This window comes from Crocodylus siamensis, chromosome 4 (assembly GCF_052110815.1).
Source record: "Crocodylus siamensis isolate JL-2025a chromosome 4, ASM5211081v1, whole genome shotgun sequence".
NCBI lineage: Eukaryota > Metazoa > Chordata > Crocodylia > Crocodylidae > Crocodylus > Crocodylus siamensis.
Genome location: NC_143398.1, coordinates 196,601,142 through 196,672,987, shown reverse-complemented (window position 1 = coordinate 196,672,987; position 71,846 = coordinate 196,601,142). Strand labels below are relative to the sequence as shown.

At 41.6% G+C, this 71,846-nt stretch overlaps 2 protein-coding genes across 3 annotated transcripts; both read left to right on the top strand.

Moving 5' to 3' along the window:
* The first annotated feature begins 4,880 nt into the window (after positions 1 to 4,880).
* On the top strand, positions 4,881 to 13,013 carry DUSP19 (dual specificity phosphatase 19). Its single transcript, XM_090045286.1, has 4 exons — positions 4,881 to 5,295; positions 5,750 to 5,796; positions 7,189 to 7,341; positions 12,346 to 13,013. Exons 1-4 carry the CDS (start codon positions 5,070 to 5,072, stop codon positions 12,565 to 12,567), a joined length of 648 nt encoding a protein of 215 aa, XP_089901412.1. The 5' UTR covers positions 4,881 to 5,069; the 3' UTR covers positions 12,568 to 13,013.
* Positions 13,014 to 19,241: 6,228 nt separating this feature from the next.
* Positions 19,242 to 56,943, top strand: NUP35 (nucleoporin 35). 2 transcript variants are annotated; one of them, XR_016442028.1, is made up of 11 exons: positions 19,242 to 19,395; positions 21,813 to 21,983; positions 26,226 to 26,353; positions 30,737 to 30,797; positions 31,410 to 31,551; positions 31,958 to 32,027; positions 32,121 to 32,249; positions 35,061 to 35,225; positions 37,964 to 38,462; positions 43,704 to 43,747; positions 55,674 to 56,943. XR_016442028.1 is itself a non-coding variant. In XM_090045285.1 (9 exons), the coding sequence occupies exons 1-9, from the start codon at positions 19,362 to 19,364 to the stop codon at positions 38,039 to 38,041; spliced, it is 978 nt and encodes a 325-aa protein (XP_089901411.1). In that variant the 5' UTR covers positions 19,242 to 19,361; the 3' UTR covers positions 38,042 to 38,627. The 2 variants fall into 2 exon arrangements, 1 of the variants encoding a protein (XP_089901411.1); XM_090045285.1 differs by lacking the exons at positions 43,704 to 43,747; positions 55,674 to 56,943 and having other exon boundaries at positions 37,964 to 38,627.
* Positions 56,944 to 71,846: the final 14,903 nt, after the last annotated feature.

The window sequence follows — 71,846 nt, the reverse complement described above, 5'->3', positions numbered from 1 at the left end:
CTTTAGCCTGGAAAAGTGCAGGCTCAGGTGTGATCTGATGGCCACCTACAAGTTTATCAGGGGTGACTACCAGTATCTGGGGGAACGTTTGTTCACCAGAGCACCCCAAGGGATGACAAGGTCGAACGGTCACAAACTCCTGCAAGACCGTTTCAGGCTGGACATAAGGAAGAATTTCTTTACTGTCTGAGCCCCCAAGGTCTGGAACAGTCTGCCAGCGGAGGTGGTTCAAGCACCTACACTGAACACCTTCAAGAGTAAATTGGATGCTTAACTTGCTGGGATCCTATGACTCCAGCTGACTTCCTGCCCTTTGGGCAGGGGGCTGGACTCGATGATCTCCCGAGGTCCCTTCCAGCCCTAATGTCTATGAAATCTATGAAATCTATGAAGTGCCTGCTTGGGTAAGCATACAACCTTTTTCAGTCCCAAGACTATGTGAATAGGGTATATTATACAAAACTGTCAACATTAATTGCTGAGTGCTTTTTCTTTATGCCAGCTCACAAATGACCTTTATAAATTTTGTGGCTTAGTCAAGAGATCAAGATTCTGCCAAGTTTTTAAAACATATTTCCTTCTGCAATAATAAATGAATTAATTTTACAAAGTTGTTGCAAAAATGAAAAATGCAAGAAATATAATAATGTATTATTTCCAACCCATCTTTGCCTTTAGGAAACAGAATTTTAGACTATATTTACAATTATTTTCTTCAAGATTAAGAGGCTCATATGCTTATGTTTTTGTTGGGTTTTTTTAAGTCAATGAGATGTTTAAACTCATTCCAGGAAATGCTTACTTTCTTCTTATTAGTAATGTACGTCTTTACCCAGCTTTCTTAATGTAAAGCTAGATAGAACTCAGAATATTAGTGTGTGTTGTTTACATATTTATTTAAATGTTTTTAATAGATGTCTTTAATTGTGCTTGTGAGTAAAGTTACTGTCAACTCTAATAAGCAGTAAAAAGAAGTGAATCTGCTCCCAAAAAAAGACTTCATCCATATCCTTTGTTATGGGATAAAAAGATATTCCTGTTTAGGATCTGGAAGAGAAATTACAAAAATGAGATAGGGGCCTTCTGTCACCACTCCATTCTTCCTCTTCTCTTCATAAACCCTACTTTTAAATATACACAAAAGTTTCTAGAAACATTTTTGTTGACGCTTATTAATAAGCACTCTAAAGTCTTCATTCATTTAAGTTCAAGGAGAGCATGTACAAATGGGAACACATATAGCTGTTTTTATTATGTCTAACTTCATGTTTCCACTTAAAGGTGAAACTCTTTATTTTTAAATGTTTAAGATGATACAAGATTTTGGGGATGATATTTTGCAAATGTCTTGTAATATCAATGAAAATATTTAGAGCCAAATCCTTTTTCACCTTTAAGCATCTAACTGGCTCTTACATAGTTAGAGAAGTACAATTTTTGGCACTTCTTTGGAGTTTGGATTCTGATTCTACCTATGGCCAGAATAGGATCACACAGCTGGATATATATCCTATGACAGCAGCTGACTTCCTGCCCTTCGGGTAGGGGGCTGGACTCGATGATCTTCTGAGGTCCCTTCCAGCCCTAATGTCTATGTCTATGTCTATAAAGTGGATAAGAAGCCTTTTAGATTTTAGTCCATTATTTAGTGCACTTGAAGAAGGAGACTCAGGGTCTAGGACTGCTCTCCTATGGTGATCTAGCGATGTGCTAGGTCACTATACAGTACAGTACAGCAACATAGTGATCATGTGGGTGTACAGATGATCACCAGCTACATCGCCCCAGCAGTGTGCTCCCCCAGTATAACATGTCGCTACAGCCCTGGGTTGGGCATTACCTATTGTACTCTCTCTATGCCTCCAATTGAAGCTGGCCCACTGGGCAACCAAGAAGAAAACATATGTGGGGATAAGAGAAGGAAGCAAGTTAGCAGGGTACCTCAGTGACAGGGGTTTGCCTTGGAACAGAGGGAAACCTCTCCTCAGGCCTTGGCCACTGGCTTTAAAGATCTTTCTGCACTTAAGCATTTAATATTCATTTAATAAAATAAACAACACTGAATCATTTCTGTCCATTTCTTCATATACTGAAGAATCTTCTAAGACAATGCCAGAAAGGCACTGAGCCAATGGAAGGATGGCCAAGAATAATCGTTGGATCTAGCCAAGGCATCTCTGAAGAAATTGTCTACCATTTTTATCAAGACAAAAAAAGGGGAAGAGTGTAAATTTCTTTGACTGACGTTCAGACTTGGAACTCTTCTCTTATGCATGCTTGATATAGAAGGGATGAAGAGGCTGACAGCAGCAAAAGACTAAAGAAGCCACAATACAGCATCAAGAAGCTACAACAAGACAACATGATCATCAAGACTTCAGTATTGTTGTCAAGAGAACATTTTTGAATAGATTCAGTTTAAATTATTTTATAATAATTTAAATAGGAAGTTGGAATAATATACTTTAAGGTATATTTTACTTCCTCTGTTAAACACCATTAAAATGTTTAGATTGTGTACTTCTGGAGGAGTCAGAAGTTAATATTTGTGAACAAAGAAAAATAGTGAGATTTACTTTGAATTTAGAAGTTTTACTAGTCATTAGTTCATCTGTCTCAAGATCACCATTTACAGAGATTTGGTGAATTTATTAGACATATTATTCTTCATTTGGGTAACTTTTAAAAGGTTTCTCTTACGTAACCCAATTAAATACCCTTTTCAGATCTTAAGACATTGTATATATCTAGTGTTCATGGTACAGGCATCGGAGCACAAAAATACAGTGTAGCACATGTATTCCATTCCCTGGGGGTTGGGGTGGTACAGGTGCTAAGGTACATGGTTGACAACCCAGAGGTTGCAATTTTAAGGCCATAGCAGAAGTGCTTGTGGTATGGCTGTGTCAGTTTCAGTTAATCTGCAAAAATCTGCTAAATACTTTGTCACAAGGAGAAGGACGCAGGAAGGATTGCTTTTAGTAAGATAAAACTATTCAAGAATGTTATGTATATTGCTGACCCCTGGTGGTTGAGGCAGCTACGACAATGATATGTCAGTAATCTAGGAATTTGCTGATATTATGTTTAAAAAACAAAGCCTTCATGATGCTGACTACTCCTTGTAGGTTAAGCCTGTATGACATATTCTTGATCCAATCAAATACTTATTACTTGGGATTTTATGTTTTGTTTTTCTTTGTTTCTGATGGACTACATGATGTGTTAAAGAGTTACAACCTAATTTTGCAGACTCTTACACAAGTAGGCTTTATACATATGCAGCTAAAAAATTAGTCATGATACATGGTCATGATACATGTGCTAGCTAACTAGAGTGTTTGATAGTTTTTCAAGCCTTTCCTGTAGACATATGTTCAAAGATTTGTCTCTTTAATATCACCTCGTATCAGCAACTGAGGCCAAGGAACAAATCCAGCCCAGTCATCTTCCCTGTGAAACTTTCTGGGGTGCATAGGATAGTGAAATGTTGAACTTCAGTTCTGCTCTTGGTGGGTGTCCAGAGGGTCTTCCTGAATAAGCCTCAGAGGGTCTTCCTGAATAAGCATTCCTTGCAGAATAAGGTCCTTATTCACTGAATCTATTTGGGGCTTATTGATTGGGATGGTCCCCTGGCCTCAATGAAGTCAATAGAATATTTGCCTTTGGTCTTTATGGTCCAGGATTTTGTGCACAGCTTTGTCAGAAGGAGGAGTCCCCCAGTAATGCTCCTGAGAGAGAAGGCCTGGAAGCACATGTGGAGTAGAAAGGATAGGGGGATTAGACATGAGGACATCCTTACTGTCCCATTCTCATTTTCTCTTCTCATTATTACTGTTGTAAGCAAATGGCATCTTCATCTAATTCTCTTTAAATGTGTGTAACTGGTTGAATAAGACTATGGGGGAAAGTGGGATATAAAAATCGACCTCCATAATCTTGAGTTTTCCATTTAGATGCTTTTTCATCATGCATCATGGATTTTTTCCAGTACTATATTAGCAACTGGATGTCAGGGGCCAGTGCAGCAGACTGGGCAAATTGGCACCAGCTGGTCCCAGTTACTTGCATTAGGTGGTTGCCAATAGCTTAGCTACCTCCACCTGACCCCACTTGCCTGGTGGGTGTGGCTGCCTACTTTTAAGCAGCAGGCCTTTTGCAACAAGGCTGGTATCCCTCCATTTAGCTCTGGACTTCTGACGGCCCATTCCTGATTTTCTGTGCCATGCTGTCTGCTTGCTCATGGCTCCAGATTGACCCTCGTCTTCAAACAGCTGGCTCCTGGCTTGTGGCTTAGCTAGATAATCACCCCAGATCCATCCCATGCAGCTGTAGCTGCTGGCTCCACACACCCTAGCTAGTGACACTTCGAGATGTCTGCCCTGTTCTTCCACAAGCATAGAACAATTTGATGAACAATACTGGGTTTCTCATTGGAAAATCAAAACCCCAATAATTAAGAACTGAAGAACACAGTAGATCTGGCAAATATTTTCAGAGAAAACTCAATTATTTGCCTTAAGTAGCAGATTTCAGTCTCCAGCCTTGTTAATTTAGAATGTTTCACTTCCAAGTTTTTCAATCCCCTCATTTTGAAATAGTTTAGCTTACAAGAGTGTACAGAGAACACTCCAATTTTAGAGTTTAAGCTTTTACAAGTAACACTACTTCTAGAGTAACTGACAGTGACATTATACACATTAAATTAAATTCAGCTGGAGTGTAAAAAATAATAAGGGTGTTTAAATCAAGATACAATCCTTTTAGAGTTGTTTCTCCTATGTGCCTCGGGGACTACAGATTTAAAACCAGCTGACAGGAAGGAGAGATTTTAAGCCAATCAGAGAACAGTTCTGTATGACCAATGAAAAACAGCCTTAGAAAAATGAGGCTTGATATGGTAGCTTTCTTTTCTGTCTGGTGCTGTTTGCAAATTCCAAGGAGCAAAGAGTCTGTGTGTACAGTGCAGACTGTGCAATAAGCCAGAGAAGAGATTAGCGTCACTGAGAAGCTAACAGGCTACTGCTTTGCCTGCATTAGTTGCAAGCTGAAAGGCTCCTGCTCATGTCATGCACTCACTTACCCAGGAAATCAGAAGTTTTTCCAGGACAAATCTGAGGAAACAATGCACCAGGGTAACAACTTTGAGTGGAAAGAGAATTATAGAGACCTGGAAAGATGCCAGAATGCAGGTGGTGGAGGAAGCAGACCCAAGTGATGGGGATGGCTGTGGTTACGTGCAAGATTTCAGCTTGGACCTGCAAGTTGGTGTAATTAAGCCCTGGTTGCTGCTTGGTGAGTGTATATCTGAACCTAAATCCAAGTTCATGTTAAATGCCTGATCCTGAAGGTACCGAGCACCACAGGAGGTATGCTTAGCTGCCAGCAAATCTATAGGAGTTGAGGATTCAGTGCCTTTTCTGGGAGCTGCTCAGCATCATTCATGATCACTCTCTAGGGCACTGGTCATTACTGTTTATATTGAAGTTAAAATTATGCTTCTTGTATTCTCCCCCTTGTTTTTTTTTTTTACTTGTTTTATCCACATAAGCAAATGGAAAGTTGTATTTGGTAAGCTTGGCTAAAGAGTTGTTGTTATTATAATATGAAACAAATTAAAATGAGTCCCCTTATCCCAAGGAAAAAGAAAGTACTAACTTCTCTTAAAACAAAGTAGGTGGCTTCTTTGTCTTGCCTTTTTGAACAATGATATGCAAATGATATGATAATAAGGCCTCTCTTCTTACAGGATCACAAGATGCTGCTCATGATCTGGAGACGATGAAGAGATATGGGGTAAAAAACTGCATAGCAATGGCAGTAAACTGCCTCATAGTGGAAAGTGCTAGTGGAAAATGCCTTTTAATCATGAGAATGTTGGTTTTAAAACTTTGCCCCTTCTATTTTTTAAAATAAGATTTTATGTAACATTTAGTGAGGTAGTACCAGAAGCTTCCATCTTATCTATACTTGGTGTTATTATGGGTATCTAAGGGATTATTATGGGTATCTTTCATAAGAAGCTGGAGTGTCTGCATCACGAGATTAATTGTGCAAGCTGTTAAAAGTTTGTTGTTTCATGATGGAACAGATTTGCTTCACTTTAAGTTGTGTTCCATAAATCTCAATTATTGAGCAGTGTCAGATCTGGAAACAGGGAACAGTCCAGTTAAAAAGGATGGTCTCACCTCCAGCTCCCATGGTGCTCCCTTTACATTTTTTTTGGTGTTGTAGGGAGGGTGGAATGGTCTCCAGTGGCATTCCTTTGACATAGGACAGGGTATCCTGGCACATAGGAGTGGTGTATCTCCCTGCACTGTAACATTCCCAGCCATTGGACAACACAAAGATGGCATAAAGCTATTGTTGTCCTATCTCTGCCTAGTGTGTGCCTGCTGTACTGTGTGCTCTAGTTTGCAATGTTGGTAACTCAGAAGGGCACTCTTATTTAGTACTCCAGTGCCCAGCATAGTAAGGGAGCTTGTCCTACCTTTTAGATAAGAAATCTTCAGTATATGGCTGGTTTTAAGGTTTTTTGGAACCCCCAGTTTGCTTTTTTTTCTAGTCCTCTCAAAATTTCTTTTCCTACACCATGTCTTCTACTCGACCGCTTACAAAAATATTCTCTTGTCTGCATGGCAAGGTGAGGGCAGCAGATCCTCTGTCTCTATACCCCCTCATTTATTTGTAAAGAGAAGCATCATGTGATGTGTAATGTGAGGGTGAAGGCCATTGGCCAGGTCTTTTCCCAAGATGAACCAATGGCCTAACAGTGATAAGTAGGCAAAGGTTGGGTCAAGTGTCAGCCAGTCTGTTAATGTGTCCAGAGAGTGAAAGACCCTGCCAATCTTTCATTACATTTGAAACATGAAGTCTTTCAGCTCTGGGGGAAGGGTTCAAATTTAGCTGTGGGAGAGAGTATCTCTGGTATTTTTTTATTAGTTGTTGTCTGCGTGCCTCCACATCATTAAACAAGATGTGCTTCCACATCAGAAGTAGATACATTGCAGTGATGAGTGAGGGAATTTCTATAAGTAGTTTGCAAAGAAATAGGCATGTCTTATTAAAGGTAATAATCTAAAATAAAACTAAATCATGTAATCATATAAGCTGCAGTTGGTATTTACCAATGGGCAATGATTTGTTCTTTATTTTGTTTGTCTTCATTAACTATCTTTTTTGGCTTAGGTTACTCATGTCCTAAATGTGGCATATGGAGTAGAAAATGCCTTCCTTGATGACTTTGTATACAAAAGCATTTCCATACTGGATCTTCCTGAGACAGACATCACATCCTATTTTCCAGAGTGTTTTGAGTTTATTGAGCAAGCCAGGATTCAGGTATATCAATAATTCATGCTACTAGTTATTCTGGCAATATTTTAAGACAGCTTCTTTTGATAAAAGAAAATATGACTCTGTCATATTTCATAATGCAAATATTACTTTTGGCATTGCAGTTTTTTAGTCATTACCCCTGCAGGCAAACTTTATATTGAAAAAAATAATTCCTTACTCTCCCTTCATACTTGTACATGTTCACTAATCTCATATATTATGATTTTTTGAGAATGACTTAATATAATTTCTCTCTGCTGTAATCTTTTTTAGCGTAGTATGTATTAGATCTCAAACAGAGGGTATCTTTTTTATAAACAAAGTTCAACAGATCCAGATAACAAGTTCCTGAAGAGAAACCTGTAATGGGAAATTGAAACCTATATGAGCTTTACCTTCTATAGTTTCTAGAATCCATCCATCAGGGAGACAAGGTTTTGTTCTACCAAGGAAGAAGCAGGGAATTAACCACTACTCCTGGAGATGAAAGGGATTTTGAATGGGATGCTTCATGCTGCTGTTCTTGTGTTTAGCCATCTCCTCAAGGTCTAACATATTAACCTATGAATACTTGCTAAATAGAAAGATGGATTTAAGCTTAAGTGTTTGTTGAATCAAACCTAACTGCACACTAAAAATCCTGGAAAAGAACAGCAAAGGTAGGAAATGGACAAAATTCTTGAAGATGCATGGCAATTATCAGTTCTGCTCTCTGCATATGCCTCCAACTGGTATATTTCTGCAGAAAAAGGGGAAGTGATGATCAGACTGATAAATCTACAAATAGTTGTATATTATGTTATTGCTTACAATGACAGAGGTAAGATCTGGTGACCCAGGAGGTTCCTTTGGTCCAGGAAAAGAATGTATATTGTCAGTCAAACCTACCAGATCTACCATGTTTGTTATTTACATAGTTTAGGATGAAAGAAGGTAACCCTGCTCCATTGTCCTTCGTGTTACACTATGTTCTTTCCTTATAGCATATCATTTACAAGTTACCTGAAACGTGCTCTCACTTAATGACCTCTTTCAGGTTTCTAGTTACGGTTTCCATTTCATTTCTAAATGAGATTTGACAGCCTTAATAGCTTAGAGTCACTGCTCTGCTTCAGAAATGTAATGTTCCGGTTACTTCCCTATAAATAGAGGTGCTTTTATAAAGACTTTCAATGGCTATCTTAATATGTTGATAACACAAATGATAGAAAGCCAAAGGATCATACATGCTGTGCTAGCAGTCTGCAGCAAGTGGGCTGGTTACATGTTTCTGACATCATGTTTTCATCACCAAACATATATTAAAAGCTATTATTACTTTTCTATGTAACTATCAAAGAGATGCTGTTTTATTACCTGGGAAAGGAGACAGGGTTTACACAGTCAGAATTGAGACACAGCAGTTGATGAGCAATTATGTTTTATACCAGTGATGCTCAACCTCCTCAGCCCCGCAGGCTGGGTAAGTGGTGTGGGACCAGTCTGCAGGCTGGATCCAGCATGGAGTTGATGAATGGGGTTGTTCTGGGGGTGCAGCCTGGTGTGCAGAACATGATTTCCAGGCACCAGAGTCAGCTGCAGAGCGACTGTGAGTTGGCATATGGGGCCGTATCATCTGGCCCACAGGGTTCTCCATGGGCCTGGAGATTTCGTGGTGGCAGCGTTTATCACCATAACTCTGGAATCAATAAATGTGCCAAAATTCAGGCTGCAGGCCAGAGGTTGAGCACCACGTATTTACACAGCAGAGAACTTTGAGACTTCCTGAGTTAGTGAATAAAATAAAAAAGACATATACTAATTGATAATTACTAATAAAAGATCTAGTAACCCACCCTAAAAAACACTGGACTGTGGTTGCCTCCATGTAAATGCTTAAATGAGATCAGATTATTCAAATACTACAGCATCCTCATCTGGGGCCAGATTTTCAGAAGAGCTCAGCTGCCTCCTAGAGTAGAAGGGAACAACCTACAGTGCCACTGGATCCATCTCAGAGCTGGGATGTGGGTATGTAGCTTTGCCCATATGGAGCTGTAGCTGGGTGATGGAGAAAAGGGATGGTGACTGCATCCTAGTGGCGGTCTGCTTCAGATCTGAGAAAACATTGCTGCTGAGAAAATGCTGTCAATCTCTGATCTATGGACCAAATTAAATGAGGAAAACTTTTAAAAGCATGTTAGGTTCAGTGTCTATCCTAGGTAATCTGCAAGTGAAGCATTTACTTGACATCTATTATATAATACTTCCAGAACATTGAAAAGGCAGTATCCCTGTTCAGTGACATCAGGAGTGTCTACACATGCATTAAATCTGGGAGCAATTTACTCGCGAGTAAATGTTCCTGGGCAGGCGTCGACATGTGTAAGGAAGTGGGAGCAGATTTGCTGCTAATGGCAGCAAACTGCTGTCACTTCCTGAGGCCCTGCAATGGGCCCCTGCTGCCATCAAGGGGAGCTCTAGGCTCCCTCTGGGTGCTAGTCCGGGGGCTGGCAGGGAGCTGCAGGCAGCCCCCTGGGGGCAAGAAGCAATGTCCCACTAACTTGGCAGCAAGGAGCTCCAACCTCAGCTCCCTGATTGAGGCAGGGGACTTGGAAAGAGTTGGGGCAGGGGACTTGGATTCCCTGCCCAGCTGGGGGCTTGTTACTAGCTGCCCCAGCAGCAAATTGGGGCAGGGGGCTGAGACCTGCCCCACTGCTGCAGCCCTTTCTAAGCCCCATGCTTCAATCTCTCAGTTGGAGCATGGGACTGCGACCTGTCCCTGACCAAGTTCCCAGCCCTAACTCTGTGATTGCAGGTCTGGGGCTGGAGAGCCTATTCCCTGCTCAGCTCCATGATTGTGGAGCTGGGTGGGGAACAGGCTCCCCAGCCTCTGCCAGCAGGGAGCTCCCAGCACCAGCTCTGCAGTTGCAGGGCTGGCATTGGGAGATCCTTATCTCCCAGGCCCAGATCTGTGACAGTGAGGCCAGTGCTGGAAAATCCTTATAAGGATGATTAACACTGAGGAGACCTTTCTAAAGCACATTAGGTGCAGTATCCATCCCAGGTGATCTGCAAGTGAAATATTTACTTTATATCTATTATACTTCTAGAACACTGAAAAGGCAACATCCCAGCTGAAAAGGCATTTGAAAAGGCAACAAATCCCCTTATGAGGATCTGCCAGCACCAGCCCTGTGACTGTAAGATGGTGCTAGGAGATAAGGATCTGCCAGCACCATCCCTGCAACCTTGGAGCCAGGGATAGGAGCTCCGTGTTGGTAGGGGCTGGGGATCTTGTCCCCCACTTAGCTCCATGATCATTATAAGGATCTCCTAGCACCAGCCCTGTGACCACGGAGCTGGCACTGGGAGATAAGACTTTCCCAGTGCTGGCCTCAGGACTGTGGAGCTGACATTGGGAGATAAGGATCTCCCAGTGTTGACCCCTGAACCATGGAGACAATGCTGGGGGCTCCCTGCTAGTGGGGGCTAGGGAGCCTGTTTCTCACTCAGTTCCATGATCATTATAAGGATCTCCCAGCCTATCACCTGCTCCCAGATCACAATGGTGAAGCGGGGACTGGGAGATAAACTTCCTGCTGCTGGGGCAAGGGGACATAGTTCCTCTGCTGGCAGAGCCCACCCTGGCAGCAGGCGGTTCCCAGGGGCAGGGAGTGTTCTCCCACCCCCTAGTGGCTGGCTGACCAGGAGTAGATTTGCTTGCAGTCAGGTGTCTACATGAGTGCTACTGAACAGTTAGTAATAGCAAGTAAATTTGCTATTTGCATTTGCAGGTAGCAAATGTACTTGCAATTAGTGAGGTTTACTGAGCAGTAAGCATATGTACATACTTATTATGCAGTAAACCATGCTACTTCGCAGTATAGCATCTTGTGTAAATGCACCCATCCTGTAGGTTTTTTGGGGAGAAACTTTTAGCCATGGTTGCCTTGTGAAGATCTCTTCTTACAGTTGCATCAAGGGTGGTGGGTTCTTCTCCCCCTAAAGACATTGAAACCTGCAGAGGACCCTATTCTTCTATTCCAGTCCTTTCTCTCAGAAAGCCTGCCTCCTTGGCCCCAAGGAATGCATGTGCTTTTCTTAGTAGGAATAAACTACACCTTTGCAGAAGTATTTGAAGGAAACTTGGCATTGAAATTTAGAGTTCTCTCTTCTCTACACAGCTTATTCTTGGATGGAAGTTGAACTGGACTAGAAGACCACTGGACTTCCAGGGCCATAGGACTGTGTTCTTATAAAACTCACTAAGATTGTGGCTGTCTTGCATTTTTATTCTATATTCCTGTTGAATACAAAAATGAATAGGAATAATTTTCATAGTTTATCCCTGGTGAAAGGGCAGTGGCATCACATTAGTGGCCATTCCCTCTTTCACTGATTGGCAGAGAGGGCTGCCAATCAGCAGCGAGGTATGGGGTCACCTGAAGGGCAGCCCTTCAGCCATTTAGTGGTGAGGGGCATGTGAGGCAGTCACGGGGGGGTGGGGGGTGGGGGGAACGACTCACTGCAAAAAGACTGAAAATGGCACCAGGCGCTAGCAGTAATCCATGATTTTGACTTTCCCTGCACGTTTCAAGTGTGAGGCTTTTACCATTCACCCTTCATCTGGCAGACCTTGTATTTGCCAATTTTCAAAAGGCATTTATAATAGAAGATATAGAGGAATAATTAAATGAACTAGGGCAGCCAGTTGTGAGGCATTAGTAGTTCTACTGATATAGGTGTGCAACACCTCCTATAGGTAGTAGGATCCCAACTACAAAATAGGCTATTTATTTTATTCCTTAGCCATTGCAAAGCAGTTTTGGTCATTTATGCTATTAATTTAGAACTCCTTATTTTTGTTCATAATTATTGATATTTATGAAATTTCTTAGAGCTTGATGAAGTGATTTTAGTAAATCTAAATAGGAGAAAAACTGTAGATGAAATATATTACCGTGCATGTAACAGACAATAACAGAGCATCTTACATCACTGACGTATTTCATTTTTCATTTGAAGGATGGAGTGGTGCTGGTTCACTGTAATGCAGGAGTCTCTCGTGCTGCAGCAATTGTCATTGGTTTTCTAATGAATTCAGAAGGACTTGGTTTTACCAGAGCCTTTACTTTGGTGAAAAATGCAAGGCCTGCCATTTGTCCAAATCCTGGCTTCATGGAGCAGCTTCACAAGTACCAAGAGTACAATAAAAAGGCAAATGCAAGCATAAATGATCATGAATGATAAAAAGACAGAAACTAAACAGTCTGTGTGCTTGTACTGTAACAGATGTGTCGATGTACTTTATACTGTCATTTCTCAGACTCCTCTCACATGTATATTTTAAATATATTTCTACATATTTAATTCTTTGCTTTTTTATCTAAATATGTTATGTTACTTGGTCCAGACTTCAAGCAGGTAAGAGGCCAAATTTTATTCCATTGACTTCAGCGATGAATTGGCCCAAGGACATGTTTTTCCCCTAGAGTGGTGATAAAAGATCAAGTTCTAGCTTGTTTGAAATATCAGGCAGAAGAGAATGTCAGGTTTTCATTGAACTGTCTGAGGATACAAGCAATAGAAAAGGGAAATAAAATGCTGGCTCAGATAATAAAGTTACTGCATTTACTTTAATACTGAGTCCAATCTTTATCCATTCTAGTTGGCTGTAAAACCTAGATAATAAACTATTCTTATAATAAAGTGCCTCACTGTTTGGTCTTAAATCGAACATACAAAGGCAGGTTTTTAAAGGAATCCTATGGCTAGGCAGCCACTAAATATTTTTTAAGAATTAAACCAGATGGCCTTTTGATGAAGAAGATGTAAAATGTTTTAATGCCCTATTGAAACTTTTTTCTACACTGTCCTATTATGGGGTGACTTTAAGTAGAGTGATATTGCACTTTGAAATGACAGGTAACCAACCTCAAAGTGAGATATTTAAGGAGGGGAAAATGCGAAGATATCAAAGAGAAGATTGTTTTATTTAGAATAAAAAGTATTGTCTGGATCAGGTTTTATTATAGAATGTTTTTCACACACAGATATACTATAAAAATGATACAAGACTGTAGGACAGGTATGAACATGTGGTAAAATGAAGGACTACTGAGAGGCTTGCTTATAAGAATTTATAGAGTATGCTCTCCTTTGGGCACCATTAACTTGAACTGCAGTAATTCCTAAGATGAGTTAATGTATTCAGTCTAGTTCCTTGTAGATTGATGTTAATACTAAGTGTTCAGAAACTTTATTACCATAGAGTTAAAGCTGTCCAATGATCTTATGCCCTTGCAGAACATGTGAATTAAACTTGATCTTCTGAAAATCAAAATCAGTTAACGTAACTAAAACTTACATCTATAAACTGGGAAATAAATGGGAGGCATCACCTCCTTTTCCTAACCCCAGTTCCCATTTATTCTGCCAACCACCCTGGGCTTTATTCTCAAGACTATTATCCCTCATCTTAATTCCCTTCAGTCTGAGCTTTCCCAATCCTTTTTCTGTCCTCTTAATACCAACTGCTATTACTCATCTCCACTTATCTCAATGATGTTAATCCCTTCTTTCCAATCTTCCCTCCCCACCTATTTTTCTCACTTCTTTGCACTCTAATCCTCTCTCTTTTCTTAGTCATCCCAACACTCACATTTAGCATTCCACCAGAACCCCCCTGGATTTTCCTTCGTTACTCCAATCCTTATTCTGTAAGTTTTCATGACAAACTATAACAGAAAATAATATAAAGTAGCTTATGCTGGGGGTCAGGTGTTGGGAGTGTATTAATCACCCCCTGACCCAATGACTCATTTTCCTGGGGTACAAACACAGCTATTCTTCCAGAAACATAATTACCTTTGTCTAACTGCTTACCAAATTACTATTTCTTCCCTGTATTTGATCAAGGCTTATTACCTTCACAATATTTCTGAAATAAAACTGTAATTTTCAAACGTTTTAAAGTAATGCACCTAAGCAAGAAACTTTTTTCCTCAGGGAAAGACTTCTAGAAAGAGCCCCTATTGAATGCAAAGAACATGCACACCACCTGAAGACTACCATAGATTTTAAACTCTCAGTACCTGGACCAATGATTACAGCATATTATTTTTGATCCAACCAGTTGCTAACACTAGATTGTTGGCCTCAACAGTCCTGGTCTTTTTGCTGAGGTACACTCCATTCTCTTTTTTTTTTTTGCATATCAGTTTAATAGTGCTGAACTACCATTGCAAACTTCATCTTTAGTAAATTCTTCAATTCGGCAATGGAAGCAGTGTGCTAGGTAGCTGAGATAAACTAAGCAGCAGAAATTAGTTAGAGGATGAATACGGATTATAATTTGAGCTACAGGTCCATGCAAAATAAGTTAGAGGAACCAGGTAATTTTTTAAAATGCTGTTTTCAGGGGCTTGTATCTTAGGGGGCATGTCTACATGAGACAATGCACAGAAGACTAATTCTACTGTAAAATCCATGCTAATATGCAGTAGATTTAGTTTACTATGCATTAATGTCACTAAAAAAAAGTGTTCGTCAATGCTAATGTGCAATAGCACTGATTACAGTACAGTAAGTTAGTACCTCTTATTACAGGTTTTAAACATAATATGCTATAATTACTGCACATTAATGAACGTGTAGACATGCCCAGGAAATCTTTTGAAATGGCCTAAAGCAGCAGTTCCCAATCTGTGGTACATGTACCACAAGTGCCATGCCTATAACCTGTCAGTGGTATGCGTTAACAGATTATAATTACTTTACAGGACAAAAATTTGCTGGTGGTACTTAAGGTTGTATTGTTTTAAATTGGTGGTGTGCAGTGTGTCAGAGTTTGGGAACTGCTGAAGCTTACATGGCATTTTCATAAAAAACAAATTATTCCTATTTTTTGTAGCTTCCCTGAATTAAAATTTCCTTCCAGGGTGAATATACTGACTGATTTCAGCTGGGGAAGAAAACTCCACCCTGCTGTACAAGAGTGGTTCAAGTGTTGTGTGTTATTTGAATACTCTCCTGCAGTCTTATGGAAGTTCCAGGTGAAAAGTTTTTCGTCTGTTTGTTTTTTAGTATCACTGCAATAGAACGTTTAGTTTCAAAGGGTGGGTGACCAATAGAGGATTTGCTTTTACTGTATAATTGCTAGTTCTATATAATTATAATGTAAATTTTAAAGCATTTATACTGAGTACTGTTTTTATGCAGTTACATTGTAGTGTTATTGCAGCAATGGTGATCTACAGACTATCCAAGAAACAGGATTTGTTTGGTTATATCATTTATTGGACTAAATATATATTTTGGTAGATATCTTTTCATTGGACTAACTATATCAAACTATTAAAATATAGTTGGTTCAATAAGAGATTTTAACAAATCCCACTTTTTCCAGTTCTATGCACGTCCACAACCTGTAAGTCACTATAGTGCCACTGTAGCTGACAGGCTGGACGTCTGGCTGCAGAATTACTTTTTTGTTTCAGGGAGTATGTGGTGAAAATTGCTTTCATCTTGGTCCTGTGGAAATTTTCAAAGAATGCCCATCAACTTCAGGGACTTTCTTCAGTCTTCATGTGTAACCTTGCTGCTTTTGTACCTATTACCCGTTCATGCCTCGATTCTTTTATGCAGCTATCAATACTAGTAGTACTTGTTTTAAAAATTAGAAAACATCTGTACAAGTGAGAAAAACTACAAGTTAAGGAAGGTTACAGTTGAAGACAAGCCTGAACCAAAATTTGGGGTCCAGAATCTGGAGTTGGTTATTATAATTTTTTACTTGAGCCAATCTCTAGTTGCAGTCACCCAAGGAAAATGGCAATCAACCTAAATAAACACTGTGAGTATAGCAGATGCAAATATACCAGTATACAGTTAGGGTAAAATATTTTGTTGTGCCCCTTAGAATTGAAGTGTGCCCCACGAGTGGTTGTATCTATTTGAATGAAGTGGAACATTTTACCCCTTGCTAATGAACCTATCATTTTGAAACTCAAATGCTGAACAAAGCTAGCACTATCATAATATGCTATAAATTATTCTTTACCTGCTGTGACATTCTGGATGAGTTAGGGGATAATGACACACAATTTACATTTGATATATTTTGACAATTCTCTTTGCAGCAGCTGCTCAAATATAGCATGTCAAGCCTCTTGTATGCACCACCACGTGAGTTTGCAGAAAAGTCAGCTCAAATTCTGTAACGCACATGAAAATATATATTGGCTATTAGAGTTCGAGATTTATGTTTGGAAAGTTAGAAACTTCAGCCAAAATTCTGTTCCAAAGTTAATAAATCAGACTGCCAATATGTGTAAATCATAACTCAGCTGAAATCACTGTAGCAGTGACATTTTATGCCAGCTACTCATCTGGCTCAATGAGTCCAGAAGGAGTCACAAATAATTTTTCATCTTTGAATGAGGGAAGAGAATGATAGATCTCTATCAAGAAATGTATCTCAGCTTAATGAAGTAAGAAGTAAATCAAATGAACTAACAACACCTGTACAAATGTAATTATGGCTGACCAGACCATTGCTTCATAGACTAGAAAAATGAGGTAAACATGGAACAAATGACAGCTCCAGAGTACAAAGGAGACATCTGGCTGATTATTTGGTTATGTAAAGCACATAAAAAGCATTTCTAGCATTCAGAGTTCTGACTGAAATTTTAATTTGCTTCAAAAGTTTGATAAGCAAAAGTATACAACATAATTTACCAAAACAATGTCTTATTTTCAAATTTGCATTAACATAAAATCATAAATCCAGCAAATACACCTTTCTGAGATAAACATGCATGCCTTCATGTCTATAGCTTCCTACCATCCCCTATTTGATGCTGCTTGTCATCACTTTCCCTTTTCCATATAGAAGACAGTCACTGAAACTTTCCATTCTAGATCTGTAAGGTCAACTTCAGAAATACCTCTCCTTTATGCTTCTCTTTGGTGAGTGAATTTTCTCATTTCATATTTCTGGTTCTTGTCAGCAGGAATGTTACCTTGCCAACATAGTGCCATAATGTTTCTTCCAGGCTTAGTAACTGCTCAAAGAAACAAACATTTGCCATGGTCCAGTTGGCAAACTCCATAGATTAACGAAGTGCATGAACTTATCTTTTACGTATTTGAAATTTAAAAATGTGAAGAAAGCTCTGCTGATGTGTTCTAACACACATCCCACTACAGGTTTCCCTTCCTTTATGCTGTACATGTGTTCCTGGAAAATGGCACATAACTTGAATTTGCATAAGGGAAACCATCTTTACAATGTAAAGACCTTGACTGTACTGACCCCCAGACATATTTCTACCACTTACATGACAATTTTGGTACTAACCAGCAGCAGACAGTACACACAAGCACAGGGCACTATCATAATGGGAACGGCAACTACAGAAACACATCGCAGGCAACAAGCGAGGAGCGCAGATACACACAGGAGACTGTGCAGTGCATTGTGGGAGTGATGTGCACCAAAAAACAAAGCAGCTGCCTGTGGGATTCCACCACACTGATCACATAAGAGTGAATTCACCTCACATATAATGATTTTTTGGTATAAAAAAGGTTGTCGCATCAGAGCGAATTCTCACATACAGAACCCGCATAAAGCAAGGGAAACCTATTACCTAACATGACATAAAAAATGCGATCCATGCCGCTACTGAGTTTTTTCCATTCAGTCAAGCATCTGAGAAGGTTGGTGTCACATGTTCAACCTACTAAGTGCACTTAAAATGTAAGTAGACACACACTCAAGCAGTTTAGCATGTGGTAAGTACTCTCATGCAGTTGCCAGGTTATTCTCTTTCAGGTCAGGTTATTTAACAGGCCCTATCTTTAATAGGTCACTACAATCCAAGAATTTCTAACTGTTCCAAGTAAACACGTGATACCACATACAAAGGCTTAGGGTGAAGTTACCTGTCACACTTAGAGCATACTAAGTGCACTTAATACTTGAGGGTCCACATGTTGAAGCTCAGTAGCATGTGCTAAGTGCCCTCTCAGGGCATCTATACAGTGCAGCGAGGCTGCTCTGACATGTTGGAATTACAACACACTGGAGGGGCTTCAGTACGTCTGCCCCACCCTCCAGCAAGGACTGAACCCCCCCCCCGACCGGCCCCCCCCCCCCCGCTGCCTTCCCAGTCTGAAAGCACTGGTAGGCAGTGCAGTGTGGGGCCGTGCAGACAGAAGTTACAACATACGCTGTTCTGAAACTTCATCTGACCCCTCACACACCACTTCTGAAGCTGTCTGCAACCCTGAACTCATGTTTGGTCATAGGAATAAACCACTTTCTATGGCAAGATAGGGTAAAAATTGTTGCTTCTGCACCCTAAATGTCAATTCCTCATAGCACTGGCTTTTAACACCCGGTACCAGATGTAGTGTGAGTTAAGCCTACAATAACTACCCTCAGCAGTAGCGGGAGAGGACACGCACATGTTCCCAGAGGCAAGCGTTTGAAGGAATCACAATGGTTGTGGTAAATGTTTTCTTCTTTCAACACCGGGCCTGGGTCGCTCCCGAAGGAGACTGACGCGTCTCCAGCCACCCAGTAGTCAGAAGAGCTGCTCCCGCCTCCCAGCACCGCACCGCACCGCACCGGGCGGCTAAGCCACCAGCCCGAGGCCCCTGGTGGGCTGCCGAGAACGGGCCGGGCGGCCGGGCGGGAGATGCGCACGCAACCCCAGGCACCAGGCGGCGCCTCAGCTGAACTGGGCCCGTGTGACGTCCAAGGGGCACGGCTGCAGCGGCAGGCAGCGATGCCCGCTCCCGCCCGCCGAGAGGGATCCTGGCAGCAGCCCCGGGGAGAGCGCAGCTGCAGCGATCCGGACGCCCCGGGTCATAACGTAGTGACACGTGACCCCCACCCAACCTTCCTGGCACACAATGTGGCGGCCGAGCGCCGCTTCCCGGAAGTGACGTGCCCCCAAGGAGCCTCGCGGCAGAAGGAATTTCCGCTCTGTTTCAAAGTGCCGTTTCCCGCCGCCCGCGCCCCCGCCGCTATGGCCGCCTTCGCTATGGAGCCTCCGGCAGTAGGTGAGCTGGGCGGCGCGTGTCGCGCGTGCGCCGCAGGAACCGGGCCGCGGCCGGGCCGGGCCCCGCTCCGCTCCGCTGTGAGCCCCTCGGCCGCGCACGTGCGGCTGTCGCGCGCTTGACCCTGGCCTGTCTCCGGCCTGTCCCGGGCTCGGGACGGGCCTGGGCCGTGGCGTGTAGTCCGCCCGTCCGCTGCAGGCCTGTCCCCGGGGGCCGCCGCCCCGTTGGGTGCTCCGGAGGTGTGAAGGACGAGGCCTCCCGCCTCAAGTGCCATCACGATGGGGAAGACATAGGCAGCGCATAAGAACCGGGTCGGCCCGCGGGTCCGCCTTGCCCAGCATCCCCGTGGTAGAGAGCGGATGGGAAAGGGAGAGTGAACTGGGGATGACTACAGTTTTTCCCCCTGCTCTCTCTTTTGTGGTCTCCAGCATTTAAAGTTTAGGGAGTTGTGATTCGGCAGCCGTGCCCTTCACTCACATGCCTCTTTCCTCCTATAATTTGTCCAGTCCCTTTTTGATTCCAGCTAAACTGTCACATTCTGCAAGCTGTCGTAGCAGAGATGTCTGCACTTGAATTAAATGCTGTGTGAATAAAAACTTACTTTTGTTTGTTTTAAAGGTACTGCTTACTAGTTTCATTTTGTGACCCCCTAAGTTCTTGTGTTGTGTGAGAGTAAATAAATCCTTATTTACTTTCTCTTCATCATTTAGTCGTTTGTAAGCCCTTGTCATGTTCCCCCTCAAGCTTCTCTTTTCTAAATTGATTAGGGTTAGCTCAGGGGTAGGCAGTTATTTGGGCTTGAGCTCCACTTAAGTAGTTTTGTTGAGCAGTTGGAGCGGCAAGAGGGGGATCCAATCAGTCTGTTTTGAACCTGCTGTTGGGGGTGCCAGATAGAAAGGTGGGGTGGGGTTTATCTGGAGACAAGCCTGGGAACTGTGAGGGACCTGGTCCTTATTGTGGCAGCGCAGCTCTGGCCTCTTTCCTGCTGTCAGCCCTGTTGCGTGTGTCACCTGCCTGGCAATGAGCTGGGCTGTGGCTCTGCAAACCCCAGTGCAGCTGCTTGCAGTCTCTCTACAGCCTGCTGTGAGCAGTCCTGGCTCTGTGGTGGGCAGCAAGGGCCTACTCAGAACCCAGGCCAGCTGTAGCAGTCAGGCAGGAGCCTGTAAGCGGCTGCACCAAGGTCCATGCAGCTCTGGCCTTGCTCATTGCCTGTGGTGAATGCACATGTACCTCAGCAGGGACAGCGAGAAAGGGGCTGGGGCTGTACTGCCACAACAAGGTTCGGGCCCCTTGCAGCTCCTGGGCTTGTATCCATGGAGACCCCACCCACCCTTTCTGTCTGGCACCCCCAGCGCTAGGTGCAACAAGGATTGGGCCCCTTACAGCTCACCGTCTGCCCCGGGTGCATGTGCACCCACTGTCTGCAACAAGCTGATCTAAGACTGTTTTGGCTGCCTGCCACAGCCAGCCTGGTCTCTGGGAAGGCCCTTGCTGCCTGTCATGGATCTCAGGCTGCTTGCAGCAGGGAGGATACAAGCAACTACACCAGTCTTTTTGGAGCTGTGGCTCGGCTTGTTGCTGCCAGTGGATGCAAGCACACCTCCAGGCAGATGGTGGGAGAGCTGCAAGGGGTCCCATTCTTATTGTGGCCCTGTAGCCCCTTCCCTGCTGTCCTCTGTGAGGTGCATCTGCCAAGCAAAATGCCTCTGTACACTGTGCTGTGGTATATGTGCTGGGGGCTGGCAACACCCTCTCTAGTCTGTCATGTGGAAGCCCCTCCATACCACTAATCATACTTGTCCTTCTCTGGAGTGTCTTTAATTCTTTTATCACTTTCTTGAGGTGTGGGGACCAGAATTGGGTATAGTATTCAAGGTGTACACACTCCATAAGTTTATAAAGGGTCATAACGATACTTTCATTATCATACTGGCAGAGAACTAGTCTAGAGTCCTGGCTACATACCAAAGGGGCCAGGTACAGCAATGTGGGGTGCCAGGAGGACTGACCAGACCTGTATCAAGGAGCACTTAATGTCTGAATAACATTGGCCCATTTCAGGCAGCTCTAAATTGGTGCAACAGGGTTGTATGTCTGTCTGCTTTAGGTTTAAACTGCATTTAAATGGATCAGGGTTACATCGGACTCGATGATCTATTGAGGTCCCTTCCGACCCTAGCATCTATGAATCTATGTGTCCAGACCCTTAATCTGATAGCCATTAAAGTAATAGGAAATGGGTAGTGAGTGTTATGGTCATGAAGAATATAGGATTGTAGTTGCTTGCTTTCTATTTTTGAAAGTAAAGGTTTAATTAATCCCCTAGCTTAACCAAGCAGCTTTTTTTAATTAAAAAACTTTTTTTTAGACATAATTATTTTATTATTTCTAATACCTTAAACTTTGTTTTATTATCACAGGAGCTGAGCCAATGACTCTAGGTTCCCCAACATCACCAAAGCCAGGAGCTGGTGCTCAGTTCCTACCTGGATTTTTAATGGGTGACTTACCAGCTCCAATGACACCACAGCCTCGCTCTTTAAGTGGCCCTTCTGTTGGTGTGATGGAAATGAGGTCTCCTTTACTTGCAGGTGAGCAAATTCTACTATACAACTCTTATAAGTGACTGTATTTAGGACATACAGTATGCCATACTGGATCACCACTGGTCCATCCAGCCTACTGAATTTCATACTTTCAGAGAGCAGATGCTTAAAGAAGAGAGTATTTATGTAGGAACCTATCGAGACTGATCTCTCCCCTACCCTTTTTCCATTAGTGTCTATCTGTTAGAGATTTAGGAAGTCCTAATTTGGAGGTTGTATTGCTGAAAAATAATCACAGGTAACCTTTTTTAACTTGGTTTCCTAATAACTTTTTCCAAATGTCAAGTTCCATGCCTTTCCAAATTATAGGTGTTGAAAATGGAATCAAACATATGTCAAATTGGTTATTCAAAATAGTGCAATTAAAATAGATTTGAGCAAGTTTCATGGTTACTTAAATATGTGAACTTGATGCTCAGGAGGTGTCATTTGTTAATGCTAATATAGATTCTATTTCTGCTAAAGGTAGTTTGATCTCACTTGCATCAGTTGCTAATGAAACTAGCTCCTCTGTTTTTTGGAGTTTGATCAAAGTAATGGTCTACTTTGCTGACATAACTTAAGTTTATGGAGACTATTGATGAATATGTTCTTCAGAGAGGCTTTAGGGAGAGACCTTATTTAAATCTGGTGGGAGCAAGGAGGAATTACAAATTCTATTCCCAATTTTTTCATTGCCTTTAACCAGCTGATTCATTTGAATGTCAGGTATCGCTTTAATAAGGTGGTTGTTTTTAATGTCAGATACCACTATCGGTTACTAGTGATACCTGACATCCGTAATCATGATTATTATAATTGAGTGTAGCTGTAGAAATGTTCTCTCGCATAGGTGTGGATTAATGTTCCTCTTCTGTTTTCCCCTCTTGGTTATTGAGGAAGATGTTTAAATAATTTCTCCATCTGGGGAGCTTGGATGGCTAGGTGGTTGTACCCCTCTGCTTACAAGGGATACTAAATGTCAGTCTTCCTTTCTGAGGCAAGGGATACTAAATGTCAGACTTTCTTTCTGAGGCACCTTTCTAAATTATGCAATGTCCTGGGTGAAATAGTAAAGAAATAGCCCATATTTTCTAACTGTGGGTGTAGTGTGAATGGCATATTAGTGATTTTTAGCAAGTGACTCCATTTGAAAGATGGGTTAAAAGTGTCAGAATTTTATTCTTGCACATTCGTTCTTTTTCCCACTGTCAACTTTTCTATCTGTGCCCGGCATTTCTATCACTTTCTATTCTGACTAATTTTTTTAGACTCTCCCTTGAACTGAAACATAGTATTATGGCATGTCCAGGAACATTACTTTTAACATTTGAAAACTGATACACTGGCTTTTTTTAGTATTTAATAAATGGATATTTCAGCAGCTTGAGAGACACTGCCCCCTAAAGATTTAAATCTCCAGGTTTTATTGAAATATAATGCCATAAAAAATAACTAATGCCATTTTAAAACAGCAGTATGAATTTAATTCAGTCCTCTTTAAAATGAAGATTTGTCTCAATAAAGAAGCTAAGGTGCACACATGGGACACCAATAAGACCAGTGACACCAATGAATGATAATTGAGCATGTAACTTAAACTGGTTTGCATTTGAGATTGCCGTACTTAGAGATATAAGTGAATGCTCCATATAACAGTTCAGTAGCCTGAAGTGTCCCCAAAATGTCATGAACGGTGAAGTTATTGCAAGTTTTACCCTTGACTGGTAATTGCCTTGTATAAAAGGGAGTTTTTAAGTCCAGAAATAAAGACTGAGAAATATTTTGGAGCTTGATAGTATTTAAGGGTGCTGACAGGTGTGGAGGGAAAAAAAACAACACTTTACTGGAAGAGGAATCACATCAAATTGACCTGGCTCCCCAGCGTCTTGTATAGCTTGTGCACTTCAGTGGGACTTTTGGCACTTTCAGCTATTAGATAAAAAGTAACCAAAAACCCTGCTGAAGGGTGTGAGCTATGTAGACCCTGGGTGAACCAGGTCAAACTAATGCAATTTCTCTTCTGGTCATGTGCTATGCTTGGCGTGGGGACATGCTGAGCTTAATTGGTGCTGTTTTTTCCCCCATATCTGTGCAACCCATAAGCTTAATGTAGACATGATCTACCAAGTTCCACATGAATTGTCTGCTTAGCAGCGCATAAGAGATATTCTGGGTGTATCCATGTTCTTTTAAATAAGTTAATTCCTTGAATTATTCTATTTTTGTTATGGTGACTGCTGGAGGCTCCAGTCATATTTGTGGTTCTGCTTAAGCAGGTTCTGAAACACCATGAACACATATGAAGTCCGTAGTTGTCCTGAAGATTAAAGTATACACCTAATAGATAACAGGTGAATGTTAGAGGGAGCAAGGGAATTTAAACAATAACTGTGTACAGGTCTTCTGGGGTCAAAATAATGCTATGGTATGCAATGTTTCTTAGCTATATCGCATGCCTTAAGCCCTCAATAAGTCTATTTTTGCATGCCTGTTGCAATTAAATTGCATTCTGTTTTTTTAAATGTGTAGATTGTTGTACATCTTCCTGTTTTGATGGGAATTGTCTGAAATTCTAGAAAGCAGACAAACTATGAAAATAATTTTATATAAGCTTGTGTAATTCAAATGTAGTTAGAAGCCCCTTTAAGCTATCACATGGCAAAAAAAAATACAGTTGCTGTAAACTGATCTTAGAATGTAGTCTTGTCTTTTATTCAGCATAGTAGTGAACCTATATAATTGCAATGAGAAAACAGAGGTAGTTGGTGCAAATAACTTCCAAATAGTTGTACTATATCTAGAAATACTAAAAATGTAGTCTCTCATGTGATCTGCAGGCATGAAGGTAGGAACAATAGCAAACAGGTGTGGGCGTTAGCTATTGCAAACTTAACTATTCCTTTTTCTGGCAAATTACGGAGAGCATACTCTGGCAGGGTCCACCACATAAAGTAATTTTACTTCCAGCAAGGGGTTTGCAATAAAAATAAAATTTTGCTATATCTACTCTGAGGTGAAACTAGAAGAGGAAAAATCTTTAATCTAGTTTTGAGGCATACTGATATATCAGTGCCATATCTGATCGGCACCAATAAAAGGGAAATTAACATCGGCTTTTTGGGCCATTATAGCCAATAATACAATGATAAATATAATGTGCCTTCTGGCTGGGGCCCTGAACGCTGTGTGCGTGCACACAGCTGTAGCCTATGTGTGGCCAGGAATGCAGCTGGGCAGTTTGGAGAGCAGCACCCTGCAGGTAAGTCTGGAGGGGAAAGGGTGTGGGGGGTTGGGGGTGAGGTGGGAGGGCAGATCAAGGCCCCCATGGTGAGGGAGGGAGTGGGGCAGGGGCTGGGATGCTGCCTAGTCATGGCGGTGAATGGGACCCTGGGCTGGGCTGGGGAACGGAACAGAGCCATGGGTGGCTCATCCAGGAGGTGTGGTTGTGCTTCCCACTGCGGGGAAGGCAGGGGATGCGTGGCTGGTGTGTGGCTGTTGGGGTGAAGGCAACAGGGAGGAGAGCCCCCAGCCCACATCTGCTCTTGGCTCTGGTTAGAAGCGTCCCTCTGCTTAAAAATGGTGCCAGTGGTGCTTGAACTAAAGCTCAGTTGAAGAGCTTCAGTTCAAGTGCCCCCCACTGCCATTTTTAAGTGCCAGGATCCTGATCCCCTGGATGAGCCATCCGTCCCACTGCACTGCCTGGCTGCATTTCTGTAAATCAGTTATTGGATCAGTGCTGCCCTATATGTGTGGTGAATAATCGACTTGGTATCGGCCAAGAAAATCTTTATTGGTGCACCCCTAATCTAGATTTATTCCCTTGGTTATTGCTATGCAATATCTTTTAATGTTTTGCTTTGTATAAATGTAAATGCCAAAAGCAGAGCCACCTGCCACTTCATAAGCAAACAAGCCCTGTCTAATTTTAGACTGGATTCTGATATCCTTGTGTTGAAATAGTGTCTAACATGGCAAAATATGAAGACAGAGTTAAATATCACCCAGTGAATGTCATCTAAGTTTTCAAACAAGTGTGCTGAAAACTGGCAGAAGATTCTTGAGCAGTCTGATTATAATGTAAACTGCTCTTGCAAAAAGGTTTAATAATATAATAATCTCGCTGGTCAAATAGGTCAGATTAATAATTTTTAAATGAAAGGGATACTGGATTTTTATAGTATTAAAATTAGACGAATGGAGTAGAAGAAATTTAACAGGTTTTCTCCTTATTCCTTTTTACTGTAGGTGGATCTCCTCCACAGCCAGTAGTTCCTACACACAAAGATAAAAGTGGTGCTCCACCTGTTAGAAGTATATATGATGAAATATCTAGTCCTGGGCTCGGATCAACACCTTTAACCTCAAGAAGACCAGTAAGTGGTAAATCTGTAGGCTAGTTGCAGAACTTAACTGAAACCAGAGTTTAATTTAGTAGTGAATCTCTACACTTCCCAGATTGAGTGTAGATAACTGGTTTGTGAAAGGTTATTTAAATTATATTTTGTTATTGAATGCCTCTCACCCTCATTGCTGGGGACTTGGGGCAGGGTTGGGACTTGGGGCGGTTCTGAGCTTAACTCAGTTTTCTCTTTAGCTTTGTATAGTTTTTAAAATTGATAAGTGTGAAACAAACACTATTATAATTTTGGGGGTGTTGGTTGTAGCACACTGTAATAATAGCACGTAACTTCATAGATTTCATAGACATTAGGGCTGGAAGGGACCTCAGAAGATCGAGTCCAGCCCCCTGCCCCTGGGGCAGGAAGTCAGCTAGGGCCAAAAGATCCCAGCAAGATAAGCGTCCAAATGTTGCTTAAAACTGTGCAGACTAGGTGCTTGCACCACCTCTGGAGGGAGTCTATTCAAGGCCCTGGGGGCTTGGATAGTAAATAAGTTTTTCCTTATGTCCAGCCTAAAACAGTCTTGGAGGAGTTTATGACCTCTGGACCTTGTCGTCCCTTGAGGCACTCTGGTGAACAGGCATTCCCCCAGATCCTGATGCGCACCCCTTATATACTTATAGGTAGCCACCAGATCTCCCCTGCGCCTCTGCTTTTCCACACTGAAGAGTCCCATGGCTCTCAGCCTCTCTTCGTAAGATCTGTTCTCATGCCCTCTTACCATGTGCATGGTGCTCCTCTGGATTCTCTCAAGCTTCTCCACATTCTTCTTGAATTGTGGACCCCAAAATTGAATGCATTACTCCACCTGTGGTCTCACCAAGGTCAAGTACAGCAGGAGGATGACATCCTGAGATTTGCTTGAGAAGCAGCTATGGATGCAAGCCAAAGTTTTGTTTGCTGTACCAGCTGTGACATTGCATTGGTAGCTTATGTTCATCTTGTGGTCAGTCATGACCCCCAAGTCCCTTTTGGCCATGGTGCTAATGAGTGTAGCACTGCCAAGCCTATAAGCATGATGCAAGTTTTTTTCCCCCCGACGTGGAGTACCTTGCATATTGAATGTCATCAGGTTTTTATCTGCCCACTTCTTAAGCCTATTAAGGTCAGCCTGGATCACCAGTCTATCCTCACGTGTGGATGCTGTACCCCAAAGTTTGGTGTCATCGGCAAACTTGGCCAGTTCACTTCTGACACCAGTGTCCACATGGTTAATACAGACTTTAAAGGCTATGATGCCTGCCAGCACCTTAAGTACTCTGGGGTGCAAGCTGTCAGGGCCAGGTGACTTGAAGGTGTCCAGCCTCTCAAGGTGTTCCTTTACAAGGTCTACACCGATGCTGGGTATAAATTCACCCTCACTCTGGCCTTCCCACATCATGTTAAGCAGTCCCTTTGGGCTGGTGAAAAACCAACGCAAAGTACCCATTAAGCAGGTTGGCTTTTTCCTGGCTGTCAGTTGTCAGTTGTCCCGTTTGGTTTAGCAGGGGTCCATCGTTATCCTTGCTTTTCTTCCGACTCCCCATATATAAAAAGTCCTTTTTCAGATAACTTCTAGAGTTATTTCATTCATTAGACTCATGAATAATGACATGTGAAACAGAATTTCTTTTGAAACTTTTTTTGGAACCTGTCATTCAGTTCTTTAGGCAAGGCCAATTTAGAGAATGTAAGAACTACTATTTACTGGATCATACCATAGGACTATCTTGCCTAGTATCCTGTATCACAGTGGCAGAGAGTAGATGCTGAAAGGGAGAGTGAACAGCATGCCAGGGTTTTTTCTGTTGTTTCTCCATTGCAACCTGCAGAATTTAAGGTTGAGCAAGTTCTGATTCAAAAGTTGTACTCCTGACTCCTATGCTCAGTAGCTACTGATGCCCCTTTTTAAGAATTTGTTCAATTTCTTTTTGAATCTAGCTGCACAGTCAGCTTCCACAACATCTTGTGGCAATGAGTTCTACACTTTAATTACTTAAAGAGCTGGCTTTTTATCAAGAGATAAAACATATTAACTAGAAAGGTTATATTGTAGTGCTGCTGAAGAGAGCAGGATCACTTTATTCAGTTTTGTACTTGATTTTATATGGAACTGATAAACACGATCTCTGTTGTAAGAATTACATTCTGAAACTTCAAACCATTTTATGAAGAAGGAAGCTATTAATGTATCCTTCAGGGCTTCAGATTTTGCAAAATGCATGCTAGTTGTATTATTAATTGATAACTCTTACTACACTTTAAAAGTATTCCAATGTTTTTAGTCCTTTGATCTGTGAGAAATTATTAGATTTAGATTTCATAGACATCAGGGCTGGAAGGGACCTTGGGAGATCATCGAGTCCAGCCCCCTGCCTGAAGGGCAGGAAGTCAGCTGGGGTCATAGGATCTCAGCAAGATAAGCATCCAATTTACTCTTGAAAGTGTTCAATGTAGGTACTTGAATCACCTCCGCTGGCAGACTGTTCCAGACCTTGGGGGCTCGGATAGTAAAGAAATTCTTCCTTATGTCCAGCCTGAAATGGTCTTGCAGGAGTTTGTGACCGTTCGACCTAGTCATCCCTTGGGGCACTCTGGTGAACAAACATTCTCCCAGATCCTGGTGGTCACCCCTGATAAACTTATAGGTGGCCATCAGATCACCCCTGAACCTACGCTTTTCCAGGCTAAAGAGTCCCATGGCTCTCAGCCTGTCATCGTAAGATCTGTTTTCCTGACCTCTGATCATGCGCGTGGCTCTCCTCTGGACTCTCTCAAGCTTCTCCACATCCTTTTTGAATTGTGGAGCCCAAAACTGGACGCAGTACTCCAGCTGCGGCCTCACCAAGGCCAAGTACAAGGGGAGAATGACGTCCCAGGATTTGCTCGAGAAGCATCTATGGATGCACGCCAGCGTTTTGGTCGCTTTATCAGCCGCAGCATCGCATTGCAGGCTCATGTACATCTTGTGGTCAATGATGACCCCCAAGTCTCTTTCTTCTGTAGTGCTAACCAACGTAGCACTGCCGAGCCTATAAGGATGCTGCAGGTTTTTCCTCCCAAGGTGGAGAACCTTGCATTTTTCGGTGTTAAACACCATCAGGTTCTCATCTGCCCATTTGCTGCACTTGTCCAGGTCAGCCTGGATCACCCGCCTATCTTCTGGCGTGGATGCTTTGCCCCAAAGTTTGGTGTCATCGGCGAACTTGGCTTAAAAGGTAGGTTGTAACTATTTGTTTAATATAGTGGTGCTTGGCCTTTCAGTTGTATGGACCAAGTGAGTGGCCTGGAGCCTGTCTGCAGGCCAGGTTGGGCTCTGGGGCCTGGTGCCACTCCCTGCCACACTCCCCTGTGCCAGGATCCAGCATTAGATCCAGGGCCCAGGGCTCCCCATGGCTCCGGAGATACAGCGGTAGGAGAATGGTGCCACTGCTTTCATAGTGCCAAATTTCTGGGCTGGAGATTGAGCACCCCTGGTTTAGAAAACCATCATCCCTTGCATGTGTTGCAGGGGGTGGAGGAGAACTGCCTGTATAATCAGCAGTTAAACTGAAAAATATTTTTGCTTTCTGTCTGAGAACAGAAAAGTATAAAAGCAGTTCAACGGTAGCTAATACAACTGAATGTTTTGTATATGTCGGTTGTTAAAACTAAGTACAAGGAAGGAGGAAGACCTTATTAATTGCCACTAAGATCTCTCATTTGATATATTACAAATATTTATAAACAGTTGTTATTGCAATTTAATTGTTTAACTTTTCAAAGTAATGGAAGATCTTCAAACTGCTTAACTTTGCCTAGGACAGATTGTTAGTAGGGAACATAGTAGTTTGTATTCTAGTTTAGGAACTCTAATTCAGGATTACTTGTGGCCTAAAATAGGTTTAACTATTGTATAAGAAGTGCTGTTGCTGGTAATGTCTACATGGTAGTGTATGTTAGACAAATTCCCTGGCAATATCTTTTTTGTAATGTTTCTGTTGTGTGTACAATACTTCAATTTATAAACTTTTAGTGAAAGGGTTTATGGTAAATGAGGACTTGATATGCATTCTATTCTATGAGGATGAGAAGCAAATTGTAAGATTTTCTATATTTAATTATTGAGGTCCTTTGGAGATGCAAGATATGTACTAATTTTCATAAAAATGCAGAAGCAAAAAGCTTAGTGACTTACTGACATTTAGGTTTTATTTGTTAGGTATAGGTATTGTTAGGTATTTGTTAGGTTAGGTTCTACCAAATACCAGTGCAAGGATATTTGGTTTAATATTAAAGCAAGAAGTAACATTTAGTTAAATAACATGAGAAATGATAATTTTCTGACACTGAAAATTGTCCTGCAATTAATGATTTATTTGCTCTATTTTAATATAGCCCAGCTTTTCTTCAACACAGAGTCCACTGGTTGGAGCTATGCCAGCAACACCTGGAACAGGTAAGTATCTTGGCACATTGTATAGTTATGTTTACTATATTGCTTTTGTTAGTAATACAGCAAAAGCCACCACTATCTCTGAACTAGGTTGGTTCTTCTGGTAAATTGCCTGGTAAATTAGCATTCTTTCCAATTGCAAAAGAGAAACATGATTGGGAAAGTACTGTCTTGTTCTGTAAAATCTGATATGCCTGCAGTTCCCTAAAAATGAACAAAGGAGTGATATAACTCAATACTGTATTGAGCAGAAAGTTGCAGATGTAGCTGCTTTTGGCTAGAGGGAATGACATTGGTGTCATGTCTTTTGAAAGGCTTTGTCACTTGCTTCTCTCTGAATGAGCCTAGTCATGTCTTGCAAACTCTCTTGCTTGATTTCTTGTTATCCCTACCTGCCTTATGCACAACAGATGCAGAAAAAGCTAGTGAAACCTGGGGAATAGCTAGCCACAAACTTAGAAACATGATCCTTACAAATTTAGTTAGTCTGAAGTAACTTTCTTTTTTTGTTGTGTTCATACAGAAAACCATATACTGAATTTTCTTATGGCTCCTACATGGTTCTGACTTGTTTAGATACAATAACAATTCATCATTATTATTACAATTTTTCAGCCTCAGGTGTATTTAGTCCTGCAAGCATCGGACAGCCCAGAAAGACCACACTCTCTCCTGCTCAGCTGGATCCTTTCTATACTCAAGGGGATTCCCTAACATCAGATGATCAGCTTGATGACACTTGGGTAACTGTATTTGGGTAAGTGATCTGCAGTGCTTCCTGAACAAACTAAAAGCTGAAGTCTGGTATATATGGAAGAAGCAGCAGTAAGACACTGAGTTCACTAGGAACCATAGAACAATGGCTTGAAGCCAGCAGGTAACAGACAAACTCATCTGCTAATTAGTTAACTATCTTCCTTAAGGCAGCTATGCCTCATCTTCTAGTTAGAATGTACATAGTGCATTTTAGATGATGGGGTTCAGGAGGCAGGTCTAAAATGTACTGTTAGTCTAACCACTGATTTTGAAATAGTACTGAAAACATGTGTGATCTTGTACTTCTAGGAGTCTTGCCAAGGATCCAGGTTTGTTCTCTAAAATATAATTAATATTTTCTGCTACAGTTGATCTTACTGGGCAGAATTTTGTTTTTGTTTTTTCAGATTTCCGCAAGCATCTGCTTCATATATTCTGCTACAATTTGCACAGTATGGAAACATATTAAAGCACGTGGTAAGGCTCATGTTAAATGTCATTAATGAAGCACACTACAGTTTGTTTGGAAAAAGGCTAATTTTCACTGTTTCCAATGAAAATCCTGTACAGATGTCCAACACAGGAAATTGGATGCACATTCGATATCAGTCCAAACTGCAAGCCCGGAAAGCTTTAAGCAAAGATGGTAGAATTTTTGGGGAATCTATTATGATTGGAGTCAAGCCTTGTATAGATAAGGTAAGTTGGCAGTCTGTATAGGAGCAAATAAAATTGTATGGCATCTTGATTTTGGACTCCTTGCCTGTTACCATTTCAGATGGATTAAACAAAAAACATAAGGGGGACATGCATCAATATTTTGTAGTTGTGCTGTAAAAATTATAGAGCAACATTATTCATGTTTCTGCGAGATATGACAAGATGCACTTATACTGCTATGGAAGGTGGGGAAATAAAGTGTACTCCATATGAATGTATAGTCCTGGAACTGAGAAAAGTCTGTGCACTTATTTCGGGAATGCATTATGTAGATGCGGTATAAACAAAGGAAATATATACACATGCTCCAGGAGTGTGTGTATGTGTAGCGGGGGGTGGGCTTTAAGTAAAGCACCTGTAGCATCACGTTTATCAGTGTTCTCATGCTGAAAAATGGTGGTGGGGGGCTTTTTAACTAAAGCTTGAGCTTTAGTTAAAGTGCTCCTGCTGCCATTTTTCAGCCCGGAGATGCTAATATGCATGATGCTGGAGTCTGCCAGAGCGTGGTAAGTATCACACTCCAGCAGACTTGATTAATCGGTGCTGTAATTACACGCACCTATATGGCACGCAGCAGCAAAACTGAAAGTGTTGGCGGTGCGTGTCCGCGAAACCAGGAGCGGCATGCAGCCCTGGTGAAAACAAAAGCAAGTGGCACAAAGTGCTGGTGGACCTGCTCCCCACTTCTCTGTGCTGCTGCCACGTACCCCCTGGAGTCTTCCCAAGTATTCCCAGGGGTATGCGTACCCCCAGTTGACAACCCCTGGTATAAACAATAGGTAATTGACTGTGAATGGTCTTTGCTTATGTGGTCAAGTGAATTATGTGCTTGTCTGGTATGTACATAAGTAGAACTTGTTACATTATAATACACTACAGTAAAAGCTCTGTTATCCAGCATCCCTGGGAATGGGAGTGCCGGAAAACAAAATATGCTGGTTAACTGAGCAGCCCAAACAGGTGTCCTTGCCTGTTTGGGCCCCGCTTCTTCTGCCCCTCCTGTAGTGTTGCTGCCGTTCCTCCTGCAGGTCCCGTGTGTGGCGAAATGCCGGGCTAGCGGCTCCGGCACCGCTTAGGGGAGCCGCGGGCTTTGCGGAGTTGTGCGAGCGCGCGGCTTGTGGGGCGGAATTGAGGTAGCTCTTAGCCGCCCTCGAGGTTCGCCGAGTTGGCACAAGTAGACGACTTAGAGTAAGTAGTTAGTGTCTCTTAATCTATAGGGTGTCCGTTGGTTCACGAGGTTCCAGAGCCAGCCCTTGCGTTCCAACAGTGGAACAAGTCCAAAGCTAGGTGCGGCTGCCGACTCCTTAAGTCCCAGAACTGGTCAACGGCTCATTGATATGGAATGTTAGTTATAAAAGTTATTACGGAGTAGATATAGAGTAAAATAAAAAGATTTATTCACTCACCTGGCCTCACCCTCTTACAAGTAAGAGGGGAGGCCGGTTGGAACGAAGTTGCAGTAAATACAAGTATAGCGAGCGTAGATATGCTGTCTAAGCTACGATGAGAGGCAGTCGAGAAGCGGAGTCTCCGATGTTTCTTCAGTTACAGTATGCCGGATACTAAAGGGGTCTGTTGGTTCACGGGGTTCCAGAGCCAGCAGCTGCCGGCTCCGTAGTCCCAGAACTGGTCAACAGCTCATGAATGGGATATTCTATAGGGTGTCCGTTGGTTCACGAGGTTCCAGAGCCAGCCCTTGCGTTCCAACAGTGGAACAAGTCCAAAGCTAGGTGCGGCTGCCGACTCCTTAAGTCCCAGAACTGGTCAACGGCTCATAATTGGGAAACACAAAGCAATACTGTAACACAGTGAATCGTTGTCAGTTGTCGGATTTCTGAGGCCTTTATCTTCGCTGGGATACGCCCAGGCGGGGAGGCTGAGAACCGGTCTGCGGGGTGATCAGGCCCACAGAGTTTTCCAGTTGTCGTCTCTGCTGCTTCCTGCTTTTTGCCTCTTTTATAAATGTTTGTTGGACTGCCTCTATGACACTAACTATAGTATACAGATAGGATAATTTTCTTTTACATAATTATTGCTAGGCAGATTTTCTACATAAGTTTCATTTCTGCAAAAATGACACTTTTAGATAAGAAATGAAATTTACAGAATGCGCATGTGTAGCTTAATGCCAGTGGAGAGAAGTACAAAGCGTTCATTTTGATTAACAGTCTACTTCAAGGTTACATAAATGTGAGAGTGCCGCGCGGCAGTTACACAAAAAAAAGAGAAAATAATATAAAGTCTTTGCTAAAAACTATAAGACAGTTACACCGTGGGACAGGGAGGCGGGCCCCATGCAACCTGTTCTGCCCCCGGGCTGTGGGGTCTCAGCACTGCAGGCTGCTTTGCCTTGGGCCATAGACGCTTGGAGAAACTGGAAGTGCCACAGTGGGCACTTCTGGTTTCACTTTACCTTACAAGCTGGCATGCTGGTTAATAGATCACGTTGGCTTGTAAGGTGCTAGTTAACGGAGCTTTTACTATATAACGATACATCAGGCTTCAGAATACAAAATGAAAACATAATTACCTAAAACTGCAGGAGCTAGGTAGAATGCAGTTTACCACATTTAGATAGGACAGTCCATTTCTGCAGTTTCAGAATATTAGTATTTCTAGAGAAGTAATAGTGGCTTGTTATATTTCACTTTTTTCATATGAAAGGTACCTGGCACATACTTCTTGCCAGATGCTCTCCACCTTGTGTATTTAAAGGGGAAAAAAGGAGATATATATTTTATATTGTTGCTTCTATTATACTAAACTTTTCAATTTTTCCCTTCATTCAAGAGTGTGATGGAAAATTTTGATAGAAGTTCCATATCCTCCATGTCTTCAGTCTTCACACCACCAACAAAAGCCATTGGCACACCGGTGCAGCCTGCAAGTACTACAAGAATTTCTACAATGAGACCTCTTGCAACAGCATATAAAACTTCTACTAGTGACTATCAGGTATTTTGAGAGCGGCAGAGAGCAGAAAACGTTTAAGTAACTTTTCCATAAAAGCAGTCTATATTCCTTTTAGCTAACTAATGGCAGACCTCAGAACAAAAATAAAGTAGATTTCTGTTTTACTTTCTCACCTGTAGTTTTCTTTGCTAAGTGAGATTCATAGATTCACAGATGTTAGGGTTGGAAGGGACCTCAATAGATCATTGAGTCTGACCCCCTGCATAGGTAGGAAAGTCTGTTGGGTTTAGTTGACCCCAGCCAGATGCCTATCTAACATCCTCTTGAAGACCCCCAGGGCAGGGGAGAGCACCACCTCCCTTGGGAGCCCATTCCAAATTTTGGCCACTCTAACTATGAAGAAGTTCTTCCTAATGTCCAGTCTAAATCTGCTCTCTGCTAGGTTTTGGCCATTATTTCTTGCAACTTCCAGGGGTGCCTTGGTGCGTAGAGCCTCACCAATTCCCTTCTGTGCCCCCGTGATGAATTTATAGGCAGCCACAAGGTCACCTCTCAACCTCTTGCGGAGGCTGAAGAGGTCCAGGTGCCCTAATCTGTCCTCGTAGGGCGTGGCCTGCAAGCCCTTAACCATCCGAGTGGCCCTTCTCTAGACCCTCTCCAGGTTATCCATATCTCTCTTAAAGTGTGGTGCCTAAAACTGGACGCAGTATTCCAACTGTGGTCTGACCAGAGCCCGACAGAGGGGAAGTATCATCTGCTTGGTTCTGTTTGTCATGTATCTGCTGATGCATGATAAAGTGCAGTTAACTTTGTTGATGACTTCATCATGCTGATCACTTCATCACACTGATGACTCATTCATCTTGGAGTCCACTAGGACTCCGAGATACCTTTCCGCTTCCATGCTGCCGAGTAGGTCATTTCCTAGGCAGTAGGTGTGCTGGACATTTTGCCTTCCTAGGTGCAGCACTTTGCATTTCTCCTTGTTAAATTGCATTCTATTGTTTTCTGCCCATTTGTCCAACCTGTCCAGGTCTGCCTTTAGTTGTTCCCTGCCTTCTGGTGTGTCCACTTCTCCCTACAGTTTTTGTATCAGCCACAAACTTGGACAGAGTACACTTCACTCCCTCGTCCAAGTCAAAGATGAAGGCATTGAAGAGTATCGGTCCAAGGACCGAGCCCTGCGGGACCCCACTGCCCATGTCCTTCCAGGTCGATAACGACCCATCCACCACCACTCCCTGGGTACAGCCCTCTAGCCAATTTGCCACCCACCGGACTGTATAATCATCCAAGTCACAGCCTCTTAATTTGTTCACCAGTATGGGGTGGGATACTGTATTGAAGGTCTTCCTGAAGTCTAAGTAAACGATATCTACCCCTACTCCTGTGTCCAGGTGTTTTGTAACTTGGTCATAAAAAGAGACCAGATTAGTCAGGCACTATCTACCTGCTACAGACCTGTGCTGGTTTCCCCTCAGCATAATTTTTCTTGCTGGGCTGTCACATATATGAGCCTTAATAATCTTTTCAAAGACTTTACCAAGGATGGAGTTGAGACTAACTGGCCTGTAGTTGCTTGGACCCTCTTTCCTCCCTTTCTTGAAAATAGGGACCACACTGGCCCTTTTCCAGTCCTCCGGGACCTGGCCTGTGTGCCACAAGTGCTCAAATACTCTTGCCAGTGGCTGTGCAATGACATCAGCCAGTGCTTTCAGTGCCCTTGTAAGGAGCTCATCCAGGCCTGCCGACTTAAACGCATCCAGTCCTTCCAAGTGACTCTGCACTACCTCAGGGTCAACGCTTGGTGGTCTGGCGCCCTGCTGTTGTCTCGCTACGATCCCATTGTGAGACTTGTCTTGCCCCTCGTTTAGGAACACTGAGGCAAAGAACTCATTGAGGAGTTCAGCCTTGTCCCCTCTGTCTGTCACCAATTGCTTTTGCCCATTGAGTAGTGGTCCTATACTGCCCTGGGCCTTCCTTTTACTCCGTATATATCTGAAAAACAATGTTTTGTTATCCTTAACTTGGGATACCATCTTCAGCTCCATGATAGCTTTGGCCTTTCTAACTGCCTCTCTACATCTGCGAGCTGAGGAGGCATACTCCTCTTTAGTAATTTCTCCGTTTCCACTGCTTATATGCTCCTCTTTTTGCCCTTAGGCTGCTCTGGATTTCTCTGGTTAGCCAAGGAAGCCTCTTGGCCCCTTTCCCTGTTTTCCCCCACATTGGGATAGTCTCCCTCTATGCCTGAAGGATCACTTCCTTAAGGCACAGCCACCCTTCCTGGGCTCCCATCTCGCCAAATCTGTTACCCTGCAGTGCGTCACTGACTAAATGCTTGAGCTCACTGAAGTCAGCCTTCCTAAAGTCTAGCACTTCCACCCTACTAGTTACTTTTCCCACTTTACCCCTTATGGTGAATTCTCTTATTTGGTGGTCACTGTCCCCTAGGTGACCACTGATCTGTAGTCACCTACTATGTCATCCCCCATTGCCAGTACGAGGTCCAGTAAGGCATTCCCCCTAGTGGGACTATGTACCTCCTGCATCAGGTGGAGGTCCTGAGAGAGAGGAGGAGTTTGGATATAAGCTTTTTTGCATAAAATGTAAATCAAAAAGACTATCAAAATGGCTTCTAAATCACTTCGTTTGTCTGTTAATTAATTTTGACCTTTCCAAAGAGTTAGCATCTATTGAGGTTAGTCATAGTAACAACTGGGCTGTGCAAATGAACAAATGCATGTCGACTAACCAGGTATCTATTTATCTCTCTCTAGGTGGTTTCTGACAGACAGACTCCCAGGAAAGATGAAAGTATTGTGTCTAAAGCTATGGAATACATGTTTGGCTGGTAGCGAATTATGGGAAGTGTTAAACTAAAATCCGTCTGAGGCTAAAAATACATTGTCAGCATCCTTGGTTAGTTGTATAACCAAACACACATGGCAGTATTTCAGCTCGATGTTATGCCTTCTAAGAATTCAGCTGACATGTAGCTTGCACTTTAAATGATGGCAATATACACACGGTTTGTTAATCAGTGTAAATACAAGTGGGGGTTTTTCTGTTCTTTATGATTGCATGAGCAAAATAATTGGCACTAATTTCCTGTAATTTTGAAGTTGTGAATTGCTTCCTGGTAAACTGAGAATGCATAAACAGTAACTCAGTTCATTGCTTGTTAATAATGTTTCTTTTTCTTTTTGGAAAGATGGTGGGTTTTCTGCAGGGTGAACACTATGTACAGCTGCTTCCCAGACAAAAGGACTGTTCTTGGTACTGTATACCTATTTTAAAACAGAAATTTTATTTGGATGCTGCTAATACTTCACCACTGCTTTTTATATGTAAAATGTCTGTTTCAGCATCCTATTCTAAATGTTCATGACAGCCTTTTAACTTTTTATCCAGATTTTCATAATAAAACCTAATGAATCTGAATTTGTGTAGTAAAATGTTTTCTTTCATGTTTGTGTGAAACATGGGGGGCATTTACTATAATGAATGCAAATGAAATGGCTAACAGCACTGATAATTTATCATTTGAGACAAATTCTACCTGTTTGTTGTGGGTGCTAATATCTATTGGAATTGATTAACATACTAAGGTTTAAAACTTAGGCCCAGTAAAGCACTAGTGTGGTAATCTACTTTTCTGCTTGTACATTGGTGCCCCATAATCAATGGGATCAAAGATGGTGCATAACCTATATAGAAAAGTTCCGCTACGTTAAAATATGGCTTCCGCATAAGTGGCACTATTTGAGGCAGGCAGTGAAAAGCAAACTTCCTGTTGCGAACACACTTGAAATTGTCAAATTGTAATTTGGTCAGGATTACATTGACAAATATGATACCTAGAATTCACTGACGGCAAGTGACCAGAACCTTTTACACATCACGGTGATTCTAAGTTGTTTCTGCTGTGTTGGATGAATAGCGAACCAGAATGCAGTCTTCTAATTTGCCATTTGTAGTCTGCTTTAGCTGAAGACTTCCCTGGGAGATGGCCTATCAAGATACCATGACCTATGGTATGTGAGCACAGTCAGAGACTGAGATGACTATACACAGCTTACTTTCATGTCTCTTCAGAGTTTTTTTTTTCTCCTTTCCCTCTCTACCTTCTCCCACCCGCTTCCTGGGACTTAGGGAAGGTTTTACATAACTCATGAATTCCAGGGTAAATTTTATGATTTGTTTTGTCTTCATATTTTATGACTGTCTTTTCTACTATGTACTGTCTTATGCTTTTAGCTTTAAGGAGCCTAGAAAGAGTCGGAGGCATATCTGCATGAATGTAATGCTAGCTTAACGATCAGCCTAAAACAGATTGACTTGGTGTTGGAGATGGACTCCTAGCATTAACTCCCTGCAGAGCATGTGTACTTTGACTAGAGGTGTGAGGGCTCAAGAACGTCTGAACTTTCCACTTTTATGATGTCATTCACCTATTTGTGCCTATGGGACATGCGCAGTGCAGGGCTGTGCCATACTTAGAAGCCTGGCGGCTCTGGGTGAACTTTTAATATTGGGGCCTCACTTCACCAGAGATAATGATTTTTTTGTTGCAAAACTCTTCATCACATCTGTGATATTGATGTCTTTAAATAGTTTGTTCTCAATTGGTAACCTTGCCAGTCCCATATATGTAGAATATTAAAAATTTTTTTGCAATTGTATTTTCTTTTTTCATTTTTGGGCTCTGGGTGGCCACCTGGCTCACCCATGCCTGTCCAGGTCTGGTGCAGTACATATAATTCTTGGCAGGAAAACTGCCAGAGATAAGGTGCTGACTGATAGATTGTGCTGTGTGCAGTGAGAGTGATGAGTCAGAGGTGGACAGTAGGGCTGTACGAAGCTTCAATAGCTGATTCAATTTGTAGGAGATTCGGCCTGATTCGGTGGTCAAATCTCCAAACCTAATTGAATCAGGAGACCCATTAAAAGGTCTGAATTGATTTGGAAAAGATTCGGTGCTGATTCAGCCATAGACTAATGGGCAGCAGTCCTCAACCACACTGGACAGGACACAGCTGCCTCAGCTGGTAAGTCTGTTGTGGGTGGAGTGGGGAGAGAAGGTGTGTGTTTGGGGTGGGGGGGACAGGCAGATCAACACCTCCACAGTGAGGGAAAGATTGGGGCTGGGGCTGAGACCTGGGCTGGGGCAAGTGCTGCCCAGGGAGGGGGTGGGGCAGCTTGTGCCTCTGCATGCCACGGGTCTGGGAGCTGTTCGTGTGGCAGCTTGTCCAGCGACTCTCACTGCTGCTCCTGCCACCAGTTTGAGATGACGGGGCGTGTGGCCCAGGATCTGTGCAGGGCAGGCGGGACGGGCTGTGCCTGATAAAAGGTGGAAGGCACTGAGCAGGGGCTATGCCCCCCTACTGCTCGCCCGGACTGGCGGTAGGAACAGTGGCAAGAGCCTGGCCAAGGCTGTGCTCTGGGCAGCAAGCCCCTGCTGCTGGGCTGCGCTCTGTGGGGTGGGCAGAGCCAGGGCTGTGCTCTGGGCAGCTAGCCCTAGCTGCAGCCTGGAGTTAAGCCCTGGCTCTACCTGCCCTGCGGAGCACAACCCGGCAGTGGAAGCTAGCCTGGAGTGTAGCCCTGGCTCTACCCACCCCACAGAGCACAGCCTGGTGGCTGGCGGCTGGGCCTAGCTTCCTGCAGCGCAGCCTGGCCTAGCCTGCCTTACACACCCCTGGGGGCACACACGTGCTCCCATGCCCTGGACCACTGGTGCACAGCCGCATGCAGGGGCGGGAGCCCCCCTCCCTGAGTCCCGTGAGCCCCCTCACTCAGGCTGGGCAGCTTGTCCTATCCCCAACCCCAATCTCTCCCTTGCTGCAGGAGGTGTTTATTTGCACCCCCCAAGCCCTTTGCCTCCCACTTTCGCCCACCACAGCAGACTTACCAGCTGGAGGCAACTGTGCAGCATTGAGGACTCCTGCCTGTTAAGTCTGTGGTTGAGTCTTTGGATCCAATTCAGCCTAATTGGATCGGGACAGTGATTCGAATCACTGAATCGTATCACTGTCCCTCCGAATCAGCTGAATCCAAATTGAATACTTGCCGCTTTGCACGGGCCTAGTGGACAAGATGCGTGCACAGCACGGTAATTGGTGTATTCCGAGTGACAGTGAATGACAGGGCTGTGATATAAAAGGTACCTGAAAGACAGGTACAGAGAGTCTTTGTGAGTTGATTTTGTTGCGACTTGGAGTGAGTGAAGTGGAGTGTGGAGTTGTCTGTCCTCCATTGATTGGTGTTAGTCGTGGATCTGAGCTATCATTGATTCCTGTGGATTGAGTGGTGTATGGATTTGGTCACTGGGGAGACTTACCTCAGGAGAGGTGATCCTGAGCAACTGCCCACCCATCCTTCTGCAGAGGATTTGGTGATGTATCACCTTATTCTGAATAAGTGAGGTGCCAATTACCCAAGGCAAGGGAGAAAGGCTTAGGAAGCCTCACCAGCTCTGTATCATCCCCAAGGGGGAGAGGTGTGACAGGGCAGGTCACCACCTGGTGAGCTGAGGTTGTGGTTTTTGTATATGTACAGTAAAAGCTTGGTTATCCGACATGAGTGGGGAATGTAAAATCGCCAGTTATCTAGAAATACCAGGGGGGAGGGGCCTGCACACGGTGGTGGTGTGGGGTGGTTGCACATGGCTTGCACATAGTGGTGGCACAGGGTGGTGGGTAGAAGTGGTGTGGTGCTGGTTAATAGAGTATTCTGGCTAGTCGAATGCCGGATAACGGGGATTTTACTGTATATTCTTGCTGGTTTCTGTTTAGCACTGTTCATAATATTACTCTTGTTACAAGCTGTTCTTTAGTCTTTTCTTAATACAAGTTGTTTAACTTAACTACTGCCTGAGTGGACCGTGGTTTACTGCGCCTTTGGGTGGGGCCGGGCTGTGGCTCAATGTCCAGAGGAAATGAATCCTTAGGGGTGGAGCACTTGAACTGTTGCATTGTGCCTCTCCTTCCCTACACTGGGAAGAGTGAACAAAAAAGTAACAGCATAAAACCTGTTTTCTCTAACCTTTCACAGGTGTCTGTGGTTTGGAAAGTGGAAAATCCCCAGGTGGGAGAACAAAGGTCCAACTGTTAGTGCTTGGTTTTGGGTGGGGACAGTTGGGAGTGAGAGAGGGATGCATTCTTGCTGTCAAGGGGGTCTTAACTGGGAAGACTGTGGTGAAGTAAATGCAGAAAAAGATCTTCCATGATCTGGAGAAAACTCAGGTGTAGGAGGGAGGACTTTGTCTTGGAGGACTTGGGAGTGAAGAGGGGAAATGAGCCTGGAAATGTGTATAGGCATGCATTTGTTTTGTTGAACGGTATAAGCTTCTATACATGTTCAGGAAGGCTGCTCCTATGCACTGTAACTACAGCATGCTGGAGCAGACTCGATTAATTGAGTCTGCTGAAGTGTGGTAATTACTGAGCTCCAGTAAACTCCAGCATCATGTGTATCAGTGTCCCTGCGCTGAAAAATGGCAGTGGGGTGCTTTAAACAAAAGCTCATTTGAGGAGCTTTAGTTCAAAGTGCCCTGCTGCCATTTTTCAGCTCAGGGACGCTGATGCTCTGGGCATTTTTAATTAGCATGGCTCTCAGAGCTGTGCTAATTAAAGCCCCTTCCCAACCTTCTGGAGCATGTGTATAAATGCCCAATGTTCCTTGTGCAATCTGAAAGATCTTTGGCTTGTGGATCCCTTTGCAAAGACTGCCAGCCTGTTACCATTCACTATCATGTGTCCTTGAAGAGAAGGGTGTGATTAAGTCGCTCTGACTAAAGATAGCTTAAGAGCATATAGACCCAGAGTGCAACTTTTGAATAGAGCAGTTGTAGGAGCTTTACATCTTTTTATGTTTATATCCCATCACTCCAATGTTTCTTCAGCTTAATCCATTTGATAACTGATTAAAGTTATAGAACTACAACACTTCACTGTGACTAAAAACTAATGCAGCTTTCCCTTTCTCAGTGTACATGAGAAGGACTGGCTTTCTCAAAACAGATATCCATTATGTATCTCTAGATCTTAATACATGAAGTAGAAGTGTTCGCTCTTCTTGCCCATTGTTCTGCCTTAAGCTCTACCTAAATTTGAATCGCGCAACTTTAACTAGCATTTGCTTTTGAACTCCAAAATCTTATGCTACTGTCAGGAAAGAAAGCAATACATTTATGCTGGATCAAAGTAAGCTAATTGACTGTCTGAATTGATGTGACAGATTTTGATTAGTATCTATGCTGCCTTTATGTCTTACTTTGCCAATGTGGACAAACTTTTAAACAGGTGAACTCTGTAGAGACAAATGGAGTTCTTTTTAAAATCAATTTTATTGCATTACTAGCTTGTATTTGGTAAAAAGGCTGCCCTCTTGGAATATTAAATGTTTACAGCCTCTCACCTGTTTGTTATCTGCTATTAATCAAGTTTGATCAGTTCCATCTGCCTTTAACTGCAGTCCCCAGTACATTTTTAATTATCCTTGGCTTTTCTCTTACCTTAGGTACCGAACAGCCTATTTTGAAGATGGCCCCGCACACAAAACAGGTAACCAAACTAATTTCTTGTCTGTTACTTATTTTGCAAAAGTCTTTGGGCTTGTGAAAATGAATGATTTCCACAGAATTCTTGGTAACTTTTATTTAAGTGATAAAAAACAGACTTGTTTTCCTTGTTTTGTTCTATCCTTTACTGAACTGTCATAGATCAAATTCCTAATAATTTGCTAACCTGCTAGTAGTTAGCTCACCACTTTTTTAGTCCCAGGCTTAAGGCTATTAAATACTGCTACTTTATTCATCACAGCTTTTTCCCCCTAGGTCTCTTATTCCTCATAGTCTATGAGGTTTTCTTCCCAGAATGGTAGCTTTGCAATTTTTCTCATTGCTGCTGCCTGTGCACTATCATTGATTAGAAATATTGGTTATTATTCACTGCACTTTGTAGACAATGACTGAGAGGAGGAAAATCATGCACAAGAAAAGAAGTCTATATACTGCATTTATTCAGTTCCAAGGCAAGGTTTCCCCCCTCTGCATTGAACACGGAAGGCAAAGAAGCCCATTGTCTTGGACTTGAGTACAAGGTAGCAGGAGGGCAGGCAGCTACTATGGCTCTGGCCCAAACCCTGGGTTGGGGCTGGAACTGCAACTGCTGCTTCTGTCCACCCAACCACCTTTGCACCCCTGTCTCCCTCCCTGCCCTGAAGCCTTGGGCTCCTGTTTCTCCTCCTGAGCTCCCCAGCGTGCTGCCTCTGCCTCCCCACTCCCCACCTGCTTACTCTTGCTCTGGCATAGGCAAGCTCTGTCCCTGCTGCAGCCTGGAGCAAGGAGCACAGCCTGGCCCCACAGTAGTGGGGTCAGTTCTGCTGCTACAGGGCTAGGCTAGAGCTGTGCTCCATGCCCCAGGCTCTAGTGTGGATGGAGTCTTCTGGCTTAGAGTACAGTAAGTGAGTAGGGGTAGGCAGAGGCTTCAAGGGAGGTGGGGAAAGGGAGCCAGGGCTTGAGGCTGCTGGGGGGCAGAAATGGCATTGCAGGAAGGACAGGCAGAGGCCTGAGGCTGGTTGTGTGTGCGTGCGTACGTGTGCGGGGGGGGGGAGTAGGCAGGCACAACAGGGGATGAGGAGGGTACATACTACCTTCCCTCCTTGCCACATGCCTCCCATTGCCCACTCAGTGCCTCCCCCAAATTTATATTTTCCATGTATACAATCTAATAATTGGGGAGTCATCTTAAATTCAGGGTCACCTTTAATTTGGGTATATATGGTACTTATTAGATAGACTCCTGTTACTATCATCCTGTGCAACTACTGTGGGTAGCTTTCAGTGCTCCTGGTTAAGGTCTTTCCTAGAGTGACTTGGCTTAGTATCACATGCTTGATACTTCTAGGTTTTCAGTTACCTTTCAGGTGTTCTGAGGTCATGTTAAATATAGCATGTATGATGCAGTGCCTGATGCACTTGAACTGTTGTGCAAATGCTCATTTTCCAGCTGTTTCTGGTAAAGCTGAGAGAGATTTAGGAATTCTTCCTGCCTCTACCTTGTCCATTAGATGTGATACTGTAATAATAAAGCTACAGTAGAAAACACTTCAGCATGACAAAAATTTTCAGAATTTGTCACTGTAGTTTCACATAGTAGATGTATCCAGATGCATTGTTTCCAGAATGAAGATACTCTTTTAAAACTCTGCTTCATGTAGTATTCAAATGAGAGATCTGCTCACTTGGTGTAGTTTACAGGATAAAGAGCATACTTTAAAAGTATTTTTCATAAATATTTAAATCTTTATGTTGCGCTGCTGCTGTCTGCTAGAATTCAGATCAGTTTAGTCAATGGCTCCATTTGGCTGTCTCATTGCTTCTTTATTCTTTACGTTCTTAACTCTTCAATAATAGGGACCTGCAGCATTTGCTTTTTCATATTCATTCTACCAGCACATTGTTTTTAGGGTCCTGTTTTGCAGAGAATTTTGGTAGGCGATAGATGAGAAGATTTTTCAAAGGAAATCTTATGCTTTTTACACTTTAGTTCTTTATGTGACATTCAGTTTGGTAATTTTTTTGCATAGTAGATGGTGTCTATAAACAGGGGATGAGTGATTAAAAAAATGCATTACTATAGCATAATTGAAAATACATTTTCTACTTCAGATTATAGATGACTATCTCCACCTTGTGGCAGTTTTTTAGAACTGCCTATCTTATAGTTCGCCTTCGGAGCTAATAGAAGATGTAACAAAATGTGTGGAATTTATCTTGATGCATCAGTGCTAATGTTCTGTTTAGCCTTTGTGTGCAAACAGCACTAGAAGACAACAGCAGCATTTCATGTTTTGAACTATAATAAGCTTTTCTCTAGACTTAGAGAGTGTTGGCAAAAGAGAAGGAAAGTGTGCAACCAGGATTCATAGCAAAATATTTCCTTTCTCAGTGTAGAAAACAAATTATAAAGCAGAAATTAACTTGTGTCTAAATAATTTGTAGGTTTACTATTGTTTGCTATCTGTGTTTACTACTTATTGTTTTGCATTGAAAAAATTGAGTTTTATAATGTTTTTGAGCTTAAAATCTGTTTTTGTCCTGACTTTTATGAACATTATTTTTTGTATTTCAGTGTTGCCTAGGGGAACCAGCTTGGTCTAGCCCCTGTTCAAACTCATCAGTGTTCCTTGAATTCCTTTTATAAAGACCTTACCAATCACTATAACAGCATTTTTCTATTCTGGTGTACCCCTGTCTCAATAAGATGTTTGCTTTTTGCTGCAGTGTATGTGTATAGCTTGTAAAGTGCTTTGGGGGAAGAGCTTGTAGATAAATGTAAAATAGTATAAAACCATTCTTGGTAAAAGCCTTTTCATTCTATGAAAGTCCGTTACAGTACTAGAAAGGTCATTAATATTGATTTTTGCCGGCAGGTGCCACAAGAGAAATAACATTCATTAGATGCACAAATGCACATACAGTTCTTCCTTGCCCCCTTCCTTCAAAGACCTGTAATCAAATAAGAGAGGCATTAAAAGTATTCAGCAAAGCAAACCTGAAAGCTGTAGTACAAGAAGTATGTAAAGTGACTTGAATAAGCGATGCTGTTTGGTGCACAAGGTGAAGAGTGAAGGAGGTGCAAAATTAAGTGGGGGAAGAAGATAAAAATACTGAAAAGAGTTGCCTGTGAAGTGTATGGGAAGAGGAAGTGGTAATAAAGATGGGGTAAATCTAATAGCCTTGAAGGAGAAAATAGGAGATGTTAGCTTAATACATGTAGTGAGAGGAACTCAGTAAAGGAATTCGGAGAGCAGCCTGTATGGGAAGATGTGACATCCTTGATAATATTGTAATTATTAGAGGATGTATTGGTGCTTTTGTGTTTTTGTTTTGTATAGGGGGAAACAAGAATTTCTGTTAAAGATTTGATAAAAAATGGAGGAAGAGATTACAAGATAAGGTTGAGGATATTTTTAAACGTTGAATGTTACTGCTTTAAATTAAACCTTAATACATCTTGTTTTTAATTTAAAAAAATCAATGATGTTATAGAAGTGTAATTACCACCCAAAATCCGCTTCACTGATGTACTGGATCTGTCAAATTTTAAAATTTGAATAGGACAGTGTTGATTCTTTTGTTAGATGATTTCAGTGTAACACTTGCAGTTTTGAACAGGTGATAAGCATTGATAAACAGAACCTATAATGCACATTGTAAATGTAATTTAATGACTTGTTCACAATATTGTGTATATTGAAAAGTACCACTGTGAATTAGCAGCTAGTGAGAGAGAGTAGATAAATGTGTGGTTCAAATTTGTACCTTTATGCAAATAATCGATACTAAATTGAAGTAGCGTACAAAAAAACTTCCAAGTAAAGAAACTAACTGCTTGGGGAGTGCTTGTTACATCTCAAATTATACACAGTTTACATTTTTTGTTTAGACTGAGAATGTAGGGGTACATCCACATTGTAAGAAGCATTGCAATTATAAAGATTATTGATTAATGGAATCAAAAGGATTGGTGCCTAAGCTTGCTGTACAGTGAGTTAAATTCCGAAGAGCTACTTAAGCTACACAATAGGAAATGTTATGGGGCTTTAGGTACCCAACATCAGACTTCAGGAAGGTGCTTCTCTCTGCTCGGGTCTTACAGCCAGGAAACGTCTCACTAGGCAGAGTTGTCTGACCTCTTACAAAACTCAGCTAGAGGTTATGTTGTCACTGCACCCCATTTTCCTAATACTCGAGTAGCTAGAGATTCACCAAATGTGGGGGAGACTCAGCTTCAATTTAATCCCCTACTTGAGAAAACTAGATTCTGTCTTCTGGGAAAGTATCCTAGCCACTGGATTAGAAGGTATTCCAAGGCTGGGGTGGGAAGTGCTGTCTTCACCTCTCCTATTTCACTTTCCATGGAATAGTTGAGTATTCATTGTGTGTGTATGTTACAGCCTAGTTACTGGGACATTCACCAGGAGATTAGACCTGAGTTCCAGACCCTGTTCCACTGAATATTTCATTAAAAAATACTTGCTAGAGCAAGAAAGGGAGCTTAATTCTGCCTACATATTCAAATTACTGGGATTAATAGCGTACTTGGAAAAGCATTTAGGCTTCTGTGGTCTTTAGATGCTTCTAGAGTTGGGTAGCAGCTGAATGGGCATTTTTGGATATAATTTTGATGTAAGGCTTTCTAAATAAGTTTAATAATAGAGTGCATGTTGTTTTAAGGGCCTTCTTGTGGAGCCTGTATGAGAACAGTCCTAGAATAAAAACATGACTAAAGAGGAATAGTAATAGAATAAACAGCAAAATGGTATCAGGACACTCTTCCCAGTCAGGGTATATGTTCACCCTAAGAATAAGATTTCTACTCTAGTTTAATTTTCCTTGCTTGTGCACAATGCAAGGTGTTGATGACTCTAGTTAGGAACTAAACAGTGCTAACCAAAACATTCAAATTTATACACTTAATTATTCAATGTCACCCCCATCATGATCTGCCAATACACTGAATTATCCAGTGTTACACCAGTCATGATTTGCCAGTATACTTACTGTTTCATTGTTGCTAGTAAGCATGGCCATTAAGTGAGCATGTTAGTCATTCCACTTTGAATGTTGCTTCTCCAGATCCCTCCTTAGCACATGCACTCAACTTGGTCATGTGAAACATTAAAGAAATGCCTGGGTTTTGGTTGGGATTCAAGTGGCTGTAGTTTTCTTTCTCAGTCTGTCAGATAGATGTCAGAAGTCCTTGGATGATGTTTGGAGCATTCTGGTGCTTGGAGAGCTGTTCAAACCATTCAGAAAGATACCTGCATTTTATCAAGGTTAAGAAATGTTATCCTTAGTAAACTACAAAACTCCAACACAGGGATTTATATTCTTCCTGTAGTTTCAGTTATAGGAGTGTATATATTTGTTTTTGTGCATAATTAAATAGTTTGCAGCCATTCATCTGAGCAATTGGCTGCATTTCAGAGATGAAGTACGTGATGCACACAGACATATTGTTTTGTGTAAAGGTCAAAGTTATACAGCTTTGTAAAGCAATTTGAAATGCTTTGAGATCCTTCTGGATTATTAAGAGTTTTAACATTAATAATTATGACTTTAATCTCTTGTGGGCACTTTATATTTGATTCAGACAACGCCCTTTAAACCAAATCTTAATTTGATACTAGATGCCCAAAGGGGCAGATTTGTTTTCAGATATGTTGTGTAATTTAGTATCTAAATATACTGGAAAAAATCTCAAGTGCTCTTAGTACCAATTCTGAGCGTAAGCCACTGTGTACTGAAGAGAGGTGGTCAATGTAGTGAATATTCCTTAGCTATAAAATACAAATGCTACCTCTGATGTTAGCTTGGAAATGTTTGGTAAAGCTATATTTTTAGATAAAAAGATAAAAGGTATATCTTTGGTTTTAGTACATAACTATTAATAAGAATTTGAAGTACTAACAGCACTGGCCATCAAGCTTCTGTATATTTAAATGAGATTTTGGCTTCTCAAGGGATAGATAGTTTATCTATCTTGTAATAATGATAAGCTGAATATTGGGAATGACAGTTTGAGAGAGAGTCTCCAGTTTTGTGAAGTGACCTTTTAAAAATGAATAATAGCAACATCATTGCTCTCTAAAATATTTCATTTTCCTGCTGAATGCAACTGAAGTACATCCTTGTTTGCGTATATATGTAATCTCAGATAAAGCCAAAATATGTGTCTGCTTCAAACAAAACCCATGTTGAAGCCAATGACAGTCTTGTCTGAGAGAGAACATCCAATTCTACACTTCATACAATGTTCCAAGTTACTGGAATTGTTTAAGCCATTAAGTGGGGTTTCTTCACAGTATATTTTTTAAATAGCCAAGTTTTATCACAAGGATAATTGGGAGCAAATGTTAGTGAAGACGGTAACCCTTGATAGGTGAGGTATATTTCATAACAAAAAGATCCCTTTGTTCTCTGTCACATCCTCAAATAGGTTTTTGAGAGGCAAAAATCTGTTGCACTCCCTAGCAAACAAGGAATGGTTCTGATTCTGGTCCATAGGGACTGCCATTTTTATCAGCTTTATTTCTTCTGTTCTGTCCATTCTTACGTGCTCAGATAAGGTTATATTTGGTTCTCAAAATTCTGATGGTGTTTACCATAGAAACCCAAATACTCAAGTTTTGTTCCTCAGACAAGTGAATTTTATTCTCACTAGAACAAATAGAGAGAACTCTTCAAGGATGTTTTCTTTTTCTTATGTATGTGCATGCACCTGTCATCTCCTTAACTTCTTGTTTAGTTGCCACTAGACCTGTGAATCCACCCTTTCCTGCACAATTATACTCCAGGATCTCATGTTTCTTTTTTCTTTTATTGAATCTCTTTAGGCTTATGGTTAAAAAGATAACCTTGAAAATGTGAAACAAGGGTAAACTGATGCACTAGTATCTGTCTGAGCCTGTAGAGTACCTGAAAAAAATTGCTTTGAAGTGTTAACTATTCAAGTCATCTCAATAGGTTCTATGCTTTGAAACATAAGGTTGGCACTCTATGCATTAACTATTTCACTACTGATCATTTGAGGAAAAAATAATCCACTCATGGTCTCATCTCTCTATCCATGTCTATTGCAGATGTCAGTACACCAGCTGTCTTCTTCCCTACTGCCAAAACCACCAGCTTCCCATTAACAATGTATATTGCAGCTGTGCATGGTTTTTGCCAGATATATAGCACACTGAATGCTGATAATATAGGGCAAAGGAAAATGAATTTAATGTCATTCAGATCCCTGCCAGTCGCTTTTATTTTTAATTTATTCAAAACATGCATTTTTAAAATTTAAAATAGTGCCACCAAAGTTCTCAAGACTTTCAGGCTTAGCTGTCCAGAGTGCCCAACATCTCTGCTACTGTTACAGCTGGTCACTAGGTTTGAATTAATGCATTTAAGACAATGGCCTTTTTGAAAGTGAAATCTTTCTCCAAACTAATTAGCCTTTTACAGAAGTTTTTCCTTTTCAGACCTTCCAGCAGAAAGTTGAAAGTGATTGAAATGAGTCTTGGCTTTCCTTGCATAGCATGCTAATTGAAAGGAACAGTGTGTTTTGAACTTTGTTGCTATTTCCATCATGCAGTGTGTTGAGCACTTTTAAGTCTGAGTTAAAGTTGAATGAGACTTGTGGATGATCTGGATCTTGCAGGATCAGTCCCTTAGAGAGTTAGCCTGCTCTCATTTTGGTTGATGAGAGCTTTGCCATTGATTTCAGTGGGAGCAGACACAGGCTCTTAGGAATTTCCAGAAGCACGATGTAAAAGCATGTAGTCTCATATTTCAGTAGATTAAACGGAGCTGAAATTACCCATCATAGGGTGCTGTAATAGGCTATTGATTTTTGGAAACCATTTTCTATTTCTTTGTAATTGAATTGTGCTCATGAACATAAGAACATGTTCATTTGCAGATTGGAGATAGTGAAGTGAGGACTGCACATGGGGTCAACTTCATTATGCACAGGCTAGAGAACAGTCAAACAAACATTAATTGTCTTATTGTTTTCAAATGGCTACGTTATTAAAATGGAATTTGCACGCATACTGAGTGGGGCATTAGTTTACGCTCACTAATGCTAAATAATTACAGTTATTCAAATATATGCATTCATTTTTGTTGTTCAAATACACATTCACATTTGTGTGAAGCCTTTCATCTTGCAGCAAGGTGTTCTGACTCAGAGTGAATAGTGGTGCAGTGGAAAAAAAAATGAATATCTACACCTCTGAAATCTTTTTAAGGTGAATCTGAGAGTGTGTAAGCATTGTTTATAACTAACTTCTTAAACTGTTATAGACATGTTTCATATATTGATTAGGTCCATCCTGGTGCATGAGAAGTTGCAGGTAATGTTTCCTGTAAAGTTTATACAATTATTGCTAGTTGTATTACAGTATATTTGAGGTATAGCTCCAAATGCGCTAGGCCTTTCTTTACCTCCTGGACCTCTAGATCTGTAGCTGAGACCCTTACTATTTGAGCTGTGCATTTGGTTGCCTTTTATAGACTAACTCCTGGAGAACATGACAAATAATTTTTCTACTGTGTCACACCATTATTTACTAGTTAGGGGCATACTATTAATGAAGCATCCTCGATTCTGTACTTGGGTCTGAGAAAGAAAGGTTAATCATAGGCAGAGAGAGGATAATGCAGACTGTTTAGACTGAGAGCTATTGTGATGCAGTGGCCAGTTTGCCATGTTAGACCTGTAGTCTGGGGCTTCAGAGACTTATATAAGCACATTTGAATAATCGGGGGGAAGGGGAGAAGGACCAGGTTAGGGAAAGAATATTCATGATAAATGGCATGCGAATGTTTAAACAGGACTAGGTAGGACTGGACCTTTTTGTCAGATCTTTCTAAGCTCAAGGAACTAGCTCTTGAGGGTTTTTGTTTTTTTTGTCCTTCCTGGAAGTGAGTAAGGTTTTTGCTAACACAGTAGATTTTATGTCAAATAACAGCTGACAGTTAGTTTGGTGCATATATATCTTCTGTTACAGATGAAGGTTATAAAATGCTATGAAACAAGTGTCATGAGCATTTGCAATATTCTAGGAACAGGCGTAAGAGCAGCAATAATGAGATGAGATTCCAGAGCATTAGATTTCTCATAAACAAGATACAAAAAGTGAGGTAATCTTCCCCTCCCATTTTTTTTTTTTTAACTCATCAAGAGCTATATTTTTCATACAGACAAAATATTTGGAGTTTCAATTTATCGTCAGATCACCATGTAATCTTCAACTAGTGCACATAATTTATATTCTGCATTTTTACCGTTTAAAAGAATTATTAACGGAAGGTTTACAACTCTTGTTAAAAATGAGCTCTGTTACACAAGCTTAATGATGGTGCATTTACCACTGGGTCATAAGACATAGCATGACAAAATTGTTTGGACAAAAAGGTTACCTAATTTTCCACCAGCTGAAGAGTTTCTCTCTATATATTTCTCTCTCTGTCTGTCTGTCTCTGTCTCTGTTTTTGTCTCTCTGTCCCCCCACCCTTCTGTCTTCTAAAGTGCTGTATGATGATGGCAGCAAAATAAAAATAGCAACCTCCCGTCTCTGAAGCTCTGTCTGTGTTCTGTCAGAGTGGAGCTTCTGGGAATGTGGGTGTAACGAAAGATACTGGTGGAAATAGTACTGCTGTGAAGGCACCATGTCTGCACCACGCTTTTATCCACTGCCCATGTGTACCTTGGGGATTTTTTTTCTTAAAGCACTTGAAACGGTTTTGAGGGTATAGTTCTCTGACCATCTGGAGGAACTGAAATGTAGGTCTCACTGAGAGAATTGTCAGCTAGCAGCCAGATAGTTTTCTTGGCTGGAAGAAGCTTGATGTTAAATAATGTTTATTTCACAGGGATGGGTCTAGTGGGCTCTGTTAAATTGCTCTTCAACCTCCCTGATTCATGCTCTAAACTCAAATGTCAGGAGTCCAGCAGAGGTTGGTTTCAGTGAACACTGCATCAACATTTTTTTTGGTTGGGTTTACACTGTATTTACCTTCAGTAATTACCTTAGGTAGGACATTAAATGAACAAGATGGCTGTGACTGTTCTTAAACTAGAGAAAGAACACCACATTTCCGTAGGACAGCAGCTATAAACTTCTACAAATCCTTCAGTAGGAGCATTTGCTAAAGGTCTATGCATCTAATTAATATTATGTATAGTTATATATTGCCTTTGAGTGTCATTTTTGAAGTTCACTTACAAGGAGCTGGTAATGATCTAACTTTTTCCCTGAATCAAATAATATTATCATACAAATATTTATGCTGTGCCAGACATGAATTAAGATGAATTTGCCTCTAAAGTAGTATGCAAGACAAAGGAATTGGCTACTAGATTTGGGTAGCGACAGATTCAGGAGTGTGCCGAGATGCAGTTACACCTTCCCTTTGGCTGTGTGCCACATGCAAAGTGAGCTTTCTAGGCTCACTGGCATGTTAGACCAGCTGGGAGCTCTGCATATGCCATTAGCCAGTGCAAAATCTGGCCAAAGCCCTTACCTTAGCACAGCTCAAGAGCCCAGTGGGTGAGCACCACTGCTTTTTGCTGTTTGCCTGATGTATTCTGGAACTGTGTGAAAGCAGGAATTGAGTTCTAGCAATGTGTGCAATATGGGCCATATTCAATTCGGATTTGGATTCAGCCTGAATCGGGGACAGTGATTGGATCACTGTTCTAATTCAGTTTGGCTGAATTTGAATCTGAAGATTTGATGCTGATTTGGAGAATCAGTGATTTGGCCATACACACAGCTTTAAATGTTTTTTCTACATACTTTGAGGTACCAGGCACAGCTTGTGAATGCTACAATGGCGGGGTGTGGGGGGGGTCCTCCCAAATGATTGGTGGCGAACCTGGAAGTAGACCAGAAGTACTTCCAGTCCACTTCTGGGTCTGCTGCTGAGTATGCTGCCCCCCCTGGGCAATCAGCTGTGGGGGGGACCCTCCAGACCCAGGAGGCACCAGTCACCAAGCCAGTGTGGGGAGTGAGGGGTCCCCCTGGTATGCTCTGTGGCGGACCCAGAAGTGGACCAGAAGTGCTTCTGGTCCACTTCTGGGTCTGCTGCCAAGTGCGCTGGGGACCCCCACGCTCCTGTGGGACACTCCATCTGCTCCACCATCTTGGCATTCACAAGCTGCCTAGTACCTTGTGGTATGTGAGCAAAAACATTTAAAGCTGTGTCTATATCTGAATCATCGAATCTTTCCAAATCTGAATCAATTTAGAGGGTTCTAATTTGATTCTGAGAGATTAAAAGGTCTCCTGATTCAATCTGGATTTGGAGATTCAGCTGCCAAATGGGACTGAATCGTCACTGAACCGAATCAGCAACCGAAGCTTCGCACAGCCCTACTGAGTGCCACTGTTGTTGAATTCAGCAGAAGGCTAGGATGAGGGGTGGCCAGGGCAAATGGTAATAATGCTCACACACTGGGCTCCAACTCCACATATACCCTGTGCTGAGTGACTCATGAGCTTGTAGTTCATATGGCATATGTGGAGCTTACTGAAAGAGTTCACTGGCATCCAAGATTGTGGCAAGGAAGAGTGCAACATCCTCCTCCTTGAAGTCCTGGATCTGCCAGAAGGCAGCTGTTAATGGAAGAGATTGGGTTTTAAGGAAGAATCTGAGCGAACAAGGATAAAATAAATCGGATCAGGAACCTTTCCATTTTTATGGCAGCAACTATTTTGACATCAGACATATTGGATCTTTGTTGTGTTTACATAGTACCTAAGTAGTAACTAATTAATTCCATCTTCAACTCATGAAATAATTTTCAGATGTTTAATAATGTATGTGGTTATGGATTGACTATACACTTAAAATGCATTTATATTTCTCTTCAGAAAGGCTAAATTGATTTAATTTTTTTTTCCTCCCCTCCCTTGCCATAGGTCTGATACAAAATCCCATGGAGAAGCTGGTAGAAGAACTCCCCAAATAAATAGTACTTGTGAACCCTGTGGAATATTTGAATTTAGGAATCTGAGTGAATTTGAAGTGAATCATACATTATTGAAGATTATTATTTCAGTAAGCAGCTAATAAACAAATGTGCTAATGCTTTCAAAGATAACACTCAATAAGTGCAATGTAGGCTTTTATCGCAATTTACAATATAATGGAAAAAAATCCACCACATTTTGATAAATTCAAGGTCTTGCTTGCACACGCGTGCACGCACACACACACGCACGCACGCATACCAGACTTTCTTTTTATTATTGAAAACAAAAGGAGGAATAGAACAGAACTGCAGTCGTTTAAGAGCTAAATCTGACAAGTGAGTCAGCTGTAACTTTGAAAATTCTACAGCACAGATTCTGATATATCAGAGAGATGGGTGCAGAGCAGTTACAGTGTCTTAATAAAGCTGTCATAGCATGAATTTGAACCTTGTTCTCTATCCTCAGGTGACCTAGCTGTAAATGGGTATCTAATTATTTGGGGTGCTGAAGCAAAGGCATCTAGACATGATGGAAGTTGCTCCCTGGTGTGCTTTAATTATGTTAGCCCTAGGCCAATATAAAAATTTGACCATGATCTTGTGGCACATTTAGAACTTGATTCAACCCAGCTAGGTTCTTGGCACAGATAGATTTATGTACATATATATCCAGTATGAAGTCTTACCACTGCATATAGTTGCAGTAGTGGAAGGGATACTTTAAAAAACAGAGGGGATCTTATGTCAACTTATGTGCCTTTTGTTGCCTGTGTTTAAAGGGACCTCTTGATTAGAAATCCCAAACACATTCTCTGCTGTGCCTAAAAAACTTCTTCACATCTGGCATGAACTCAAGTTTGAATGGCATGGTTCTACTTCCAGGACGACATATGTATTTGTGGTCATCAGAGTAGAAGAGGCTGATGCTATGGCTTTGTTTGTTGACTTTCTCAATGCTTTTTTCTCCCTTTGTATTACATCCAAATGCTTACAGAGCTTCAGTGATCCTATCCACTTCTATTGCACCTCAGATTGATCTTCGTGTAACAGGAACAAATCCACCTTGTTGTTTAAAGTAACCAACAAAGGAATGTTGGACATTTTGTGTATTATACCATCTATGGAATCAGAGTGTATATATAGTATCCTACCAATTATTAAACCAGTTGGAGCTTTTGATGAATTAAAATTTCAGTGAAAAAGGAGAAATGAAATTTCATAAATATATTTGCATTCCATTCCCTTTCCCCTATTCGTAGCAATTTCAAGTGATTATTTTATACATTAACCATCTCTGTTTCTGGAAAGAGAACATTAAACCAGCTGAAAAAGCAATTTTCTCCATTAGAGTGTTGGTACCTGAGGACAATTTTTCTGTATCTGAAGCTTTGCAGACCTTGACCTCTGGAGGGGGACTTGTAGTTTGAAGAGTTGGCAGAGATGACTACAAAGAACAATAAGCTTCTGAGCCCAAGGCTTTGAAGCAATGCTGGAGACTGTCTTGGATGTAGTTCCAGATATGTCTAATTGTGCAGATGAGGAATTTGCCAGATTTCAAATGGTGTCTAGTGGCAATTTGATTTTGATCACAGGCGTAAGCAAATGCAAATAAGGTTGTCGGGGCCAAAAAGGACACGATCAAAGGGAAATGAGACGTTAAAGTACAGAGCTCTGGAAGTGGCATGGTTATGGTTTTATAAACTGATTGCCTAAATCTTGGCAATCTACTTGTGTCTTTTCTGCCACTGGAAAAATATCCTGCTGAGAAGGAGACTGTGTTAACTTCTCATTTAGGGTAGAGAGGTGGCTAGCTGTGTGATTCTGAAGTCGGGCAGAAGGTAGGGCAGGGTGACACCTTAGAGACTAACTGGTTCGGAGGGGCATGAGCTTTCCTAGGCAACAGCCTACTTCATCAAATACTATTTGTCAGACATTACACTTACTTTAAATTGTACAGTACATGTAACACTGATATTCAGTTGCATGTCTTACACTATTTAAGGGACTCAGAAGAATCAAATTAAAATACTCCAGTCAGAATTTGGTGCTCAACAGTTTGGGTGTTGTGGGAGGTATTTGGAATAACTTTATTTAGAACAGTTGGTGTTTCAGTAGAGGCTATAATTGTTCTTATGCAGCTCTGGGTCAGGAGGGAGGGGCACCAGCTGTGCCCAGGTAACTAGTTTGGGAGTGAGGGGCACTGGCAGGTCCAGGGGGCTGTGGGTGGGGAGTGAGGGGTACGTGGTGGGGATTGGGAGCTGTGGGTGGGAGTGAGGGGCCACGCTGAGGAAAAGTTTGAGAAGCACTTCCTTCCTCTATCAGACAGATAAATGGATATCTTCTGGCCCACTCTGCCATTACCCTCAGTCTCTTTGTGAAATCCTTAGGCTTCCATGAAACGGTTTTAAAAACACTGGTCTATATCACCCTATAGGGTAGTCAGTATATTGATGGGTCTTAGTAGCGTGTGCTCTTTCTTGGCCTGCCCTTTACCTAAGAGGGATTGCAATGCACTGAGTAGTTCTGACGATCAGGCTTTCTATAGGGATGCTACAGCAAGTATAAAGCCCTCCAAATAGAATACGATAGAGAATATGATATCAGAAATCAAGTCACAAAGTTTTCTCCAGTAAATTCTAACATTTAAATAAACACTAGTAACAAAACTAGTTTGCTTTAGTTTAATTTACTTTCTGGGCAGTAGTATAAAATATATAGTGACAAAAAAAATGCACTATTTGTTTATGAAACATATTTGTCAATAAGGATCCAAGTATCCAGAGGTAATTGATCATTAATTATTATGTTGTTTATAGTTCTGGAGACAAATACTTCACCATTGTAACCATGATCCTGCAAGCATTTAGTCCTGCAAGTATGCTTTCTCTGGCTGTGTAGCCCTATTAATTTCAATAGGGGTATATATTGTTGTCCTCTGTTCTCTTGGTCTGTGTAGCTCTCTGAATGAGTGATCTGTCAGGGATTTGTCTCTGCTGCTGTGACTGTAGGCAGCATTTCCTTGCAAACCTCTATGTTATTCAAAGAATGACCACAGGCTTGATTCAGTGACAAAGGTTTATTACCTACAAAGCACCAACTTGCTAATGTGCATGTCCAATAGGTTATAAGATATTAGTCTTGCATAGTGGTAGCAAGACTTGCATATTGTGTCCTCTAGACTTAGTACAAAGTTTTAAAAGTTTCCAGTTCCATTCTTGTACATGGATTAAAAGAATGTGATATGCATCATGTATTCACATAGTAAGCATCAACATCCCTACTGAATTATCCTAATCCTTCTATCTCCTGTCCCAATCATGTTTCATGGATTGTAAGGCTGAAAGGGACCTTGGAAGATCATTGGGTCCAGCTCTCTGTATCAAGCAGGAAAAAACTGGGGATCAGATGACCTCAGCAAGGTGACTGTCTAGTTTCCTCGTGAAGACTTCCAGGGTACGTGATTGCACTACCTCTGGAGGAAGCTTATTCCTCAGTCTGGACACCCTGACTGTGAAGAAGTTTATCATAATGTTGAGCCTGAATCCATCTTCCAGGAGTTTGTGGCCATTACTCCTGGTTTTCCCCAAGGGTGCCATGGTTGAACAGTTGCTTGTTGAGCCCTTGATGTACTCCCCTAGTGCGGTAAGCTGCTACCAGGTCCTCTTTCAGCCTTCTTTGTTTGTTCTGGACTCCGACACTAGCCTTGACAATCAGCATTACCAATCAGCTTTGTCAGGGATCTATAAAAACTATAATCTTATAGACACCTTTCTAGTCTAAGCCCTGGTGGGTGCAACTCTGCCTTCAGTAGGCACATCTATATGCATCATTAAGTTGCAGCAATACACATTTATCATTCCAGATTTTGTTGCTCCTGGGTGCACAGATTGAATATGTGCTGGAGACTATAGCACATAGAGCTGAGTGAGAACAGCCCTGATTGGCAGGGAGCCCCAGGGATCAGCCTGACAGCCCAGGGCTGCTCCTGCCCAGGGCAACATGCTGCACAGGGGTGTTGGCACTGGATCTATGACCTAGATACCTTGTTCTGGGCAGACCCAAACCCTCAGACTGACTGCAACCTTTCCATTTGATAATAGGCAAATTTTATTGATACACAGTGCTAGCAGATAAAAATAATGCAAACCACTCTATATCTACTAGTCCTAGAGCTATCATCAGAGTCTAAGTACATCTGGTGAGTAGGCAAGCTTCACTCTTGAGGTTCTCTCTTGAATGTCGGATGTCAGCAGTCTGGAGGTTGAAGGCCAAAGCTTCCCCACCGCCCCCGGCGTTATGCCCTCTGTTCATGATGGCCTTGGGACCCTTTGCTGCTCTGAAATCCCTTCTTTTATATTGTTTTCCCCTCCTGGTGACTCTTCATCTCTGGCCATTGCTGATTGGACTCTCCATGGTTGTCATACTGTCCATGTTCTGTCCTGTCAGTATATTCCTTTGTTTTGCAAATCCATCACATGCACACTTCCTAATTTGGGCTTTCCTGGTCTTCTAATTTGGTCTGTTCCCCAAAACTGGAAATCCCAAGGGCCCTGCAGTTGGGCACTGTGACCTGGTGCCACCTTATCTCAGGTTATGGAACAGTGTGGTACATGTCTTCAATTTCCTGGCCTGTGTGTCTGTTCACTGCTTGCCTGTATTGGAGACAGTGGGCCTTGAAGAAACTTTGTCACAGACAGGCAAATCAATTAACTCTTGCTATTGCCTCTTTGGACCATTAATCTAATTTTATATCTACTTTACCTATAAGCCAGTTCCCAAAAGCAAACCTTTAAATTCCATGTTCTAGCCCTCAAGGGGCTGGCCAAGGCACAAGGGTGCTCCAGTGCAGAGACAGCCAGAAGGCAGCCCATGCACTGAAGCATCCTTGTCATGGGTGACTGGTAACTCCCAAGTTTGGGGGGACACCCAGAGGTGCCTCTGCTGGTGGCAGGGCTGAAGCTGGCGAGCTCCCCCTGGCAGTGGCAGCTTACAGCCCTGTCAGGGGTACGTGCCTGCCCCCCCCCCGTGCTCTCCCTATGTGTCACCTATGATCCTCATGTCCCAGCCAGCTGGGTCAGCATTTACATGTGCACTGCTGTGCACTAAAAAACTCGTTGCAGGGTAGTACTTGTAAATAAGTACTACTGCACATGTAGATGCTGAGATGTTTACTGTAGACCTAACTAGGCAGCTCCACAGTAAATATCTTGTGTAGATGTACCCAGTAAAGCCTCCTTTGGTCAATGATCTAGCAAAGCAAGTAATATATGCACTGATTAATGTTTATATTAATCAATACTGTAGCAAGGACTACATATTGTAAAGCAGGAGTGGGCAAAATGCAGCCCATGGGTTAGATCTGGCCCGCAGCAGGTCTTTGTCCAGTCCGTGACAGGTCCCTTGTTCCCACCTGACCCAGGCACAGACCAGCTGCGGCACATCCCCACAAACCCTCCCCGCCCCCCCCGTACCCACCCACTTCCACACCCCACATACAGACACATCTACACACGCACCCACCCACCCATACCTATCCATCTCCCCACAAACTCCGTATCTACCAATGTCTCCACTGCCCCCCCACTCCTTGCAATATACTAGAGTAAGACCCCATTTTGAGGTATTATGCAATCACCTCTCTATATACCACATAAACGCACACAAACCAGGTCAAAAATATTTTAAAAAAATAAAATTAAAGTATGTTATTGTCAATATTTGTTTTTAGTTTATTATCTAGTTGGGATTCTTCTGGTTCCAAGATGGCAAACCCCCTTCCCAAAAGGAGTACTTCTGGGGGTAGGGGGAGGGACTTCTGGTGGCAAAGGTCAGGGGTTAGGGGGTGGGATTTCTGGTCCTAAGGTAGCAACGAGGGGGCGGGGCACCTGCCATGGGGCAGGGCTACCATTGCACCCCTAAAACACCTCACCAAAATTCATTAAGCACTAAATAATTGCACTCCCCTGTTGTAAGGCATAGCATTGTCTTACCCAGTTCTGCAGCATATGTATTAAGCAACTATTTTTCCTTCAAGGAAAGGTCCTGGGAGCATTAAAAGAACCTTTTGTTGCTGCTGTTAAGCCCTAGATCTGGAAGAAAGGGCATTTTATGATTTTAGACAAAATGAGGCAGATTCTGGTCTCATTTACATCAGAGTGTGGACCTCCTATAAATTTCTCTTGGCATTCAGAAAATCAGAATCTGTTGCACTGTCTTTCTTGGTTAAAATTATTTGTTGTATTGCAAGGCAATTTAAACAAAAATTTCTTGTTAAACTAGGTGATTGCTTGGGATCCAGAGGATATGTTCAGCATGATTCTAATGTTCTTCTCACCAGTTTAAAAGAAATTAATACTGGTTTTAAATCTGTAGCAATGACTATTGCATAGCATGCCCTGTAATTCTGTCATTGGGAAAACTGGTAAACAGGTTTGTTCTTCTTTGCGATACAGTGGAAAAGGGAATTGTTGTGATATATGTAGCATGTAGAAGTGATATAGAAGGCATGCCTCCTACCTGCAAAGAAGCCTGTTTTCAGGACCTCATTAAACAGTTATTTTTTTTGTGTAGTAACTTAGGTTCATGAATTTTTTTCCCCCTTTTTCCTCACTTTAGAGGGTAAGAATCGGAGACTTTTAAGTTAATTGCAACACATAGCACTAGCTGTGGACATATAAGCTAAGTTTAAATTTAAAAAAAAAAGCTATTTGATATGTTTTGACTGTGTGGAGGAAAATGGAAAAAAATCCCCACGTTACAATGTAGAAAAATCAGGTTAATTGCAATATAATGCTATATTTCTCATATCTCGCAATTCTGTTTTCTGTTTTTTCTTCTCTTTAAGTTGTAAGAAAACCTAGTAGAAAGTAACCAACATAAGAGAAAATAGTGTTAGACTAGGGCTGTCCAAGTTCTGATGCACCTTCCCACAAGTGCTATGTGTGATAGGAGATACCTGCTACACCACACCAGAGCCCTGGGTTTTCCAACCCCCGTAGCTGTGGGCTTTCTTGGCCCCATAGGCCTCATTGTGCTGCCCTGCTGGCAGGGGCAGGGGCAGGCAAGGGACCCTAGAAGAAGGAGAAAAGCCTGGAGACTACAGTTGCAGTAGCAACAGGAGAGTGGCAGAGGGAGTAATGTCTGTACTGGGAATGCAGGGGTCCACAGGTTAACCCCATAGGGCCACCAGTTGGATGGTCCTGTGGTAGAGCAAAGAATGCTATATAGCAGCAGAAAACTGTCATCATGCAGGAGCAGTCTATAAGAAATCCAAAGCAGGTGACGTGCTTCACTTTATCAGGGACTAGGCCTTAGAATCTGATGGGTAAATTGATTTTAAACAGAGGACTGCAGCTTCAGCTGTGCTGATCTTAGGAATGAAAAAAAGGTGGCTCAGAGAGACTTTTCCATACCTGCAATCCAAAATTGTTCCTATATAATATCAACTGGTTTGAAAGTCCCATGAAATTTTTCTCTAGCTGGTCCTTGGTCATGGAAGCAGCTGGTATAGTACTAGTCATGAAGGTCATGAAGCAAGCCGTTATCAGAGTGATTTATTAGAATGCAGGTATTTCTAACACCAACTCTGTTAAGAGCATGTGACTATATATCTTTCACATTTATTGGCTATAGGCCTGACTCAGCTACCACTGACATCAGTAAGAGACTTGAATGCAGCGTGAAAATAACGAAGATCATAGGAAAGTAGGGCTGGAAGGGACTTCACAAGGTTATCTAGGCCAGTCCCCTGCTCAAGACAGGATTGTCCCTGACAAAATCATCCCTGCTGTGTCTGTCCTTCCTGCTTCTAAAAATTTCCAAGGAAGAAGTTTCCATGATCTCTCTAGGCAACTTGTTTTAACGCTTGACCATGTTAATAGTCACACCACTCCTAATCTCCGCAACCTAAATTTCCTTTGCTGCAGTAGTCCTGTCCCCTGTGGCCACAGAGAAAAGCCTATCTTCATCCTCTCTATAATTGCCCTTCAGGTTTTTGAAGTCCATTATCGAATCCCACCTCAGTCTTCTTTTCTCCAGGCTAAGCAACTCTAGTTTCTTCAGCCTTTCCTCAGAAGTCTTGTTTCTCAGGCCCATAATTATATTTGTTGCCCTGTGCCAAACTGTCCACATTCTTCTTGAAGTGTAGGGCCCAAAACTGGACACAGTACTCCACGTGAGGCCTTTTTTGCAAATAACACTTTTGCTAATACAACCCGGTCTACTATTGGCTTTTTTTGCAACAAAAACAACTTGGCTTATATTCAGTTTATTGTATACTGCAAGGATGTCAAAGATATGGTTTGCTGGTTGAATCCAGCCTGTGGAGCCCTATCAACCAGCCCATGGTGCTAGTTGCATGTCTCGGAGTAGATCCATAATGTGCAGGGTCAGCCTCACGTGCTACACGTAGTACATGGGCTGGGGCAGACATACGTTTCACACAGTGTGTGGGATCGCTCTGGAGCACTTGCTGCACGTGGTACTCACTCCAGCCAATCCAGGATCCGCACTGCATGTGGTGTCTGCATGGGGCCTGTTTCGGATGTGCCCTGCATTTAGCAGCCATACTAGGCCAGCGCTGCATGCTAAATCTGGCATGATGGGCTGGTTAGCAGGCCCAAGCCAGCTCATGGACTGACCTTGCACTGGGGCTGGATGAGTTCGATGCCCTGGTCTACTGTGACCCTCATTTCCTTCTCTGCAGTAAGGCAGCCTAGATGAGCTGCAGTACCATTTTCAAATCAAGGTTAGACTTTTAAGATTCTTACAATGGAATCATACAGGATTTGGTGGGGGGGGGTCACATAGAACAGAGATAAAACCAGCTGTGTATTCTAGCTACCTACCTTCCTACCTACCTTCACATTAATTTTATCACCACGCATAAAAATAAAGGGTCTGATTTTCAAATGCTAGCTACTTGCATGCACATATTTTTACATGTGCCTATGTATGAATATGTGCCTTTCCTGCATTAGCACATCCATGGGCCAGTACATTCCACCATTTCTGTTTGTTTGTGCAGGTAATAGAATTTGCATTCCCAAAATCTTTCTGCTCTCTTCTGCTTATGCGTGTTTTAGTTCTGGATAAGGGCATGAAGATGCATGCATGCAAAATTACACCTGCAGAGATGGCTGTGTGGTTGAAGTCTCATCGAATATCAATCTGAAAAAAAATGTTTCAGATAGGCTTTTTTTTCTCTTTTGCAAGCTGAATGTGTTGCAACAAAGAGAAGAAAAAGCTATGGTACAGTTTTATTATCAAAGCAAGGTGATGCCAAGATTTTACCTGCACAGAATAAGGTGCATTCTCAAGGTACTTTTTATAATGTGTTGGGTGGCAGTTTAAACCAAACAAGCTTTATGATTGTTAAAGTGAACTACAGACTATCATTAGCTCTTTATGGTTCATTAGTTCTAACATTTGGAATTTGAATGCCACCTGGGTATGAATACATTAGATTATTTTCTGCAGTGTTGTCTATCTTGATATACTGCTGACTCTGTTATTCTTGCATCTAATGTATTCAAGTTGGCATGGATGTGAAATACATAATTCTCATTACATGTGCTAAGCCAGGCAGCAAGGGAAACAAGCCTGACTAACTGCTTGGATTTCACCCAATGGTGCAGCAAACTAATGTTGGTTCTGAAAATGAAAACTGTTACTGTATTCATCAATTGGAAATGTCCTGAGCTTTAAAAATGAAAGTTAAACAATAAACTGAGGACACTGTTCAGCACATTAAGCCTCTGCAATTTGAATGAAGAACGAATTAATTTGAATAAAATGATCTTGAGGAAAAGCACAGGTGCTATTGTTAATAACACAGAATAGTTTGGGGATTTTATGCTGAGAGACGTATTGTTTTGCATTTTTATTTGGAGTTGATGCACTCTTTGGCAGTGGCAGACAACAAAAGTGGATAACAGTCAGTACCAGTAACTGTTCAAAGAATCCTTGTAGGTCAGTTTAGCAGAATATATGCTTTAAAGCAAAGGAAGTTGTATCAGCAGAATTCCAGTTGTCTTTGAGAGCTTACTACTAACTTTGAACTTATTTCTCTTTCGCTGTGGTATGTAATTGTCCCACTGTGTTTGTGGGCTGGTATTACCCTTATTTAGAGCTAGTGGCCTGCTCCTTGAAACAAGCTATTCCCACTTATACTGTTCAGCTTCCTCCATAGCTTAAAAGCTTTTTGTCTTTTGTTATTTTTTTTTCTTTTCCAAAGCCTGCAGAGTGCATGGCTATTTATTAGAATGTGTGACAGCTTAAATGGCTCTTGTCAACAATTACCCATTTAGAAAAGTGGCAGGCTTCATTTATGATGCTATAATGAAAACCGATCTCCAAAGAAAAGAGTCTTGTGTTTCTTAAAATATGAAGCAATATGTCTAATGTGTATTCTGTGAGAGGTTGAAAACAATTCAAAATATAATTTGTACTGTATAACAGGTCAATATAGAATAAAACGGTAATTTTTTTCAGTTGATGTCTCCAAACCAAGTTTTTCTTGTTTTCATCAGTTAAGTTCTGGGTAGCATGGCCCCAGATAAATTCTACTGGTTTTGTTAATACTGTCTTGACAAATAAGAAAGCACACAATTCATGAAAGAGGGACAGAGACATGCACACAAAGGGAGAGGGAGGGAAATTTTAAAATATTCCAATAATTTCAAAATATTCAGAATATTGGCTTTTTTCAACTACTTCTCTTTTTTTGAACCAGCTCTTCTTAAATGTATGAGGTAAAATCTTGGTCTCATTGAAATCAATGTTTTGCCATTGACTCCAAGGGGGCTGGAAACCATAGCATTCTCTACTTTATCGTACTGTTTATCTCTGCATTACAGTGGGGGAAAAACAGACTTCTAAACTGAGAACAGTTTAATCTCTAAATCTCTAAAAATACATGGGAACAATTCCCTATATGAAAAAAAAAATCAGGATGACAAGATAAATAGTAATAAATGTGCAAATAAATAGTACAATTCTAAAATGTTCAATAAGTATAGGAATAGGAAGAAGTTACTACTTGGGGAAAGCATCCATCCAAAGAAAATAATATCGTCTATTAGCAGGACTCTTCTATAATCTGCTGTAGACATGGAAGATACGGAATAATGACTCAAAATATGTTAACAAAATTAGCTATGAAACTGCTAATTTACTTGATCCTGTCAGGTTTTACATAGGTTAATAGTCCATTGATTACTTGTGTAGGGAATATCTGGATCAAGTTCCAAGTGCTCTTTTACCAGTAGTGGTTAGTGTAATGTATTTCTGTACATAACTAAAATATGTATCTTTTGGGAAAAAAAAGGATTACTTTTATTATTAATGATCAAGGAAAACAACACAGGAAGTTGATGCTGCATTTACTAAAGTAGTTATTTTGAACTCCTTCACAGGATAATTTTACTTAAGTTACCATATTTACTTGCTTATAAGACCACCTTGGATATAAAATGACCCCCCAATAATTAGAGTCTATATATGTACAATAAACTTGTTATAGAATCCAATTATTGGAGGCTAGTGTTGAATTTGTCCCCACGTGGAGGGGCAGAGCCACATTAATCATATGCAACAGGCTGAGAGAGAGCACTGGAGGGGTTCTGGGTGAACTGTTTGGGGCCCCATTTTCTGATATTCACCAGATAATTAAGGCTGGTGAAGAAACGGATATCACTGGAAATTGGGAAAGGAAGGTGAAACTTGTATATGGGAGTGAAGAGGAATTTAACATGTATGCAGCAGTAGTGGCTCACCATGACTTTAAAAAGAATAAGCGTGGAGGGGCACTGAACACAATGGGCACTACTGTACATCTTATTCAGGTGAGTTGCACTAATCTGTTCTACTGCTGAACAATTTAAGTCCGTCCTAGGTTCTGTTATCCACAAGGAATAGTCATGCCTGGTGCCATGATACCAGATCCATGGGCCCTTCCTGCAGTTGAGGGATGTGCTTCAGCTAGAACAAGACAGAGGGCAGAAGGTTGTAATGCTGAACCTGGACCTGGAAAGCCTGGAAAAGGATGGAGGCCAAGGTTAAACAGAGGTAGACTCTGTGGCATGTGCACCACCTCCCTAGTGGGGAGGAGGAGTTCATGGTGCTCATGAAAGCAGTGTTGCCACAGTGCTTCTGTACACCACACTGGTCTTTCCCCTACCAAAGCATGTTACCCACAAAATCCAGAAAGCTGTGTGTCTTCTTCTGGGGATCCAAATGGGAGAAGATGGCAAGGAAACTGGGAGTGCAGGTGTACAGGGGTGATCACTGTAACAGGTGTGTGGATTTGAGATTTTTGGTACGTGTGCAAAGCTTTGAAAATGGGTTAAGGTTTAGGAAGAACGGTATGCTAGATGGCATGGGTGGGTGGGTATTTGAGTTAACATGGTAGTTTTTTGTGACCCCAATAAGCTCAAGGAAATTACAGAGGTGAATTTGGCCTTTAATTATAAATGTGAAAAATAGAAGGTATTGAGCTGGTCTCTGTCTCCACCCACATGAGGTATATCGTTAGTATAAAAGCAGTATATAATCAGACTCAAATATATTTAGATTCAATCCAAATATTATGCAGCTAATTTGTTGGGGGAGAAAACAAATACTTGCCTTTAAGTAAGGTGGAATGAAATTCTATGATTATTGGTACCTCAATCTTTTTTGGAAGCAGACATAGCATTTCTAACCATGATTATTGTTGTTTATTTATGTAGTGCCAAAGGGTAGTGGATACTTTTCAGACAAATAAGAGAGAAATCCCTGCCCGTGAGAACTAAAATCAAAACAGACTTTATAGAAAAAGAAGAGAATGATGAGATGCAGCAAGGAAAAAAAGAGCCAATTGTCAGCTTTTCACACTTTGTTAGTTCCACATTCTTTTATACTGTGTTAAATGTTGCTATTTTATGGACACATTTCTTTTGAGAGCACTAGAGCTAACTAGAAACTATGTTTTGAGGAGGGACTGAAAAGAGAAATTGGAAATGTGATAGACCATATTAAGGAAGGAAATTTCAGAATGCTTCAGTTCCTAACCATTTTTTTTTTTATTTCCCATGCAGTATATAACAATCAGATGTTTAAATACTACATTGCAATGAGAAGTCAGGGACTGTGTCTTGCTTTATTTCTTTCTAGCACAAAGGAGGTGATTGCTAACACAAAGCATATAGTCAATAGTAATAATGCAACAAAAAATATCCATGAAATCTGGTGGCTGTATTACCATTTCTGTGAGGCTGTTCTTGTTCTGTGAATTTCATGCCCATGCCCATTAGTAATAAATAAGCATTCCTAGCAGTCATAAATTGTCTGCCCACTAAGCTCTATTATATTGAAAAAAAACATGGCCTACTTCATGAAAAAAAAGAATAGATTGTATTGATCACCCTGAAAACAAAGCTGGAGAGGAACCATTATCTTGCTTTCAACTGAAATACACCAATACCTTCTAGTGCTGCTTTAGACCAAACTGGTACCCTAGGGTTATTGCAATATGTCATTATAAACACTTCTTCATGTTGTTGAGTTTTTCTAACAGATAAACTATTACATTCAGGCCTTTTCAAACAAAATAAAACAAAACTGTACTGTAAGCAAATTGCAAGCGGCAATTTACTTTTAAGTACATGAGTATCTTTAAATCCCAGGATTACTCGCTTTTTCTGGGTCAGATCCTAGATTATAGAGAATACATTCTAAATGCTGACAAATGTCATATTGTGCCATTTGACCTAGCTTTGATTTAAAATGTTGTGCACAGTAATATTGATTTTTTTTTTCCCCCATCTGTTGTTTCTAGAAGATTTTTGAGATTTGAAAACAACTTCTTCAGGTGTAATATAAGTGCAGTGTAAGAAAGCAGTGTGTGAGCTCTTTCTGTTGCTGTTCTGCAGTAACAGCATGCCCCCCTGCTTTTCTCCCCCACCAATAAATGGTCCTTAATGCCGCTGGATTTTTTTTGTCCTTTATTTCTAAGTGCAAAGTACCACACTGAGGAGGGAACTATCAAATGCGCAAATGGATAGCCAGTGGTTAGGCTGCAGAATCCCAGAAAAGGAACTGTGAGTTGCAATAGATTGCAAGCTGAATATATAAGATGTAATAGCACACAATCCTGCATTGAGCAGAGGGCTGGATTAGGTGTCCTTGTGAGGTCCCTTCCACCCCTACTTTCCTAGGATCCTAAAGAGGTTGGCAATATATTGTTTTCTTTGTTCACAAGGGACAGGAAAAAAATGAAAGGTTTAAAATTGCAACATGATGGATTTAGGTTAGATATCAGGACAAAACTTCTGTGCATGATAGTTGTTAAGCACGGGAAAAGATTACCTGGAGAGTCTCTGGAATCTTCATTACTGGAAGGTTTTAAGTGCAGGTTAGACCCATCCTTAAGCAGTGCATTGGACTGAATGACCTCTTGAGGGCCCTTCCACACATATTTTCTATTACTTTAATGAAACAGAGTCCTGTAAGTTTGTATTTTTCATTTTTGTCCCCCTGTATAAGCTAAGAACATTTCCTATTGGTTGTGAGTTTAGACAGACTTCACAGTAGCTCAAGAAATAACCATGAAAACTTCATATATTTTCTTCTGGTGTCAGACAACTAAAGTGACTTGATTATACACTAGAAATAGAGAGATTAGTAGGAATTTCTTTTTGCATATGCTTTTAAAGTGCACACAGAGTATGCTGATAGACTAAAAGATCCATGGCTAAGTGATTCTAAATCTGTATCATGGTATAAAAATACGGAATGAAATTTAAAACTATTTTGTTCAAAGATCTAATGCACTTTGACTCTGACTTTAAAAAAAATATGATTCTACAAGATGAAAAATTATATAATCTCTAAACTCATGAGATCTTTGTCCTAATTTGAGATATACTGTACTTGGCAGTGCTGATTTTATGAATAAGCTGAAAATAAATAGATATACCAATATCAAACTCAAGGGTATTTTGAATGGCTTCAGCACCACACTGAGTTGTTATCAGAGTTTCTTAGTACCCTATATTTTTTTCTGTGCACTATATAGGACAGGAAAACTTGAATGTGCATTGTAAAAATTGCAAACATTCCAAAAATTAAGATCTTCTTCTCATAACAAAAAATAAAATTTGCAAAATGTGTAGCAAGATGATTTTTTTTTCCAAGAAAATCAAATTTGCTGCTTCAGTGGAGAAAAAGGAAAGATATGTTTAAAAAAAAGGCCCGTCTTTCCATTGGTAGATATACTCTTGGTAAAAGAACAGGAAATTGAAGTAGATAATAAAGGATGATCAGGTGTTGTATTAGATACTGGAGATAAAGGGTAGGATTAATCTAATGTACAGTAAATCATCACTGTCTACACATGTGCAGGTCTTACTGCCCATTATTTTTAGTCCAATGTGCTGTATGCTAGTACCAACATATACAGGTACAAGATAAACAGCACATTAGTTACTGTGCTATAGTGCACATGCAGATTGGGACTGGGAACAATTTGTTCCTGGTCAGCCCAGGCACCAGGGGGCCCACTACTGTTAGGCTATGTCTTGATGTGGGGGGTGCATTGCTGGCTGCAGGGGCAGCTGTCTTCTTGCCATGTGAGGATTGTGACAGGTCCTGATCTCCATGTGGCTGGAGAGCTGTGCTGGCTGCAGGGGCAGGGTCTCCCTGCCAGATGGGGATCAGGATGGGTCCCAGTCCCCATGTGACTGGGAAGATAGCTGCCCCTGGAGCCAGCACAGCCCTCTGCACCTGACAGAGATTGGAACCAGCCCGTGTGCTCCCTGCCAGCCCCTGAGTCCTGGAGCCAGGAGGTTTTCCTGGCTGCTGCAGGGAAGCAGAGCAGGGCAGGAGCAGTACTGGGTTAGGCTATTCCTGTTAGGTACAATTTATTCCTGATGGAGGTGCAATTTTAATGTGCCTGAATTTTCTGCACAGAAATTTCAGGCACATTAATTGAATGTGTAGACACACCCACTGAGCTGGAAAGAATAATGCTGATTTACAGCATAAAAGATCTCTCCATAACATTCCTATTAAAAGACAGTGATAGAAAATTATTTTTCTATTTTACATATCAGAGCAATGCTTTACAGAAAGCTAAGCTCTT

Excerpts from the sequence above, each read along its gene's own strand:
- DUSP19 (XM_090045286.1), top strand. The coding sequence starts at position 5,070 with ATGCACTCACTTACCCAGGAAATCAGAAGTTTTTCCAGGACAAATCTG. Across the intron at positions 5,797-7,188 it reads AGACGATGAAGAGATATGGG|GTTACTCATGTCCTAAATGT; the intron begins GTAAAAAACTGC and ends TTTTTGGCTTAG. Across the intron at positions 7,342-12,345 it reads TTGAGCAAGCCAGGATTCAG|GATGGAGTGGTGCTGGTTCA; the intron begins GTATATCAATAA and ends TTTCATTTGAAG.
- NUP35 (XM_090045285.1), top strand. The coding sequence starts at position 19,362 with ATGGCCGCCTTCGCTATGGAGCCTCCGGCAGTAG. Across the intron at positions 30,798-31,409 it reads GCCAGCAACACCTGGAACAG|CCTCAGGTGTATTTAGTCCT; the intron begins GTAAGTATCTTG and ends ACAATTTTTCAG. Across the intron at positions 35,226-37,963 it reads CTTCTACTAGTGACTATCAG|GTGGTTTCTGACAGACAGAC; the intron begins GTATTTTGAGAG and ends ATCTCTCTCTAG.